The following is a 72,089-nucleotide window of genomic DNA, read 5'->3' as shown; positions in this document are numbered from 1 at the left end:
CAATGAGTTCAGTTATGGGGGGGGGCCTCAGTGTGAGATGTCAGCAGCCAACACACCCAACAACTGGGATGAGTTGGTGCCAAGGACCTGAAACAGGGTTGGGTATTCATACAACGTTCACTACAGGGTCCCACCAAGTAGTGAATAACTGGTACACTGATGAGCAATTTAGTATTTTTCTCATAAAATTTAGTTTTAACCTGAAGTTGTGCTGATGACGGTTTCAGCTGCATTTCAAATTCATCCCCAATTAAATATAGTTAGATAATGCCATTATCTGAAGGAAGATGTTGACTTTCTGCTCACCATATAATGTTTAGTTTATTACATAATGCTGCTTATAGGTGGGAGACCTGTAAAGGTTTATTCTTTTTAACCTAGAGAGTAAAAATATACATGGTTAAACAGAGTTGGGTTTGAGCCCTAGATCTGCCTCTTATTTACTTAGTGCTTAAACCAAATATTTAATCTCTTTAAGCCTCTGTTTTGTTTTCTATAAAACCAATTAATCAACTCCATAAGGTTATTTGAGGATTCAATGAAATAGTGCAAGTACTCAGCACAGTTATGAGCATATAGTAAGTACTTGATAAATGCAAGCAACTAGTATAAGTTAAATAAATGGAACTAAATCAGAACTCTTAGAAATTCATAATTGTTGCTAGGTTGTGTATGTGTTGGGATTTTATTATTGTTTGTGTATTATTTGTATATCTGTTTTTTGTTTCTTTTGAAGATTAGAATTAGGCTTTTGTCTCTCAGGAAGAAGTTTTACTTATTGAAGAGATGCATACTCACTTTAAATTTAGACAATCGGGGGAGGATGGGGGACAAATTTAGACAATCTCTTTCTCTATTTAGATTTTTTTTTAATTGAAAAACTATTCTAAAATGAGCAGGCATTGTAAACAAGACTTTTTTTTGTATTATATTCTATTGTATTCAAATCTTTTTTTAATGCTGTGTGTTTACAAAATTTCTCTTTGCTCTTTAAAATTGTTTTTGATTTTGACTCATTTTAGAACATTCAAATCAACATTTTATTGAGTTGAGAACAGGAAATTAATTTCTTATCATAAAGATGAGTGAGAACTTACTTTCCTTCTGCCAACTAAATAAATTTGGAATAAGTCTGAGTGAATGATTTTTTTATTAGCCTATGAAAAGGCTATTTCCACATGTAATCATAAAACAAATAGTTCTGACTTAACGAGTTAAATCCAGGCCTGAAAACAAATAGGATTCATTTGCCGTTCCAACTAAATTAACCACTGAAAAAGTGCTTGCATTCTAATGCATTTTGAAATGTCTCACAAAATTACAAATATAATATTCCAAAGGACAAGGATAAATGATTCCATCAGAGTGTGGATAGCATCTCAAAAAGCTCAAAGTCACTTTGTATTTGAAACTTCTATTAATCTTGAGTCAGTGACATGGAGTCATGCAGGAAAACTGAGTTACCATCCAAATCTTATGGTGATGCCAAGTTTCATGGGAATTGAGTATAAGCAGTTTATAATGTGCATAGTAGGTCAAATTGATATTGTGATCCTTGATATTTAAATACTTTATTTGATAGATGCAGGAATTCAAGATTGCCTCTGGCAAAAGTTTAAAATAAGATAAATTTAACATAGGATATAAATAGCTAAGATTTAATGTTATAACAAGGCAAACTGAAAAGAACCCATATTAAAGTTAGAATCATGAACTACATTGAATCAAAATCAAAACTTCTTTTTTTCTTTAATAGGAATAGCCAATGAATTAGTTAAAACTAGTTAAATTGGAACAAAATCTCTCTGTGTGGTGGGGGGGGGGCGTGTGTGTGCATGTTGAATGGGATAAAATAAGAAAATAATATCACTGCCACTCAGAATCACTGTCTCATAGGTTGAAGATAATGGTTTTCTTATTATTTCTATTGTAAATTAATAACAGCCCATAAAATGTGTAATGATGATGTGCTAGTTTGCTAATGCTGCTGGAATGCAAAATACCAGAGACAGATTGGCTTTTATAAAAGGGGGTTTATTTGGTTACACAGTTACAGTCTTAAGGCCATAAAGTGTCCAAGGTAACACATCAGCAATCGGGTACCTTCACTGGAGGAAGGCCAATGGTGTCTGGAAAACCTCTGTTAGCTGGGAAGGCATGTGGCTGGCATCTGCTCCAAAGTTCTGGTTTCAAAATGGCTTTCTCCCAGGACGTTCCTCTCTAAGCTGCAGTTCCTCAAAAATGTCACTCTTAGTTGCACTTGGGATATTTGTCCTCTCTCAGCTTCTCCAGAGCAAGAGTCTGCTTTCAAGGGCCATCTTCAAAATGTGTCTCATCTGCAGTTTCTGTGCTTTCTTCAAAGTGTCCCTCCTGGCTGTAGCTCCTCTTCAAAACATCACTCACAGCTGCACACTGAGTTCCCTCTGCCTGTCAGCTCATTTATATGGCTCCACTGATCAAGGCCCACCCTAAATGGGTGGGGCCACGCCTCCATGGAAATACCCAATCAAAGTCATCACCCACAGCTGGGTGGGGCACATCTCCAAAGAAACACTCAAGGAAATCTAATCAAAACTGATAATGTCTGCCCACACAAGATTACATCAAAGATAATGGTGTTTGGGGGACACAGTACATTCAAATTGGCACAGATGACAAAAGAGCCAATGTCCTGGGATTAGAGGAAAGACATACTCACTTTAAATGTAGACAGTCTATTTCTCTATTTAGATTTTTTTTATTATTGAAAAACTATTCTAGAATGAGCAGGCATTGTAAATAAGACTTTTTTTCCTATTATATTCAAATATTTTTTTAATTCAGTTTTATTGCGATATATTCACATACCGTACAATCATCCATGGTGTACAATGAACTGTTCACAGCATCATCTTATAGTTGTGCATTCATCACCCCAATCTATTTTTGGGCATTTTCCTTAACCAGAAAGAATCAGGATAAGAATAAAAAATAAAAATAAAAAAAGAACACCCAAACCACCCCCCCATTCCACCCTATTTTTCATTTAAGGTTTGTCCTCATTTATTTAATCATCCATCCATACACTGAATAAAGGGAGTGTGATCCACAAGGTTTTCACAGTCACACTGTCCCTCCCTTGTAAGCTACATTGTTATACAATTATCTTCAAGAGTTAAGACTACTGAGTTGGAGTTTAGTAGTTTCAGGTATTTACTTCTAGCTATTCCAATATACTAAAACCTAAAAAGTGTTATCTATATAGTGCATAAGAATGTCCAACAGAGTGACCTCTCGACTCCATTTGAAATCTCTCAGCTACTGAAGCTTTATTTTGTTTCATTTCACATCCCCCTTTTGGTCAAGAAGATGTTCTCAATCCCATGATGCCAGGTCCAGATTCATCCCCTGGAGTCATATCCTGCGTGCCAAGGAGATTTACACCCCTGGGAGTCAGGTCCCACACAGGGGAGAGGTCAGTGCGTTCACCTGCTGAGTTGGCTTAGTTAGAGAGAGAGGGCCACATCTGAGCGACAAAGAGGCACTGAGGGGGAGACTCTTGGGCACAATTATAAGCAGGTTTAGCCTCTCCTTGCAGCAACAAGCTTCATAGGGGCCAGCCCCAAGACAGAGGGCTCAACACATCAGGCCGTAAGTCCCCAGTGTTTGTGAGAACATTAGCAACAATCCAGGTGAGGAAGTCCAATACCTCTGCATCGTTCCCCAGCTCTTCAGGGCGGCCCTGAATATATATTTTTATTCTCCACCCAACTTACTTTAGGATGTGTTGCTATTTCATTCTAATCTGTACAGACCTACCATAGCTCACTTCCTATTCAAAGTTCCATGTAATTGTAGTGTTTGAACAAACTGTAGAAGTTATATGGTTTAGAAAGTATAGATCCTATACCAAATAAACATCTCTTTCCTTGGTCTCACATGGAAGTTGAAGTTTTAACATGCAGTCAGTTTCAACCTTCACCCTTTGGCCCAATTTGCACTAGTCTTAACCAGATCTGCTTTATTCATATCTCTAATTGAAGTCTGGGCTCTATTTCAGCTTTTTTTTTTTTTAACAGGTGCTGTAGGCATTAATAGTGATATTCATATCTGCTGAGCTCTAGCTCTAAGTTTCAGGTGTAACACAGATACCCAATGTTCCAGAGACCAATCAGTTTATACACTAAGGGTTCAACATCTTAGAGTTTGGAGATAGCCATTACAATTCAGGAATAGATTTGATTGCTGTAAGAGCTTACAATCTAGGGACCATTGCAATAATCATTTTCCCTGTTAGGCTGTGCTCTAAGATTCAATTTTGAGTTTACACATTGTAGTTAGTCCATATTGGTGAGGCATTACAGTGTTTGCCTTTGTTTCTGGCATGCTTCACTCAACATGCTATCTACGGGATCCATTCATCTCGTTGCATGTCTCACAGCTTCGCTCCTTCTCACAGTTGCTCAATATTCCATTGTTTGCATACACCACAGTCCACCATTCTGTTCCTCAGTCAATGTACCCTTAGTCCACTTCAACCCATTGCAAATTAGGAATACTGCCTCCATAAACACCTATGTGCAAATGTCCATTCATGTCTCTGCTCTTTCATCTTCCAAATATATACCCCATATCTTAGCTTCTTGTGGAGCCACCACGGTGACCTCCAGAAAGGCTACACCATTCTGCCTCCCTGTCAATAGTAAATAGGTACATCCCTCTCTCCACATTTTCTCCAGCACTTTTACCTCTATATTTTTTCCTGCAATCTTACAGAAATATATTCACATAACATACAACCATCCACAGTGTACAATCAGTTGTTCAGTGCATCATCACATAGTTGTACATTTATCACCACAGTCAGCACTTGAACATATTGATTATTATGAAAAAGTTTTTTTTTTTTTTTGGTGAGTAATAAAAAAGATAATAAAAATAAAAATAAAAATGTCATAAAATACAATATAATAGTAAGGATCAAATCTTTTTTTTAATGCTGTGTGTTTACAAATTTTCTCTTCTTTGCTCTTTAAAATTATTTTTGATTTTGACTCATTTTAGAACATTCAAATCAACATTTTCTTGGGTTGATAATGGGAAATTCAGAATATACTTTTGGAAACCCTGGAGTATGGGACAATTGAAGATTGTGCCCTTAGTCAAAAAGAACTGAAAAAAAAATTCTAGTTATCTGAAAATCTCTCTTCAGTATTCTCACTTTCTGTAAGTTACCAATTGTAATGATTTAGGACACAAATGAAGTAACTGTCTACTGCTTCTGAGACACTTCTGTTTTCCTCCTTTCTTCCCCCAAATTCCTAATGTTTAGCTTCAGTACTCATGAAAGCAGAGCCTGAGACAAAGGCTTGATTTTCAGTAATCTTTTGGGAAATACGATGGTAAGGAGCAAGAGTGCAGAACAGGAAGAGTGAAAGAGGAAAGGAGAGAAAGGTGATTCCAGGATGCATTATCAAGTTTGCCACCAAAGAGATGACTGGCACTTAAACCCATGGCACCTTCTTAGGAGCCTTTTGACCTGTCTCAGAACTGTTTCCCACCCCCTGTTTGGACAAAGATGGCTCCTCAGATATTAACTGCCTAGCATCTCTGGGTTGATTATGTATGAGTGGTTTGTAGGATCCCAAGGATGTCTCACACCCACTGTGTCAGAGAAGCCCTGGGTCAGTAAGTAGTTGGTATGTGGTCAAAGGAAAGGCTCCTCTGGCTTGCATCTGTCACAGCTGCTGGAAGGCTGCAAGGATCTGGTCACCTCACCACCACAGGGACTGGATTGTGAGGTGGGGCTCAGCATGGTGAGATGGGGCAAAGAGGAGTCTGGGATACTCATCTTCTTCCTCATGCAGTCTAGACTGTTAAGCTCCACACTTAGGGCTCTCAGACATTCTGTTCTTGTTGCCACTTTCCTTATCCAAAGGTAATTTTATCTTGAATGCATGACTTTCCTTTTTCTGGAGCCAAGTAAAAATAAAATTGAGACATCTTAAACAGTAAACACCTAAGAAATCTAAAACAGCCTCAAAGTGGATTCAAGGCAGCAAAGGTGTGAGTCCCTGTACCTTATTCAAGAGCTCTCATCAACTCAAAGGATTCCCATTCTTGGTTTTCCCTCATTCATCCAAATTCTTAGATTAGGTAAGTTTCTGAAATTCCATAGGGAGATCCTGTCCCAAACTATCTAGCAGTGTGGAGACACGGAAAGTTCCCTGGCTAGATAAACTATACAATGGGCCCACTTCCCAAACTCTGGAAGCCTGGAGGCAGGCACCAGGCTGGGAAAAGGCCAAAGCTCTGCATGTCTGAAGGCAGGCAGCAATTTAGATAAGGGCTTCTTGCTGGGTTCTTTCTGTGCTCCTGTCTCCTGCCCCTGCTGTTTCCCGTCTAGCCCCAAAGAAATTGTCCCTTGAGATTAAAGACATGTAAACACACCTTATGGCTTTAGAAAAAAATGTACCCTCCCTGAAATACTTGAAAACAGTCACATAGGAGACTACCTTGTATGATATAAAAACCTATAGAAATGAGTAGAATAAAACTTTCTTTTGCAGGAACACAGAGGATGGAGTAGGCTCCCTTCTTTCACATAGCAGAATAAGGAATTCTTCTAATATTTAAGATCATTATTGGTGGCTACCATTCGACAATTCTGGGCATAGAAAATGCTTGATCTGAGTAGTTTCAGGGGCTCTACTCTTATTTAACATATTTAGTCAATATGCTAGGTGCTAAGGCTATTACCCACAGAGACCTTGTTTTCTTTCTAGACCACCGATTTAGTTGTAAAATGTCTAATGAGTAAGTCACAATTCCAGGGTCAAGTGGCAAGTCCTGGTAGATCAATAAGTCTCAGGATTCTTATTTCGATTGTCACCATGGAGGACAAAATAAAGAGATGCAATTCTCACTCTTGAAAAGATGACTGTATACTCTGAGAACATGAGAAATCCATGCAGAAGCAATTACAAAATATATAATTAGGCACAAAGTTTCCCAATACCCATGAGATATAAACAAACTAAAGAGGGAAAGGACACTCTGGAGTCAAAATGTTTGGTTTTAGGGATTTGGGAGAGGACTTGTCAGAACTGGTAGGTTTGAATTGGGACTGGTGGAGGGGGCTCAGAATGCCTTCCTTGAGAAGAGCATAGTACATGAGCAGTTACACAAAGCAGCAGCATTCTTTCCAGTCACAATGGCATGTTTCCATTTCCTCCAATTCCCTGCTTTCTTTTCTCCAGATACATGAGGAGCTGGTTTCCTCTTGTCACTGATGTCTCCTCTTAAATGTCCCTACATCCTCTAATTTATATAGGCAACAGTAACTCTCTAGTACTATAACTTTATTTTCTTTAAAGAACTTGCCCTAACTGATAATGCCTTTTTTACTGACTTTTCTTTACTGCATTGTCAGTCATCCCCTGCTAAAATGTTAGTGACATGAGAACAGGAAACTTGACTATCTTCTTTACTTTCTGTATCAACAGTAACTTGGGCAGTACTCAACATGAAGTTGGCAACTAATCACATTTATTGAATGAATCTACCATATATAGTCACATGACTTTACCTCTTTCCTGCCAGAAGGTGGGACTTGAATATGTTCTTCTTTCAAAGTCTTTGTTACTAGCGTTTCCTTGACTCATATTTTTGCTTCATTTAAAGTCTGTTCAACAAAAACAAAAGAAAAAAAAATGGTGAATATGTTATGAGATAAAATATTCTCATATCTGCCTTTTAAAAATGTGAATTTGGCGAGATGGAACACCTGGTCTGTCTAAATTACAATATGATAATGTAACATGTATTATGGATATCTAAAAGAAAATTCCTACAGATTTTCTTTTTGTTTTCCCTAATACTATCTTCTCCAAGAGATCTACTATCATTTCATAGCATTGCTAAGAGAATTTTTAAATAAATGTGATTGCCATATTATTGTCACTAAAATTTCTTTTAAGAAATCCTTTTGCATGACAAAGTAGTTAATAATTTGTTTGTGATGATTATTGTTTAAAGAGAAATGTGTAATTTTTTTCTGTGAATCAAATTAAGAGAAACAGAAGAAGCATTTGTTAGGACTTTTAAGGTGAGGAATTTCCTGCACTGTTTGATACACAAAACATGAACTCATATGCCCCAGAAAATCTCACTCTCTTTTGAAGTCACAGATCACTCCTTGCCCTCGTCAGCCACCTTATGTTTACATAAGCAATAAATGAAGTAAAGGAGATGTGATCGGACACGTGCAAAATTTTCACTACCCCCTTGAAGCAACTCAAATGCCTTACCAATCATAGTTTTTAAGGAGCAGCACATAATTATGAAGAGACATGAAAGAAAACTTAGATTATTATTAAAGGAAGGAAGATTTTTAATAACTGTTTTCAAGCATATAAAAAAAAAACAAAAAAAACCTCTGTAAAAGGTTGACCAGATGTTTTCCACTTACATGGAGAACAGAATGAAAATAAATGGTTATCCATTACAAGAAAGATGTAAATTATAATTAAAAAAGCTTCTCCACCGGAAAGGTATCTGAATATATCAGGTTTCATTGGTTAAGTATATAGCTCTACTTGGAGGCAGAGGATGAATCATTATTATCTGACAGAGTTTTTCGCCTCAGAAATTTCCAAACATTTACAATCAACTTTATTACAAACTCTGCACAAATTAAGTATCAGCTTCCTATTCTCTCCCCTCATTCTATCTTCTGGTGACCAGTGTTCTAGATGTTAATAGCAATAGTTTGCTAGTTATTATTTAGTTCATATTAGTGAGGTCATACAGTATTCATATCTGACTTATTTCACTCAACGTAATGTCCTCAAGGTTCATCCATGTGGTCATATGCATCATGACTTCATTTCTTCTTACAGCTGCATAATATTCCATCATATGTATATACCACATTTTGTTAATCCATTTATCAGTGGGTGGATATCTGGTTTGTTTCTTTCTTTTGGCAATTCTGAATAATGCTTACTATGAACATGGTGTGCAAATATCTGTGCATGTCCCTGTTTTCAGTTCTTCTGAGTATGGTCCAGCAGGATTGCTGGACCATATGGCAGTTCTTTACACAGCTTCTTGAGGAACCACCAAACTATCCTCCACAACAGCTGTACCATTCTACATCCCCTCCAATTCCACATCCTCTCTAACACTTGCAGATTTCTGTTTTTTTTAATAATGGCCATTTTAGTAGGTGTGAAATGATATCTCATTGTAGTTTTTGATTTGCATTTCCCTAATAGCTAGTGATTTTGAACATCTATTCCTATGCTTTTTAGCCATTTGTATATCCTCTTTGGAAAAATGTCTATTCATATATTTTGCCCATTTTTTAATTGAGTTGTTCTTGATCTCAACAGGAGAGTTTTCAGTCTTTCACCTTTGAGTATGATGTTAGCTATAGGTTATTCATATATGCCCTTTATCATGTTGAAAAAGATTCTTTTTATTTCTGTCTTTCAAAGTGTTTTTATCAAGAAAAAATGCTGTATTTTGTCAAATGCCTTTTCTGCATTGATCGAGATAATCATGTGGTTCTTTTTTTTCAGTTTGTATTACATTAATTGATTTTCTTGTGTTGAACCTCCCTTCCACACCTAGGATAAAACTCACTTGACCATGGTTTATGATTCTTTTAATGTGCAGTTGGCTTCAATTTACAAGTATTTTGTTCAGAATTTTACATATTCATTCAAGAGTTTGGTCTGCAATTTTCCTTTTTTGTAATATCATTATCAGGTTTTGGTATTAGGGTGCTGTTGGCTTCATGGAATGAGTTAGGTAGTGTTCCCTCATCAATTTTTTGGAAGAATTTGAATAGGATTGGTACTAATTTTTCCTGGGATGATTGGTAGAATTCACCAGTAAAGACTTCGGGTCCTGGCCTTTTTTGTTTTGTTTTGTTTTGTTTTGTTCTGAGAGGTTTTTGATGACTGTTTCAGTCTCTCTGCTTGTGATTGGTTTGTTTAGATCTTCTATTTCTTCTGGAGTCATTTTAGGTTGTTTGTGTGTTTCTAGAAAATTGTTCATTTCATCTAAGTTGTCTAGTCCCTCTAGCTAAGGGCTTGTCAATTTTGTTGATCTCAGAGAACCAACTTTTGGTTTTGTCAGTTCTCTCTATTGTTTTTTGCTGCTGTTGTTCTCAATTTCATTTATTTCTGCTCTAATCTGTTGTTTATTTCCTTCTGCTTCCTTTGGGATTAGTTTACCTTTCTTTTTTCTGGTTCTTCCAGGTATGTAGTTAGGTCTTTGATTTTAGCTCTTTCTGTCTTTTTAAATGTAGGCATTTAGAGCTATAAATTCTCCTCTCAGCACTGCCTTCACTGTATCCTATAAGTTTTGATTTGTTGTGTTCTCCTTTTCATTTGTCTCAATACTACTGATTTCTCTTGCTATTTCTTCTTTGACTCACTGATTGTTTAAGAGTGTGTTGTTTAACCTCCATAAACTTATGCATTTTCCAATCCTCCACCTGTTGATGATTTCCAGTTTCCTTCCATTGTGGTCAGAGAGAGTGCTTTGTATAATTTAAATATTTTTAAATTTATTAAGACCTGTTTTGTGACTGAACATGTGGTTCATCCTGGACAATGATCCATGAACACTTCAGTAGAATGTATATCCTGCTGTTACGGGGTCATTGCTCTGTATATATCTGTTAGGTCTAGTTCATTTATCAAATTATTCAAGTTCTCTGTTTCCTTATTGATCCTCTGTCTAGATGTTCTATCTATTAATGTGAGTGGTGTATTAAAGTCTTCAACTATTATTGTAGATACCTCTATTTCTCCCTTTAGTTTTACTAGTGTTTATCTCATGCATATGGGGAAATATTAGTTCAATGTAAATATATTTATGATTGTTATTTCTGGTGGATTGTCCTTTTTATTAATATATAATGTCCTTTCTCTCTGATAACATTTTTACATTTAAAGTCTATTTTGTGTGATATCAGTATAGCTACTTCAGTTTTTTGGGGGTGCTGTTTGGTGGAATACTTTTTCCAGACTTTCACTTTCAACCTATTTGTTTTCTTTGGTCTAAGGTGAGTCTCTTGTAGATACCATATACATGGCTTAGATTTTTGTATCCTTTCTACCAGTCTATGTCTTTTGATTGGAGAAGTAATCCATTAACATTCAATGTTACTATTATAATGGCAGTACATACTTCAACTATTTTATCCTCTGGTTTTTATATGTTGTATCATATTTTTTTCTCTTTAAAACCTTTTAGTTACCTTAGCTGATACTTTTCATTTCTATACTCCAAGCCTTTCCCTCCTGTCCTTTCCATTCAGCCTTCAAAATTCCATTCAGTATTTTTTTGGAGGGCAGGTATCTTATTAGCAAACTCTCTCAGCTCTTGCTTATCTGTGAATATCTTAAACTCTCCTTAATTTTTGAGGGACAGTTTTTCTGGATAGAGAATTCTTGACTGACAGATTTTTTTTTTCTTTCAGTATCTTCAGTATATCATACCACTACATTCTCACCTCCATGGTTTCTGAAGAGAAATTGGTATTCAGTCTTATTGGGCATCCCTTGTATGTTACAAGTCTCTTTTCTCTTGGTACCTTCAGGATTCTCTTTTTATCTCAGGCATCTGACATTCTGATTAATATGTATCTTGGAGTAGGTCTATTCAGATTTATTTGATTTGGAGTACATTGCACTTCTTTGACATGGATATCAATGCCTTTCATAAAACTTGGGAATTCTTGGACATTATTTCCTCAAATATTCCTTCTGCCCCTTTTCCCTTCTCTTCTCCATATGGGACACCCATGACCTGAATGTTTGTGCACTTCATGTTGAGACTCTGCTCAGTTTTTCTCAGTCTTTTCTCTGTCTGTTCTTTTGTCTGCTCAAATTTGGATACTCCATTTCTAGCCTGCTGTTTCTTTTTTCTGCCTCTTCAGATCTGTTGTTGCATTTCCCTAGTGTATTTTCCTTTCTTTTTTTTTTTTCAAATATTATTTTTTTATCTTCATTTTATTGAGATATATTCACATACCACGCAGTCATACAAAACAAATCGTACATTCGATTGTTCACAGTACCATTACATAGTTGTACATTCATCACCTAAATCAATCCCTGACACCTTCATTAGCACACACACAAAAATAACAAGAATAATAATTAAAGTGAAAAAGAGCAATTGAAGTAAAAAAGAACACTGGGTACCTTTGTCTGTTTGTTTGTTTGTTTCCTTCCCCTATTTTTCTACTCATCCATCCATAAACTAGACAAAGGGGAGTGTGGTCCTCATGGCTTTCCCAATCCCATTGTCACCCCTCATAAGCTACATTCTTATACAATTATCTTCGACATTCATGGGTTCTGGGTTGTAGTTTGATAACTTCAGGTATCCACCACCAGCTACCCCAATTCTTTAGAACCTAAAAAGGGCTGCCTAAATTGTGCGTAAGAGTGCCCACCAGAGTGACCTCTCGGCTCCTTTTGGAATCTCTCTGCCACTGAAACTTATTTCATTTCCTTTCACATCCCCCTTTTGGTCAAGAAGATGTTCTCCGTCCCACGATGCCAGGTCTACATTCCTCCCCGGGAGTCATATTCCACGTTGCCAGGGAGATTCACTCCCCTGGGTGTCTGATCCCACGTAGGGGGGAGGGCAGTGATTTCACCTTTCAAGCTGGCTTAGCTAGAGAGAGAGGGCCACATCTGAGCAACAAAGAGGCATTCGGGAGGAGGGTCTTAGGCACAATTATAGGGAGGCCTAGCCTCTCCTTTGCAGCAACCATCTTCCCAAGGGTAAAACCTATGGTAGAGGGCTCAACCCATCAAACCACCAGTCCCCTATGTCTGTGGTCATGTTAGCAACCATCGAGGTGGGGAAGGCCAATACCCCTGCATTCTCCACAGGCTCCTCAAGGGGGCACTACATCTTTTTTTCCTTGTTTTTTTTTTTTAAATCAACTGTATGAAAAAAAAAATTAAAAAAAAAAAACATACAATAAAAGAACATTTCAAAGAGACCATAACAAGGGAGTAAGAAAAAGACAACTAACCTAAGATAACTGCTTTACTTCCAACATGTTCCAACTTTACCCCAAGAAAGTTACCTAATATAGCAACATTTCTGTGAACTTGTTCCTACTATATCCATCAGGAATTAACAGACCATAGTCATTCCTGGGCATCCTCAGAATGTTAAATAGCTTATCTGTTCTTCTTGGATTATTGTTCCCCCTTCCTTAATTGCTCTCTATTGCTAGTTCCCCTACATTCTACATTACAAACCCTTTGTTTTACATTTTTCAAAGTTCACATTACTGGTAGCATATAATATTTCTCTTTTTGTGCCTGGTTTATTTCGCGCAGCATTATGTCTTCAAGGTTCATCCATGTTGTCATATGTTTCACGAGATCGTTCCTTCTTACTGCCGTGTAGTATTCCATCATGTGCATATACCACATTTTATTTATCCACTCATCTGTTGAAGGACGTTTGGGTTGTTTCCACTTCTTGGCAATTGTGAATAATGCTGCTATGAACATTGGCGTGCAGATACCTGTTCGTGTCACTGCTTTCCGATCTTCCGGGTTTATACCGAGAAGTGCAATCGCTGGATCGAATGGTAACTCTATATCTAGTTTTCTAAGGAACTGCCAGACTGACTTCCAGAGTGGCTGAACCATTATACAGTCCCACTAACGAGTAAGAGTTCCAATTTCTCCACATCCCCTCCAGCATTTGTAGTTTCCTGTTTGTTTAATGGCAGCCATTCTAATCGGTGTTGGATGGTATCTCATTGTGGTCTTAATTTGCATCTCTCTAATAGCTAGTGAAGCTGAACATTTTTTCATGTGTCTCTTGGCCATTTGTATTTCCTCTTCAGAGAACTGTCTTTTCATATCTTTTGCCCATTTTATAATTGGGCTGTCTGTACTATTGTCATTGAGTTGTAGGATTTCTTTATATATGCAAGATATCAGTCTTTTGTCAGATACATGGTTTCCAAAATTTTTTTCCCATTGAGTTGGCTGCCTCTTTACCTTTTTGAGAAATTCCTTTGAGGTGCAGAAACTTCTAAGCTTGAGGAGTTCCCATTTATCTATTTTTTCTTTTGTTGCTTGTGCTTTGGGTGTAAAGTCTAGGAAGTGGCCGCCTAATACAAGGTCTTGAAGATGTTTTCCTACATTATCTTCTAGGAGTTTTATGATACTTTCTTTTATATTGAGATCTTTGGTCCATTTTGAGTTAATTTTTGTGTAGGGTGTGAGGTAGGGGTCCTCTTTCATTCTTTTGGATATGGATATCCAACTCTCCCAGCCCCATTTGTTGAAAAGACCATTATGACTCAGTTCAGGGACTTGGGGGCCTTATCAAAGATCAGTCAGCCATAGATCTGAGGGTCTGTCTCCGAACTCTCAATTCGATTCCATTGATCTGTATGTCTATCTTTGTGCCAGTACCATGCTGTTTTGACAACTGTGGCTTTATAATAAGCTTCAAAGTCAGGGAGTGTAAGTCCTCCCACTTCGTTTTTCTTTTTTAGAGTGTCTTTAGCAATTCGAGGCACCTTCCCTTTCCAAATAAATTTGATAACTAGCTTTTCCAAGTCTGCAAAGTAGGTTGTTGGAATATTGATTGGGATTGCATTGAATCTGTAGATGTGTTTGGGTAGAATTGACATCTTAATGACATTTAGCCTTCCTATCCATGAACATGGAATATTTTTCCATCTTTTAAGGTCCCCTTCTATTTCTTTTAGTAGAGTTATGTAGTTTTCTTTGTATAGGTCTTTTACATCTTTGGTTAAGTTTATTCCTAGGTACTTGATTTTTTTAGTTGCTATTGAAAATAATATCTTTTTCTTGAGTATCTCTTCAGTTTGTTCATTTCTAGCATATAGAAACATTACTGACTTATGTGCATTAGTCTTGTATCCTGCTACTTTGCTAAATTTGTTTATTAGCTCTAGTAGCTGTATCGTCGATTTCTCAGGGTTTTCCAGATATAAGATCATATCATCTGCAAACAATGACAGTTTTACTTCTTTTCCAATTTGGATGCCTTTTATTTCTTTGTCTTGCCGGATTGCCCTGGCTAGCACTTCCAGCACAATGTTGAATAACAGTGGTGACAGCGGGCATCCTTGTCTTGTTCCTGATCTTAGAGGGAAGGCTTTCAGTCTCTCACCATTGAGTACTATGCTGGCTGTGGGTTTTTCATATATGCTCTTTATCATGTTGAGGAAGTTTCCTTCAATTCCTACCTTTTGAAGTGTTTTTATCAAAAATGGATGTTGGATTTTGTCAAATGCTTTTTCAGCATCTGTTGAGATGATCATTTGATTTTTCCCTTTCGAATTTTTAATGTGTTGTAATACATTGATTGCTTTTGTTATGTTGAACCATCCTTGCATGCCTGGAATGAACCCCACTTTGTCACAGTGTATGATTTTTTTAATGTGTCTTTGGATTCAATTTGCAAGTATTTTGTTGAGGATTTTTGCATCTATATTCATTAGGGAGATTGGCCGGTAGTTTTCCTTTTTTGTAGCATCTTTGCCTGGTTTTGGTATTAGATTGATGTTACCTTCATAAAATGAGTTAGGTAGTGTTCCATTTTCTTCAATGTTTTGAAAGAGTTTGAGTAAGATTGGTGTCAGTTCTTTCTGGAAAGTTTGGTAGAATTCCCCTGTGAAGCCATCTGGCCCTGGGCATTTATTTGTGGGAAGATTTTTGATGACTGATTGGATCTCTTTGCTTGTGCTGGGTTGGTTGAGGTCTTCTATTTCTTCTCTGGGCTGTCTAGGTTGTTCATATGTTTCCAGGAAATTGTCCATTTCCTCTACATTATCCAGTTTGTTGCCATACAGTTGTTCATAGTATCCTCTTATAATTTTTTTAATTTCTTCAAGATCTGCAGTTCTGTCACCTTTTTCATTCATTATTTTGTTTATATGGGTCTTCTCTCTTTTTGATTTTGTCAGTCTAGCTAGGGGCTTGTCAATCTTGTTGATCTTCTCAAAGAACCAACTTTTGGTGATATTTATCCTCTCTATTGTTTTTTTGTTCTCTATGTCATTTATTTCTGCTTTAATCCTTGTTATTTCTTTTCTTCTACTTGGTTTAGGATTGGTTTACTGTTCATTTTCTGGCTTCTTCAGTTGATCCATTAGTTCTTTGATTTTGGCTCTTTCTTCCTTAATAATATATGCGTTTAGTGCTATAAATTTCCCCCTCAGTACTGCTTTTGCTGCATCCCATAGGTTTTGGTATGTTGTGTTCTCATTTTCATTCATCTCTATATGTTTAGTAGTTTCTCTTGCTATTTCATCTTTAACACACTGATTGCTTAGCAGTGTGTTGTTTAACCTCCAGGTATTTGTGAATTTTCTAAGTCTCTGATGGTTATTGACTTCTAATTGTATTCCTTTGTGGTCAGAGAATGTGCTTTGAATAATTTCAATCTTTTTAAATTTATTCAGGCTTGTTTTATGTCCCAGCATATGATCTATTCTGGAGAAAGTTCCGTGAGCACTAGAAAAGTATGTGTATCCTGGTGATTTGGGATGTAATGTTCTGTATATGTCTGTTAAATCTAATTCATTTATCAGATTGTTTAGGTTTTCAATTTCCTTATTGGACTTCTGTCTGGTTGATCTATCTATAGGAGAGAGTGATGTCTTGAAGTCTCCCACAATTATTGTGGAAACATCAATTCCTTCCTTTAGTTTTGCCAGTGTTCCTCTCATGTATTTTGTGGCACCTTGATTGGGTGTATAGACATTTACAATTTTAATTTTTCTTGTTGCATTGCCCCTTTTATTAGTATGTAGTGGCCTTCTTTGTCTCTCAAAACATCCCTGCACTTGAAGTCTATTTTATCTGAGATTAATATTGCTACACCTGCTTTCTTTTGGCTGTAGCTTGCATGAAATATTTTTTTCCATCCTTTCACTTTCAGTTTCTTTGTGTCCCTGTGTCTAAGATGAGTCTCTTGTATGCAACATATTGATGGTTCATTTTTTTTGATCCATTCTGCGAATCTATATCTTTTAATTGGGGAGTTTAATCCATTTACATTCAACGTTAAAACCGTGAAGGCATTTCTTGAATCGGCCATCTTATCCTTTGGTTTATGTTTGCCAGATTTTTCCCTCTCTCCATTAATATCCTTTATTGTACCCATACCGAATCTCTTTAGTACTGAACCTTTCTCCAAGTCTCTCTGTCCTTTCTTTGTTTCTCTGTCTGTAGGGCTCCCTTTAGTATCTCAAGTAGGGTAGGTCTCTTGTTAGCAAATTCTCTCAGCATTTGTTTGTCTGTGAAAAATATAAGCTCTCCCTCAAATTTGAAGGAGAGCTTTGCTGGATAACGTATCCTTGGTTGGAAATTTTTCTCACTCAGAATTTTAAATACATCATGCCACTGCCTTCTCGCCTCCATGGTGGCTGCTGAGTAGTCACTACTTAGTCTTATGCTGTTTCCTTTGTATGTGGTGAATTGCTTTTCTCTTGCTGCTTTCAGAACTTGCTCCTTCTCTTCCATGTTTGACAGTGTGATCAGAATATGTCTCGGAGTGGGTTTATTTGGATTTATTCTATTTGGAGTTCGCTGAGCATTTATGATTTGTGTATTTATGTTGTTTAGAAGATTTAGGAAGTTTTCCCCAACAGTTTCTTTGAACACTCTTCCTAGACCTTTACCCTTTTCTTCCCCTTCTGGAACACCAATGAGTCTTATATTTGGATATTTTATTTTATCTATCATATTCCTGAGATCCATTTCAATTTTTTCAATTTTTTTCCCCATTCTTTCTTTTATGCTTTCATTTTCCATTCTGTCATCTTCCAGGCCACTGATTCCTTGTTCAGCTTCCTCTAGTCTTGTACTATGAGTGTGCAGAATCTTTTTAATTTGGTCAACAGTTTCTTTAATTTCCATAAGATCATCCATTTTTTTTATTTAGTCTTGCAATTTCTTCTTTATGCTCTTCTAGGGTCTTCTTGATATCCTTTGTATCCTGTACTATGGTCTCATTGTTCATCTTTAGTTCTTTGAGTAGCTGCTCTAGGTGCTGTGTCTCTTCTGATCTTTTGATTTGGGTTCTTGGGCTTGGGTTATCCATATCATCTGGTTTTTTCATATGCTTTATAATTTTCTGTTGTTTTTGGCCTCTTGGCATTTGCTTAACTTGTTAGGGTTCTTTTAGGATTTGTAGACCAATTGAAGTCCTTATCTCTAATTTATCAGATCTACAGCTTCGTGGAGTACACTTTCTCTAACTAACCAGCAGGTGGCATCCACGAGCCACCTGTTCTCCACAAGCCAGTTCTCCCCTGCTTTGCCTTTGTGGTGAGTGGGGGAGTGAGTCTTGTGGGGTCCAATTGGTGTACCAAGCTTGCGTGTGTAGTTGGTGTTGCCTGCCCTGTATATTGGGCAGTCAGGTAGCGGGGGTGGCTCTAACAGTCAAATCTCCCTGGTGATCCTAAAGTTTTAAAGCTGTTGCAATAGTCTAATCCTTCAGTTCAGTCCTGCCACAGTTTGTCTCTGCCACTGACCCACAAGTCCTTGGTATTGGCATATGGCTCCTGAGACTTGCGAGTGGGTTCCTCTTCCAGGCTGTGCACCCCCTGGTCCTCTGTTGAGGGATGACTGTGCTATGTCACAGGTAAGTGCCATCACCCCAGGGCAGTTCTGGGCTCCTGGGCTGTGTAGGGAGGCTCCCAGTCTGCTGAAATGATGGCTGAATGGGGCTTTGTTAATTCACACTGCTCCACCTTCCCAACTCTGGGACAATCAGCTGAGGTTGCAGGGAAGGCTAATGTCCACGCCCAGTTTTGTGGTGTGTGCCTGTTATTTGAAGCACTTCTGTCACACTGGGTTGTCTGGGGCAGCTCTGGACTATGGGGCTGGCGATGAGCAGGAGTGTTTCCTGTCCACCAGGATGATGACTGTGAGCGGACACCCCCCTTTTCTTGGGAAGCTGTGGTGTTTAGTGAATTTTCTCAGCCACTGGATTATTGCCTTTTGTCTCAGAGCTCACTTAGTTCTGCTCTTGTCTTGACCTGCCCAAATTGCAAGTCTTTGAAGCTTTCTATATTGGGCTTCTTAGAGTAATTGTTTTAGAAAAAGAAAAATTGATTAAAAAAAAAAGGGGCCCTCCTCACAGATCTAATGGGTTATTGAAATGCTAAGAGAGAAAGCAATTAGGGCCATTAAGGAAAAGTTCACAGGGCAGAGAGATCAGCTTTTCTTCGGGATTTGCATATGAGCTTCAGGGCCTGAGCTCTGCCCTTCCCCTTTCTATGTTCACCAGAATTCCAAAAATCCTCTTCTTTTATTTTGGAGTTCTTCGTGCTGTTTTTTTTCTATGCCTGTCTCCTCTCTGCTGGGCTGGCTGCTCTCAGATTCTCTGGTGTCTGGTCTCAGTCTATCTATGGTTGGAGTTTGGATCAGTAGAATGAGTTTCTGATAAGGGCTGCCACTGCAGTTCTCCCTTCTCCTTCCCGGAGCTGACAGCCCCTCCTCCCATGGGACTGAGCCTGTCAGGGGGGGTGGGGTGGTGCGGGTCCCCTGGCCGCAAAAACTTACAGATTTCACTGATCTCAGCAGTTCCACGTTTTCATGAGTGTTGTATGAAGTATGCCCAAAGTCAGATTGCTCTGTGGTGTCCAGTCCACGCAGTTCCTGGCTTTCTACCTACTTTCCTGCAGGAGTAACTAGAACATACATCTCACCAGTCCGCCATCTTGCCCCCCTAGTGTATTTTTCATTTCATCTGTTGTGCCTTTCATTCCCAAAAGATTTGTTATTTTTCTTTGCATGCTTTCAAATTCTTCTTTATTCTCACCCAATCTTTCTAATATCCTTTATCTCTTTTAGCCATCTCCTTGATTTGGTTTAGGAGTTTCATTTGAACAGCTTTGGTTAGTTGTTCCAGAGTCTGTATCTCCTCTGACTTTTTGCCTTGCTCCTTTGTCTGGGCCAGATCTTCTTGTTTCTTAGTATGACTTGTTATTTTTTGCTTATTTCTGGGCATCAGATTGTCTTGGTGAGTTTCCTCTGAATGTTGAGTTCTGTTTCTTTCCAAAGCTTTTGTTGTTGATTGGGTTTGGGTTAATGTTCTTCTTTGTTCATCAGTATTACTCTTGGTTCATCAGTATTACTCAAACAGGGCTGTGCTAGAGACCCACAAAGGGCCCCAGGTAGAGAGTCAGGTGAAGATGCCAAAAAGCTTTTAATGTTGCTCCCAAGGGTAGGCTTTCCTGGCCTGCCCAGCATATGGCCCTCTTTGCCTAAAAGCCTTTTGGACATTTTCCTGGAGGTGCACTTTCCTCACCTACCAGCAGATGGTGCTCTTTCGTAATCCTATTCTCCTCATCCCTCAGAAAACAAGTTATTTTTAGCTGTCAGCTCCAGACAATGGCACAGTTGTGCCTGACCATGCAGGTTGAAACTTCCAGTCCCAACAGTCCGAATTTGCCAGCCAAAAGCTGGAACAGTGTTAGACCATATCCCACCCTGTGTTTTGGAGAGTGGACATCCACTGCCCTTTCATTCTGTAGCTCCCCACCTGCCAGGTCTGAGACCCTGGAGCTTTCTGCCTGGAGAGTGGGAGATGGGCACCAGAAGCCAGGGTTGAGAGGAGTTACTCAGGATCTCTCACTGACGTTTCTCCATTTCTTTGTCCCACACTTTCATGGGTGTTGCACAACACTCCCTCCGATCTCCAGAACTCCAGAACCATTGCTCTGGATGGTTTCTGCCTCTTCCCTACTTGTTTTTCTGGCAGAGAAGTGAGCCTACCTCTCCCTAATCAGCCATCTTGGATCCTCTCCAAGATATCTGCTTTTTGATCTTACTTTTCCCACTTAATCATTATGCTTTTATTTGGAACCAAGAAAAAAAATACACAACAAAGTCAACACAATAAATGTGACCAGGTTAGAGAGGTTGAGGAATATGGCAGTAAATGAAAGAAGATAATAAAAATGCACAATTGCAAAGTGATCCTAGAGTGATAGGAAACCCAGGAACTTTATCTATACATATCTAGATCTGAAGGCCTAAGCAAATAAATAGGAAGTATCCCAAGCAAATGCTCCATGAAATCTAATGCAAACCATCATATATATATTTTTTATTTTTATTTTATTTTTGTTTTGCAAGATGAGGGTCTAAAGCATTCATCTATTCCTATTGGAGTGGTTGACTTTAAAATGTTTAGGATCTTAGACTGTAATTGTGTTACTGTCTCAATTACTATTTTGCTTTAACAATTATGAGTTAGCTAGATTTTAGACTTCTTTCCTGGAGCTGCACTAAGAAAACTGTCCTTGACAAAGTACGAAGAATCTTTCAAGGTCTATTTAAAGTTAAAGGAATGCCCTTTTATTCCCCACTTTCCTCATACAACAGTTTAGAAAATAAACCTTAGAGCTCATTAAATAGAAACAATGCCTCTCCAAGCTGGTTCTCTTCCCAAGCTAGCACTCTTACCTCTGTCTTTATTGAGCAACAGAAAGGAATTGTTTTTAATTTTCTCTCTGCCCCACACCCACCTTTTGTCTCAACTAAGTACATCCTCAACACTATTTTCTGCTAAAAAAATTGTAAGAAATATGGTCATTTTGAGAGAAGCAGAGGAAAAAATAGTGGTCTGAATGCTATAAAAATACAAGTTCAGTCATTTAATATCTCACCTACTCTGTGGCTAACAGCGATAGCTGTTTTTATACAGATGTGGCAGAGCACTTAGTTTAACATAGATTAAACTAGTACATAAAAAGAAAATATAGAGCTTGCTCTTTAAAACTACTCTGGCCTTTCACCTGAGCCATCAAGTATCAAGAAAAATGATCATGGACATGTTCCAACAGAACATTATTTTCAAAAACAGGCAGTAGACTGGATTTGGACCACCAGCTGTAGTTTACTGATCTTTGATTTAAACAGTCTCTTTTAGTACTTTTAAATATCAAATTCTCTCAGATATTCTCTTCTTTCACCTACTTTTCTCCTTCAGATAAAGTCCAGGAGAATGAGGGCAAGCATTTTTCTGGCTGGCATCCATAAACCTCAGGGCCATGCCCCTTGTCCACTTGTTTCTGGCTTGCCCTGCTGCAATGATGTTCTAAAGCCAGGATAATTTGTAATCTGGGATTTCCCAGCAAGGGTAGTTTTTGAGTAGACCTGCCTAGCTGCCTTGTTGTCCTCTCAGCTTCTTTATTACTATGACCCTTCTGGGGTTTGAATGTGGCTCCTATCCAGTCTCAGGCCAGGCAGTAAACTCTGCAGCCCCAGAGGGGCTAAGTTTGGATTTTTATTTCATTGCCGCATATGGCAATCCCCTCTGGCAGGCTTCTCAGCCACAACGTCTGGGTCCTACCCATACCATATATGAAACAAGGGCAGCCTGGGGAAGTTCTCCTTCAAGATCTTAGGTGTCTGACCACACTGACTACATTCACTTTGACTCTCTCTGAGATTTTTAGGGGTCTTCCCTACTCCCTTCTGCTTTTAATATTACCTTCAATTATCTGACACCTCTCAGGCCAAAGCCCAGAGAACTTCCATCGATCTTAGAATGTTACATGTTAACAAGGGAACAAAGAAATTTGAAAAATCTTCTGAAAAAACAGTAATTGAACTTGTATCTTGTACTATTTGTCATTCTCCTTTCTCTTTCTGTTTCTTCTCTAATAAATATTCATCTCCCCACTCCACCCTGCTCCCACCTCTTAAGATAGGTAAGTAGACAGGTCAGCTAGAGTAAAAGTCAAAAAGGCCAAAAAGAAAAACTGAATAGTTTTTAAACCATTACCCTGTTACATGTTCCTTATATTTCTGCTACAGCAACCTTTCTAGAGAGGTAGTGTTATTGCAATTTAGAGAGGGGAAAAAAAACTAAAACAAGACTAAGACTCAAAGATCATGGCAAAGCTTGCACAGCTACTAAATAAAAGAGCAGGAAACATACCCAGGTTTCTGACACCGCTTCTAGTATTCTTTCCACTGCCATCCTGAGAGATGCAGGAGGAAAACTAGTGCTAAATTCCAGCCCCAAAGCCACCAAATATTAGTTCTGTCCAATAGACCAAATTAGTGAACTCAGCTTTTGTGTAGGACGGTTGGGGTTAAATGAGGTAACAATAATAGCAGCTATCTTTCATCAAGTCTTATCTGTCTGCCAAGCAGTCTGAAAGCACTTTGAATATATTATCTCATTTAATTCTAAAAACAACCCTATAAGGTAAGTATTAAAATTAATCCCATTTTACAGACAATGTATACAAGGTTCTCAGCATAAAGTCCACATAGTGAATGCTCAATAATTCTAGTTATTATTTTAATTATTACTATTCCATTAGAATCATACCCATCAAGGAAATATATACAGACATCTATTTCTCCACAGAAGAAGCAATTCTTGATAGGCTGCCTTTGCTCAGGATGCAAGAGATTCCCACTTTTAAAAGACAAAAATAGTGTCAGAATCAAGAAGAAGATACAATGTCCACCTACACTTGTTGCTTCTGGACCTCCCTGCTGCTAGGCACCCAGGACACACGGGCACTGAACTGGTAGAGCAGGAGGAGGGCGAAAGGATGAGTGCCAGATGACCATGACCAGTGACGGGCTGATTGCATCTCCAGGCAAGACTTTTCTCCTTAAAATTTAGGTTTCTGTTTGGGTTGTTTCAACCCTAATCCACCTGAATTGAATTTTGACTCTTTTTCATTTTGAATTCTTAATATCACAACTGTATTTCCCCTTTTCATTAAGAGAGGAGACCTTTTATTATATAGAGTGCTAGACTAAAAGCCAAAATATGTGGGTTATGGTCCCTGTTGTGTTAGAAACTATGTGATATTAGCTATGTGCTTTAACTTTTATTTATCTAGTTTTATAACGCTATCATCAAGCTGTGTAAGCGAGACTGTAAGATTAGGTGATCACAAAGATATCTCCCAGCTAAAAATTGTTCATAATTATTTTCTATTGTCATTAATACAAATGCTCATTAATCCCTTTTGTCTTTAGTCAAGGTAAGATTTGAAAATGTTTCTATTACCAACCATCTGACAATAATTAATTAAGGACACTCTATCTCTAGGCTTTGAATAATGATATTATTTTTAGAAAGAATTATTTATGGTTCACAATTCTTCATTTGACTTATTATTTAACTGAAATATAAATGGGGAGATAGGGACTTCAATATCTAATGGTCTCCTAGGTCCATCAGTATGTAACCATTTAAGGTAATAAACCGGTGAAAACGTATCAATCTCCCTTTTCTCTGCTGCGTGTGATCTGGCTTTTGAACTGTGCCTACATTTGCTTTATAGCACTATCTACTATTAGCAATTCATGGACTCTCAAGGTGAAAAACCACATAATATTATATTCTTTTGTGTGAAGGATCTCATTTATATTTCAATTTCACAGAGTTAGCATCAACTTAAAAAAAAAAGAAAACCTTTTTCAGTTTCTGTAACTTTGGAATTTCTAAAGGAGCTGGCCCATTCTTTGTCTTATTCCTCACCATAAGGAGTAGAAACCTTACTCTTTCAACATGTTGGAATTGTTATGGTTAGAAATATTCATTTACTGGGAGCTCGGGTACTAACTTCCTATATAACATTTGACCACAAAGGATATGTCCCTCTCCACTCTAGAAAAAGGAAAAACATGGTCAGAAATGTTTGCTTGAATCTTTATTTATTTATTTATACAGTCAATAGATATTTATGCCTCCCATGTATTGTACCAGAAATTTTGGTAGGACCTAAGGGTAGAAAGTCAAATAAACTTGGCTCATACCTCCATGGAGCTTAAAGTATAATAGGGCAGGAATACAGGAAATCAACTATGTTCTCATTATAATGCAAGGACTGTCTCAGAGAGATTCATAGCAGCTATGGGAACACAGAGGAGAAGCATCTTTCTCACTAAGATTAAATACTTTAAAGGTATCTGTAAGTTAACAGGATTAGTATCTTACTTTACCACTTTTTTTTGCTTATGAGTTTTTTCAGGACCTCACCTATATTCTTTGAAATGTCCATTCGTAACACTATGTCATATCAACACAGGAACTTAATTTTTTTTATGCAAAGCGTTGGGTTTATTAGTTTGCTGAGTAAAATAAACAATGGAATTTCAGTACACAAGAACAATGAAAATTAAGAAAATGAAAATGAATGAAAATAACTTATTCCAAAAAAAGAATGCCTGAAAATTATGTTCTCAAAAATTGAAGGTCAAAGAGGTGCAAAGCACATCAGAGAAAATGAGTTTCTTAATCTCTTGGAGCCAGAGTCACCAATTGAGCATACAGCTTTTGACAAAATAATTGTCCAGGAATTACTCTAAAAGTTGGAACAAAATCTAATTGAAATGGAGCAAACTACCTTTTGTGTTGGGACCAATGAGAAAGTGACACATTCATGCTGCAAAATACCACATTCTTTCTGTGAGTGGTAACCTATTGCTCAGTGCTTAAGTGACTAAGTAACCCCATGTAAAACCTTCTGCAACCCTGTCTCTCAGAAGTGCAAAGTTTATTACTGCCACTGCTGTATGTGGCAATTTCATATTCAGTAATAAAAAAGGTTTACATCCAAGCTGTGCACATACTTATACAAGAAGGACAATAACAACTACTAGAGTTCATATTTACTGAGTGTTTGCTATGTGCTGGAGACTGTTCCTGGTCATTTACACTGATCAATTAATTTTACTGGCACAAATCCAGCAGGTAGGTATTCCCCTCATTTTTTAGATGAATAATTGAGACATGGAGAGGTTAGCAGTGTTGCCCAAAGTTTCACAAAGAGCCAGAGGTGGATCCAGGATTTCAAACCAGGCACACTATGTCCACAGCAGGTGTTTTCAGGCATGGAACAAGGTTCTATGAGCCCACATAATCCAGGAACAGGGGCTCATCATCCTATTTACAGTTTCTAAGATACCATCTAGGATTTATTTCCATGTAATAAAAATAAAGACAAGTTATTGTTCTGTGTCATAGCTGAATATCTAACTAATGAGTGAACCAGTTACTTACCTTTTTGTCTAGTATATTTAGGCTGTAACTTTTAAAGTTAGAGAGAAACACATAGATGTCATTGGAGAAGGCATACTGGGGGTCAGGCACCAAAGGGAAGATATTCAGGATTTATTTCTCAGAAAACAGATTTTGTCAGTACATCTGGAGTTAATAGTCACATTAACATACACATAAATAGATGTCTAGTGTTCTAGTTTGCTAATACTGCCGGAATGCAAAACACCAGAAATGGATTGGCTTTTATAAAAGGGGATTTATTTGGTTACACAGTTACAGTCTTAAGGCCTGTAGGAACGGTGCAATACCTGCATTATTTCACCTCACTTTATGTAGATTGCGTAGCCCTAATGCCAAAACTTAATTAAGAGACCCCCCACCCTCCCCCCAAAAAATGCAGTCACTTCCAGGTATGTATGGAAAAAGTACCTAAATAAATATCACCACTAATTCATACAAAACTAATGTGCCAGTAATTTAGGACCGATTAAATGAGGAAATCTACTGATACAACATATTAAAGACCAATAAGAAAAATCATGGGATACTCTTAGTAGATGAAAAAGCATTTAATTGAAAACAAAAAACAAAAAAACTAGTATTGGTGTTTGATTTAAAGGTAAGAAAGACACATCGACACTTAGGAATTAAAAGTAATTTCCTTAACCTGAGAAAAGTATCTATTTTATACAATGGCCAGAAGTGACACATTTCTTTAAAAATGGAAATGCACCAAAGATGCCAACAGTATTATTATTTAATATTATTCCAAATATCCTATGCCATGAAACAGAAATGAGTTTTACCTTGAAAATTTTAAGGAAAAACTTATTATTGTGTTCAAGGGTTATGCATATATATCTTAAAAACTCAATAAAGCCAGCAAAAATTCTTCAAATTATTAGGAGTTCCTTAAAATGACCCAGTAAAATATGAAAATGCAAATTTAACCCAGCTAAATATGAAAATTAGCTTTGGTCTATTTCAGAAATAATCAGGAGATACAAGAAAAAAAACAGATGCTGCATCAACAAGGACAACAAAAATATGAAATGCTTAAGAAAAAATAAATATTCTATTAGTAGGAAACCACTGGCCTTTACTGAGGGATATGAAAATTTTAATAGAATGGTATCATGTGTTTTCATTGGGAAGAAGAACTACTTTGGGCATGGCATTCTTTTCAAATCATTCAAATAGATATAATGAAATATTTCTTCAAAATACTAACCTGAATGTTTTTTTCAAATATGGACTTGGCAAAATAATTCTAAAGTTACCTTGAAGAATAAATAGGTTATATACTACTGAAGAAAATAATTATGAGAGGGTTAGTTAATATATACAATTTGAAACATTCTAAAGACACAACAATCAGCAGACAGATAAATGGAATAGAATAGATACTCTTGAAATAAATTCAGATATATACTTGAAAGTGCTCAATAATAAAGAATCATAAAACAAGGTATAAGGAATAGATCATGCTATAAATATTGTCGGGAAGAATTGGTTAGGTATTTAAAAATATACTCAATTTTATCCTTACTCTATACTAGGTATGACAATAATTCTGAAGAATTTTAAAAGTCTAATATAACAGCAATGACAATTAAAAGTTTGAATAATATGGTGATTTGGTTGACCTTTAGTTACCAGAAACTTTAAGTACACACAAAAAGAGAAGCAAAGAGGGAAAGGTATATTTGACTACATAACATTTAATAATTTCTGTATATCAAAAACACCAAACATATAAGCAAGATCATACAATATTTGTCTTTTTATGTCTGGCTTATGTCATACAACATGATGTCTTCAAGTTTCATCCATGTTGTAGCTTGCATCAGAACTTCATTCCTTTGTATAACTGAATAAAATTCCATTGATATATCACAGTTTGTTTATCAATCATCCATTGATAGACACTTGGGTTGTTTCCACCTTTTGGCTATTGTGAATAATTCTGTTAAAAACATTGTTGTACAAATATCTATTTAAATCTCTGCTTTCAGTCCTTTGGACTATATATCTAGAAGTGGGATTGCTGGTTCATATGACAATTTTACTTGCAACTTTCTGAGGAACTTCCAAACTGATTTTCACAGTGACTGCAACATTCTACAGTGCCTCCAGTAATGTATAGGGGTTTCTTTTTCTCAACATCCTCATTAACATTTATTATTTTCTGATTTTTAAATAGCCATCCCAGTAGGTATGAAGAGGTATCTCATTTTGGTTTTGATTTGCATATCTCTGATGAGCAGTAATGTTGAATAACTTTTCATGTGCTTATTGGCCATTTTGGAGAAATGTCTGTTCAAGTCCTGCCCATTTATTAATTGGGCTATTTTTCTTTCTGTTGTTGAATTGTGTGGTTCTTTATATATTCTGGATATAAACCCTTATCAGATTATGGTTTGCAATTATTTTCTCAACTTTATCATACTCTGAAAAGGCAAATTATAAAGACAGTAACATGATCAGTGGTTGCCAAGGATTCAGGTAGAGGAGAGAGATGAATAGGTAGAACACAGGTGATTTTTAGGGCATTGGAACTATTCTATATGATACCAGAATTGCAGATTCATGATGTTATATATTTGTCAAAATCTACAGAACAGTGTAACACGAAGAGTAAACCCTAATGCAAACTATGGACTTTTGGTAAAAATAATGTCTAAATATCGATTCATCAATTGTAATAAATGTACCCCTCTACTGTACAATATTAATAAGAGGGGAAACTGTGTGCATTTATGTGGGGGGATGGTATCTGTACTTCATGCTCAATTTTTCTATAAACCTAAAACCATGCTAAAAATTGTCTATTAATTTTTTAAAAAGTCAAAATTCCTTTAAAAATAAAAAAAACATCAAAAAAAAAAAAACACCAAAACAAAATCAAAGGACAATTTGCCAAAAACTTTGCAATAAATATGAAATAGAAATTGGTATTATCATTGATAAATGTGAATGATAAAATGTTCCTTTAATTCAGCAAGTTAAACACTAAAACCAAGTTGGAAAATGACAAATGGGCAATCTACTTATAAGTAAATATGAAAACCAATAAGTATAAGCTTACTTCACTAATTGAAAACCAATAAGTATAAGCTTACTTCACTATCAACAAAAAATTAAAAAAAAAACTTAACAAATCATGTATTTCTTATCAAATGCAAAAAACTGCAAATACTTCTTAAAAGATAATAATCAGTACATCTAAATTCTAAGAAGAATACTTCTCTTTTTAAGAGAAGATATAAGAACTTTTATATAAATATATATTTTTAAGGAGAGCTATCCTCAAAATTGTTCCTGCTCTTTCATCTAGTTTTCCCCCGTCTTTGAATCAATGCTAAGGAGATAACACAAATGTAGTTACAGATTTATGTATAAATTGCATATTGTGGCAATATTTACATTAGGAAAAAAGTGGCAAATGGCTAAATAAATTACAGTACATCCATACAGTGAAATTTTATCCAGACATTAAAAATGAAGTATACAGAATAAATGAGGAGAGAGATCAGCCTTAGATGTGATAACAGTTCTTTTCCATATGATGGAAGGGAAAGAAACAAGAGGCTTTTTCGATAGCCTCCATTTTCTCTATTATGTTCACCAAAAGTGGCACTTTCTTTTGAGTACCCAACTACTTGGTAAACCACATATTCAAAAGATTGTACATTGAGAATGAAATCAGAACAAGAAGGTTAGATAACTCTTAAGCATGTTTCATTCAGATCACAGAGAAAGAATCTAAGAAATGGATAAATTACCCTGAAACAAGAAAGGTCTTTCCCTTGGACTCCACTATTTGTAACTATAAGATTAAAGGTTGCTCACCCTTGAATTTTTACTTCTGTATTCCCTCTTTTCACCTCTCTTCTACTTATACAATTTTATTTTAAGTATGTTAATCAATCAGTTCATTTTCAGACTATTCAGCTGCATTTTCAGTTCCTTCACTTTTCCCCTAAAATCTCTTTAGCCACACATTTTCATATTATTTCTTAGGCTGTTGACTTCTTTGTGGTTCATCCCTTTTATTTTGGTTCTTATAGGTTTGATCTCTTATTGTAGATTTAACTTGAAGTTTCAGGAACTCCTCATTAACTGCAGGGATGTGTTTCATTTAATTCCAGCAAAGCTGGTGGTAATTAGTTTCAGATGAGTTCAAATGGTGATCTGTCTGCAAAATCTGGTCTGATCCAGAAACTGTTGTCATGGCAATGCCTCATCTAATGCAGTGTTTACCTCTGTAGGTAGATACTCTTGTACTCCAGTAGCCTTTTTCCTAATATCTGTTAACATTCTTTGATATGCACAATGGTGTCTATTTTCCAACTGGAAAAGCAAGGATTTTATGTTGGGGAGAAGAGGTATATGAAAGAGCCAAAGAGAATAAAGAGGTTGGTTTCCCATGGATTCACTAACTTGCTTTGGATTTAAGTCCTGATTGTTAGCAGAAAGAGGACCAGAAATTAAAGGAAATGTACTAGGAGAGATGCTGTGTCTTGGCAAATTCAAAGCTGCTGAAAGTCAGTGTCAATTTTTGATTCAGAGAGCCAATTTCCCAACTGCAATATTAATCCAGAAACTCTAGCACTCAGGGGGTTAGATATCTGGGAACAGCTGGATTTGGGATTCTAAAACTACACGTTAGATGGATAGGAGAAGAAGTGAGACTGCATCAAGTCTAATAGTATCCAAATAATAAAGGACGAAAAGGATGGTGACTGTTGCTTTACAGACAGGCTTGGGGTCCCTATGAAACTACCATGGACTTTCACAGAAATATCTGGGGTACACTTTGGAGAAGAGAAATTACTGGTGGTAAGACCAATGGATGAACAAACTACCATATGGTCATTAAGACTAAATGACCTAATGTACTGGTGAAATCCAGGGCATTTGGAATATAAAAATTATAGAGAGAGATTTCTTTATTCTCTTTTAATAGTTAAATTAAATATTTGTAAATCCTTTAAAGATATTAACGGATGACATTGTGTAGACACGTTCAACAGCATATTTGAAATTTTTATTTAAATGCTTCCTTTTATCCACCCTTATTATTTTTTAAACAACCTGGCTCTTTGAGATTTGCTAATTTTCATAGTAGTTACAGCAGCAGATAAGGAATCCATCTGAAAGACAATGAGGCTAGTAGAGGATACAACTATCAGAGGCCTTGGATTAACAATTGCAAATGTGTCAATGCTTGGTATTCCTTGGTTTGTTTTATAAACACCCCAGTAATAAAACAAAGCTAGACCTCACCCCTGCTCTGATTCTCCTTTCTGTTGTCTCTTGGGGAAGGGGAAAGAATTACCCAAAACATCCAATCTCCTGGGCACTGTTCCTGGTCATTGGTTTCAATAATGGGAGCAGGGAGGAAAGCATTGGTGAATCTAGTTTAATGACGAGGATAGTAAAAATGGCCCCATTAGTAATATATCAGTCATAAAATAACTCTTCATTCACTGTAACTAACAGAATCTTTTAGGATAGCAAGTTGGAATCTTAACTCACAACATATTTTTTAAAGCAACAACATATTTTGGAGTCAGGCCACCAGTGTCCAAATCTCTGCCTTGATAAAACAGATTGCTGAGTCATACCCTGAGTTTCTGATTCCCTAAATCTGGGGTAAGGCCAAGAGAATAGGCATTTCTAACAAGATTCCAAGTAATGCTGATGCTGCTAGTGTAGGGACCACACTTTGAGAACCAATGGTCTACTGCATTGTGGTGAAATGAACAGAAAGACTCAAAAGTGGGTGCCTGGCGGACCACTTAGAAAGCAATGTCCGTAGACCATAGAAGAGATGACAGAAGTTTGACCTAGGTGAAATGAAGTCAATTAATCTGAGGAATATTTAGGAGGTAAAATTGACAGGATATACTGAATTGGTTCTGGATGTGAAGGACAGGGAGATGTCAAGGAGAATACACTGGGTTGATTGCTCTATCTTGCCACCTAGGAGGAGATTTCATCTTCAGATTCATAAAGGGATACTAGTGTACTAGCCCAAAATGAGTTTATTTGCTTATCTTTAATTTTCCCCTGGCCTTCATTGGCTGGCTACTATAGGCTAAAATCTCACAATAATCATAGAAAGCTCTGGTGCTGACAGCCAACAGAAGGAACTGCTGGCCTCCAGAGGAGCCAGAAAGCATGTTTGGGAAAATGCCAGAAAAGCACCCCCTGACCCTGTCTGTGACATTCCACATGGGCAGGTGGCGCATGGGCCAGATTACACTTGGGCGCTGTTTCAAATCTGATTGTTCTAGCTTCAGCTTCAGCTGGTAAATAGAGCTTCTAAAGTGAACGAAGATGGCAATTAAGAACTAGTGATTGAATATAGAGAGGAAAAGTAGATGAAAGCTCAAACTGAAAAAGGTTAATCCCTGAATTGAAAAGAAGACTTCAAAGTGAGTGAACATAGAAATTGCTGCAGATAAAGGAATTTGCAGTGCAAGGAAAGTGGCAGTTGGTAGTTTTCACAGCAAAGAAAACAAATGTCTGAGACAAAAATGAAAACAAAAAAAAAGACATTCATTGGACTGTCTAAAGATGAAACTGCTAGATAAATAAGTTAGGGAATCGTTAGTATGTGATGAATAGTGTTCCAAGAAATATTCAGAAAAAAACAGCAAGAAAAGCATTGGAGACCAAAACTGATATATTCTGGTGGCAGCTCCATCAGTGTATGGAGCAAGCAAGACAAGTGCCTACCTATGGAAGTATCAGATTCTTTCCAAGGGTCTTTGAGAAAGGTTCTTTAAACACAAATTTGATAGCATTCCAGAGATCAACCAGTGTCTTCTTGCCAAAAAGTAAATGGTATCTCTCCCCAAAGCAGGCAGTATTTGGCTCAGGACTGAGTGGTAGGAACTTAGAGCAGCCAATGCCCATGGGAAAGTTTCAATGGAATTCAAAGCTGCAAAGAGAATCTTTGAAAATGAGGTGATGGGTGAATGCATAAAGTTTTACAGTACTCCAAGGTAGAATATAATTGGAAAAGTATAAGGCTTTCATTGTTTTTTTTTTTTTCCTTGTAAAAGATCATAGAATAAAAATTAGGGAGAAATAAAAACAAAACAAAAACCCCAGGCAATATAAATTATGTACAATGTAGCATCAGAAGATTTTTGCAGAATCCCAATATTTACATGTTACTAAGCATCATAATGATTCAATGGAGAGTAAATTGTTTTCTACATCTGCCTAAACAGACTAAATTAGATATGTTCATCAAACAACTAAACTAAGTGGAGTAAATGACTGTTTGCAGTCTTAAAAATCTACCTAACAGTGCTTTTTATATTTTATTCTTAAATACAGGTAACTATGGACATATTTTGAAGGATTTAAGATATATTCTTTGGATTCTGGAGTTAAAAAAAATAGAAATGGGAGCATATCAGTTGGGCTTTTTGCTTGTTTGTTTGGTTTGCTTTTTGTTTACGTTTGGATTTGTTTGTTTCCAGCAATAAAATCAATTTTAACCAACTTTAACAAAAAGGGAATTATTGGAAGGTTATGGAGTAGTTCTTGGGAATTCAGGTATACCTAAAGGACCAAGCCACATAAAGACAGGATCCAGAGCAGCTTTGGATCTAGGAAGCAGAGTTTACCTAATTATTTTCTCAGAGAATCCTACTCTAATTTTAATCAGCTCCAACATTTTTTCAGCCTCGGTACCCTCCACTGAAGTTTGAAAGTTCCAGAGATGATTAGGAAAGGGAGAGACATCTTACTCTGCAATCCCAAAGATTGCACACAAGAGAGGAGAGGTAAACCCATGGGATTTGGGGTGCTGTTATCAGAAGAAGGGGGAAGTGATTGCCAGGCAGTTAAAACTAGTATGCTTTAAACAAATTATGCTTATGCAGTAACCTTTTATAAAAAGACTACTTCCACGGACTATAAAAAGATCCTGCTTGTATTTTGAGGAATTTTTTCTTACATATTTCATCCATAAATTATTAATAATGATTTATATTTTTAACTTAGAGAATTGTGTTTGTGTGTATGTGTGTGTGTGGTTAGAAATTGTAATAATTTGCATTGAAATCAGAAGGTATCTATTATTCCAAAAGAATTGTGGTTATGTTAAGATCTCTGATTCTTGATTACTTACTAGGAAATAATATTCATAGTTTACTAGCACACTTATATATTATATATTAGCACAGTTGTTTGGTGCACATCCATATATTATCACACTTGTATAATACTTACTATGGTCCAGGCCCTGTCCAAAGTACTTTACAAATTTTATATTGTTTAACAAGGAAGAATCAGCACAGCTATATGTAGTGATTCTCCTTAAATTTTTATTTTATTAACTATTTCTAACCTTAGTTCACTTGCTAATTTTGTCAATGCTGCATATTTCGTCTTTGAAGTTGGTCTGAGTTTGTTTAAAGAGCTGAAAGTCGATCCAAAGTTCCAATCAAATGGTCTATGCCTTTCATCCATTCTTACCAAGGTTAAAACCTATTCCTTATCAGGAATTATTTGATGTGTATCCAAATGGAAAATACAAATGTACTACATAGTGATTGTCAAATGTGTTGACTCAAGCATTCTTAATGGCATAAGGGAAAACCTCTTCCCACCCTACACCCTGGTAAAACAAGGGGTATTGGGTGGTTGCAATCTAGGAATAAAGCCCTGATTAGGTGACAAGTTATAAGCCCACCAGTTCAATTCTCATGTCCTATATTAATCTTTTAGGCAAATATTGAATTCTATTCTATAGTACACCCTTGTTTCTTTTAACTTAAAATAAGAATTATCCCTCCCTACCAAACTATCCCTCTGTTCTCCTTGGTTTCACTTTTCCCTCCTTAATTCCTTGAAGTGTCTCTATAGTATATAACAGCTCTAACCATTTTTCTAAGCCATGCTCTTTTCCATTCTCTCACACTCAGTAGAACATTCTTAAAGAATGATTGCAAATTTTCCCTTCAAATCTGTCAGTTTTTGCTGCATATATTTTGGGGCTCTGCTCTTAGGTACATATATACTTATAACTGTTACATCTTTGTGTTGAATTGTCCACTTTATCAGTATATAATTATCTTTATCAGAATTGTCCCTCATAACTGTTTCGTATTTTATCTGATATTGATACAAACACTTGGACTGTCTTTGGGTTGATACTTACATGGTATATTTTCCCCATGCTTTTTATCTCAACCTATTTGTGTCTTTGAATTTAAGGTGAGTCTGTTGCAGATGGCATACAGTTATGTAATACTGTTTTATCCATTCTTCCAATCTCTGCCTTTTGTCTGCAGAGTTTAATCCATTTACATTTAAAGTCACTACTGATAATACAAGACTTCCTTCTGCCATTTTGCTATTTAATCTTTGTAAGTCTTTACACTTTTTTATCCCTCACTTCTGTAATGCCTACTTCTATATTTATTTGATTTCTTTGAGTTGAACCATATTGAGTGCCTTCTCATTTCTATCTGGATATATTTTTCAACTTTCTTTGTGGTTAACATGGGGTTAAAATTTAACGTCCTAAGTATATAACAATCATATTTGGTTTGATACCAACTTAACTTCAATAGAAGCACATATAATTTTCCTATACTTTTCCAATACCCCTCTATCTCCCCACTATTTTTTTTGTACTTATTTTCACTGATATCTTTGTACATTGTATATCCAAAAAGCATAGGTTTATCATTAGCTTTTTTCATTTACATTTTAGCACCCGGAGGAAGTAAGAAGTGGAGTTACATACCAAACGATACCCTACAATAATATTGGCATTTATAATTAACCAAATCATTACCTTTATTGCCAGTTTTTCTTTTTATGCCACTTTAAACCACTCTCTAGTGTCCTTTCCTTTCAGTCAGAAGAACTCCCTTTTAGCATCACTTGTAGGGCAAGTCTAGCAGTGATGAACTCCCTCAGCTTTTGTTTATCCGTGAATATCTTAATCTCTCCTCATTTTTTTGAAAGGAAGTCTTGCCAGAAATACAGTTCTTGGCTGGAACTTGTTTTCCTGCAGCCCACTAAGTATTTCAACTCACTGCCTTCTTGCCTCCCTGGTTTCTGAGAAATCAGCAAATAATCTAATTGGGATTCCCTTCTACATAACACATTGCTTTTTTCTTGCAGCTTTCAGAACTCTCTCCTTGTCCTTTGCATTCAATGGTATGATCAATATATGACAGGGTGTATTTTCCTTCATGTTTATCCTGTTTGGTGTTCTCTGGGCTTCTTAGATGTGCATGTTCATGTCTTTTGCTTAATTTGGGAAGTCCTCTGTCTTTATTTCTTTCAATAGTCCTTCTGCTCCTTCTGAGACACCCAAAGGCGTCTTGGGCTATTTTTGCTTTGAATATTTCTTTTTTCTTTCTGATCCTCAGCCTGGCTCATTTCAAGTGTCTTTCTTCAAATTCACTGATTGTCTCTTCTGCAAGCTCTAATCTGCTCTTGAAATTCTCCCAGACATTTTTCATTTGAGTTATTGTGGTCTTCAACTCCAGTAGTTCTGTTTGGTTCCTTTATAAAATTTCTATATCTTTACTAAGACTCTCAAATTTTTCATTGATTGTTTTCCTGATAACCTTTAGTTTTTATCTGTGCATTGTCCTTCATCCCCTTGCATTGTTTTTCATTTGAATTCATTTATTTCTTCCTATCCAAATTTACTTCTCCCTATCCATCTCCACTCTCCTAGAAACAGAGGAAAAACTGGAGAAAGGCAGGGGCAGGGAATGGGAGTAGGAAACCAGGGGAAGCACACCAGTCCAGTCTCTGCAGCCACCCTGGTGGGGCGAGTGGCCACCTGGCAGCTGGGGTCTGCAGTCCCCTCTTCTGGTCTCCCAGGTGGTTCCTCACAACCTTTGAAGGTTGAACTCTCTTGGATAGTTTGGAGGCAATGCTTTTGAAGGCCATGGAGGTATGGCATAGCATCTGCATATCTCCATCCTCCAGTGCCCAAAGTCCTCTAGAACTGTGTGCTGCACATGCTCAGGACACTGAATTTGTTGTTTGGGTCCAGCATACAGCTGTGCATCCAGCACCTTCCTATCTCTGGCATTATCTTTTTGGGCTCCATGGAGCTTGTGATCGTTGTCTTCCATCCTCCATGGAACATGTAGTGAGAACAGCCTGGCCCCTTGATGTGTATTTTTTAGGTCACTGTCTCTGCTGACCACCAAATGTGGTGTGGGCATCTCTTCTCACTCTTTGCTTTCAGATTCAAAATCAGAAGCTCTGGAGCCCTGGACATAGGCTGTGTGGGAATGTCTTTTCCAGATGGAGGCCAAGACTGGTCCTGTGTAAAAGTGGGGATTTCCTACTTTGTTTTGTGCTGGTGTTGAGGTCACTGTTTCCTGAGGAAATAGGGGTGGTCTTCTTCCTCTCCAGGCAAAGGAGGGGCTTTGCAGGCACATATCTTGTGCTATAGGCCTACTGACCTGATCTCTGGCCCTTCATAGGACATTTATTTTCTGTGTACTTCTGAGTATCATTAGCATATTGATTGGAGATGCTGATTATTGTGGCTTAGCCTTGGCAGAGATGCTATTCTGTACCTTGTTGCCTGGGGAAGGACTGGTGCAGTTTTCATTGTTTTTTTTTTGTTGTTGTTGTTTTGTTTTGTTTTTTTTCAAATCTTTTTGTTGTTGAGTTGTTGGAGTTCTTTATATATTCTGGAAACTAAATGCTTATCAGATATATGATTCACAATTATTTTCCCCAGCTCTGAACCTTGTTTTCTCAAATTTTGATAGTCTCTTGAAGTATAAATTTTTAAGTTTGATCAAGTCCCATTTAGCTACATATTTTGTTACTTGTACATTTGATAGCACATCCACTACTAAATGCAAGGTCATTGAGATTTATTCCTGCATTTTCCTCTAAGAGTTTTTTTGATGGAGGTCTTAGATTCAGTCAGCAATCCATTTGGAGTTAATTTTTGTTCATAGCTTAAAGCAGTTTCTGTGTTCATTCTTTTGCATGTAGAAATGCAGTTGTCCCATAACAATTTCTTCAAGAGACTTCTGCCATTGAATAGGCTTGGAATCCTTTTCATATATCAGTTACTCGGAGATGTCTGGGCTTATTTCTAGACTGTCAATTCTATTCCTTTGGTGTATATGCCTGTGCTTAGGCCAGTACAACAATTTGTGCTTTGCTGGGTGATTTTGCAGTTCCTCTCACTATGGGCAGTGTACATTTTGCCACCTCACTGATGTTTGACTTGGCCAGTTGAATCTGGGCAGAAGTGAAGGGTGCCAGTTTTGAGTCTAGGTCTTAAGAGGTATTACATGTTGCCACTAAGCTCTCTTGTAGCCTGTGGTTGCCATGAAAAGGACATGCCCTGGGAAGCCCTCTGGCATATACAGAGGTACATCAATATGCTTAACAGCTGACATAATCAGAAACAATGGAGCCCAGAAGACAGTAGATCGGCATGTTAGAAGAGCTCACATCTGGGTGCCTCCTTAGGAAGGCCTGGAGCGGGCTGTCCAGACCTTCTGGCTGTGCATATGGCACAGACCCAGGCAGGAGGCCCCACTAGGAAGTGAGCAGCCCTGCACCCTGGTGCCCTGGCATGCCCATGAGTCCTGCACCAGCCTCTAATTGAGCATTTTTAAGATCACTTCTTAAAGTATTTCCACATTCTTGTCTTCTTTTTTGGTGTTTTCTGGATTTTTGTCCTCTTCTGTTGGACAGTCAAGTCCTGTTTCTTTGTTTGTCTTGTATTCTTTGCTGCACACTGTACATTTTAATATTTAAAAATGTTAACTTTGGGATTTATTCCATGAGATGCCTGTTTCTTGATTTTGTAACCAGTTGGTGGTAAGACAGAGATTTTCTTTAGCTTCAGCCCTCCTATCAGGAAGGTCTGCCCAAGGCAAATGCAGTGTGCAGGGTTGTTCCTGTATTTCTGGGCCTCTGTCTTGTCCTGGGCTTTTAATTGTTAGCTGTTTTGGAGTTTCCCTGTTAACTGAATGTTGGTTGTCCCCTCTATTCCCCAGGAATAGACCTCCGTGTCCCAGGTATTTGGAGGTGGGAGACCTTTGTCCCAGAATGTCTGCCTCTATAGTTTTTTATACTCCTTTCATTGTCTCACATTGTGTTTGCCTGGAGGGCAAATTCTGGAAAGAGGGCACACTGGAGAAGACCTTCCCAAATTAGTCTTTCCCAGCCAAAACAGGTCTAGGGAACCACTGTGAGGGCACAGACTGGCTCCAAAGTGCCCCAGGGAGGGGATCAGGAAGGGTGTGAAGATATTCTCTGATGGGTCCCCAAAGCTGAGCTTTCCTGGTCTGCCCAGCAAACACAGCCCTCCAGCTAACTGTCTCTGACAGCCCTGAGGAATCGCAGCATCTTTAAGCCTCCTCCCTTACACCCCTGTCCAGGATGAGTTGAAACAATGGCTGCTGCCACCTTTGTCCAGGCAGGTTGAAACAATGGCTGTCCTCAGGGCCTGTCTCGCAGCAATCGGAATTCACTAATCAAAAGCCATGATCAGTGATCTTCTGTGTTCCACCCTTGGTCTTGGGGAAGAGGATTTTTTAATGTCCCTTTCTGTCACCAGTGAGCTAGCCAGGGATTGGGCCCCGGTGCTGCACCATATAGAGAAAGCAGTTTACTGTTCTTTACGATAACATATCAACCTTTTTGTCCTGCTCTTTCCTGGATGCTGGCCTCCTGAATTTCAAAATAGCTGTTTCTGACAGCTTCTGCCTGTTTAATAGTTATATTGGTGCAGGTACTGAGTCCTGAAGATCCCCACCCTGACATCTTCCCACAATCCCCCAAATGCATGTACTTTTAAAGTGGAGCTAACTTTGACAGTAAGTTGCAGTCTATAAGTCTGTTCTGGGTGTGCTCTAGAGTGCAATGTCTGGAATCACTGGACTCACAAAATCAAGTTTTACTACTCCCTTATGCATTATGAAAAAAATACATAAACCAAAATAAGACTTTTCTTGTTCATATTTATTTAGGTAATTAATTGAAGAAAAACTTCCCTTTTTCTGGGAACAAGCATCTGATGTTTTCACAGTTTGAACAAGATTCTAAAATATATTAATGAACCTGAAATTGAGAGACCATTTTTGTAAATATATTACATATTATACCTTTGTGCTCAAATTTTCAAGGAGGCATAAATGTCAGAGGAAGAACTTTGAAGACACTTGCATTAAAAAAATAAAAAAAAAGTTTTAATCATCTTTTTAGTCACAATCTGCTAAAATTCACAAGATCAAATTTGTCTCCATGATTTGATGATACTGTGAGCCATTAATTGTATACTTCAGATGGTTGTATGGTGTGTGAATATATCTCAATAAAATAGCATTAAAATTATTGTTATCAAAGGAATATAACTGTTTTCTCTGGAGAATCCATCCATTTAGATTTGTGTAATACTAATATTACTAAAATTATTTTAATGCCAAGGAAAACTTTTTTTTAACATCCCAATACCACATGAGAAGATTGTTCTAATATTAAGAGACCTTCTCCTCACCACATTCTGGTATTTATTGAGCTTATTAGCAGATTATTAAAAGTGAATGAAGGAATTTGTAACAAAATATAATAAAATAAAACAATGAGGGGTTTAAATTTTAGCATCATTGCATTTACTAAAAACAAGCAAACAAACCAGATATCAAGAATTGCCATTTTTTACTATAATGAGTTTGTAAACAATGAAGATTTACTTACACCAAAAACAAAAGCATAACTTTTCTCTTTAAAAAGATTGGTCTTCTATTGAATTCCATCTGAATTGAGAAATTACATACGCTAGTAAATAAATGATTCTATCAACTGAAAAATGTTCACAGATATTATATAGTTTAAAGGTACTAAAAATTTTAGTCATGGCATTGGTGATCACAGTCTATGGTTGTGCCAGTTTCTCAAAAGCAAATAAAAAAATAATCAGTAAAGATGGCATTAAAAAAAATGTAACTCTGCTAGAAGATATGCTGGTACATTCGGAACAAATTCTGACTCATTATTTGTAGGTAAGAGTTTATGGGAAACTTCCTTTCTAAAATTGGTTTCTTGGCTTAAATGAATGCTCTATTTCTCTCAATGGTTTGATAATGAAAAGTAAAATGCAGTTATCTTGTGATTAAGTATATTTTAGGATATGTCACCTTTTTATTTGAAATTGTATTTATGATTCTCTCTCTTTCCCTACTCCCACCATGCCTCTCTATCTTTTTTTCTCTGTTCCACAGAAAAAATTATGACATCAACATCCAAAGGAATTCTCCGCCCATTTTTAATCGTCTGCTTTATCTTGGGCTGCTTCATGGCATGTCTGCTCATTTACATCAAGCCTACCAATGGCTGGATCTTCAGCCCAATGGAGTCAGCCAGCTCCATGCTGAAAATGAAAAATTTCTTCTCCACCAAAACCGATTATTTGAATGAAACTACTATCCTGATTTGGGTGTGGCCATTTGGACAGACCTTTGATCTTACATCCTGCCAAGCAATGTTCAACATCCAAGGATGCCATCTCACAACTGACCGTTCCCTGTACAACAAATCTCATGCTGTCCTGATCCATCATCGAGACATTAGTTGGGATCTGACTAATTTGCCTCAGCAGGCTAGACCACCCTTCCAGAAATGGATTTGGATGAATTTGGAATCACCAACTCATACTCCCCAAAAGAGTGGTATTGAGCATCTGTTCAACCTTACTCTGACTTACCGCCGTGACTCAGATATCCAAGTGCCTTATGGCTTCTTGACGGTGAGCACAAACCCCTTCATGTTTGAAGTGCCAAGCAAAGAGAAGTTGGTGTGCTGGGTTGTAAGTAACTGGAACCCTGAGCATGCCAGGGTCAAGTATTACAATGAGCTGAGCAAAAGCATTGAAATCCATACCTATGGGCAAGCATTTGGAGAATATGTGAATGATAAAAATTTGATTCCTACCATATCTACATGCAAATTTTATCTTTCCTTTGAAAACTCAATCCACAAAGATTACATCACTGAAAAGCTCTATAATGCTTTTCTGGCTGGCTCTGTACCTGTTGTGCTGGGGCCATCTAGGGAAAACTATGAGAATTATATTCCAGCAGATTCATTTATTCATGTGGAAGATTATAACTCTCCCAGTGAGTTAGCAAAGTATCTGAAGGAAGTTGATAAAAACAATAAGTTATACCTTAGTTACTTTAACTGGAGGAAGGATTTCACCGTGAATCTTCCACGATTTTGGGAATCACATGCATGCTTGGCTTGTGACCATGTGAAAAGGCATCAAGAATATAAGTCTGTTGGTAATTTAGAGAAGTGGTTTTGGAATTAAAGTTTTCCATCGTTTTCACACTGGGTTAAATATTTTATGGGATATGATCCAAGTATTGAGGATAAGAAGAGACAACATTCTGCTTTTGTGTCACATTTTATCTTGGGTAACATGTATATTTTGATGGAGGTTTTTAAGAGCACAGCATTAGCAATCATTTCATTTGCTTTTAAATTATTGTGTATATACCTAATTATGTGCAAAATAATTTATTCACTTATTTTTAAACATTGTTTTTTTTCAGATTTTGTAGTTGTCTGTAATGAAAGTTTGTGATTTGATTGTGCTTCTAAATTGATCAGCTGTTTATCTATTTGGAAAATGAAAATGCACATATTCAAATACCATGAAAAAAATTCACTAAGTACTATAATCTCTAACTCCAAGTTTGCATAATGTAACAAAGGAAGAACATATTATAATTTAATTCTAACCTCTTTGACTTGAAGTTGAACTAAGTATACAACTGTCTCTATTGGTTTATTTTTTACCTGTTTATCACATTTTTGAAGGCAGAATTATTCATGTAGTGAATAAAAAGAGAGTGAAGCATAACTGTTCTATTCAGGAAGCTATTAGACTTCCCATTTATTTTCATTTAGCTGACTTGAAAATGCAGCCATTTATTCTCATGATCTTCAGATAAAATATTCAAGTATTTTTTAATATCCAATTTCTTGATTTTTAGTACCTGAGAAATAATCCAATAATGCTTAAGAAAAACAGTTTTCTTCCTGATTCTGATAACACTACTTAAAATAAAACAAATTTTCCTCCAAATAACAAAGAAAAAGGATACCTAGAGATACAAATTGTTATTATGAATGGTGCCATTTGTGTACAATATTCAATTACATATCAATTTAAAATACTTTTTCTTAAGCCCCAATATTTAAAGCAGTTTGATTTCCCCACATGGACAAATAAATAGACATAACATTTGAAATGTTTATTCTATCATGTGAGAGAAACAAAATAAAATTATCATTGAGGCGTCAAATATAAGATGCTAATATAATAATGTGGGGCTCTTTAGGAAACACATAGTGCCTAATACAGGGCAGAATCTCAATGCATGTTTGTTGAATGAATAAATGATTGGCAGTGAAGGTCATGGGAAAATTTTTATTTGTTTTAATGAAGTGACAGGTACTAATTGAAGATGATGTTTTATATTCCATTTTAGTAATTTTTCATACATAGCATGTATAATCATGGCCTTCAGGGGCATTAGCAAACCAAAATAAATCCATTGTTATGCTACGTTTTTGGAGAATTCATCCCTGAACTGGCAATTTCCTTGTAGCATTTCTCCTCTATAAGGTTAAAGAAGGGGAGAGCTAGATAAAAGCAGAGATAATAGGTATTTAAAAAAAAAAAAAAAAAAAAAAAAAAGGTTGGATGCTAAGGATTATTCAAGAAAAGTATTTCCCAAAAGAAACTTTTATGACTTTATTACATTCAGGCCAAAAGCCCATAAAAGAATTAGAATGTTCTGATGACATCCATCTGGGTTCTATTTGTGACTTGTTCTAATAGTCTGCTACACGTGTTGACATGAGCAGAACCGCAACCCAGAATCTTCTACTTTGGATGAAAGTTAAAGATTGGGAAATTTCAGTTCAGTAAGGATATATGTCCAAAAACCTGGACTGCCTTGTGAGGGAATTATTTAAACAGAGGCTAGATGACATGAATGATTCCTGCATTGGGTGGAAGTTTGTTTGCTCTCCAGGTTCATTTCTTTATTCATGATTGAACAGCTACTCTGTGTCAGGCAATTCCCTAAGCACCATAGCAATAAAGAAGGACAAGGCACTATCACTGCCTTCACAGAATTTACAATGAAGTGGAAAGATACATAAGCTTCCTTTGTATTCCTGCCTGAGTCTATGTTAATACACATCCTACTCTCGGTGGAGTGCATATTAGTGACCACTGATTTATGAAAAAAAGATAGCAAATTTTTCTGACTGTATAGCTATTTAACATGTTTCTGAGCTGCAAATTCTATCTACTCATTTGACCTGATGTAGATCCCTCTATAATATATCTTATAGCTATACTGTCTCAAGAGAAAGTAACTCTGTGTGAACACTCTCCTAGGTAAGGGAAAGATGTCTGCCTGTATTAATTGAATTATTTTAAAATAGTCAAATTCATACATTTATATATATTTAGTCATCTTTTGGACTATAAAAGTGTAGACATCTAATGTGGATACTTTGCTTATGATTTCAAAGAACTGAGAGATCTGTAGGTAGTTGCCTCCATTGCCAACTATGAATTTGGGCTCTTTCTTGAACTCTTACCACATACTGTGGTATGAGCCAAGAAAAGGCAATAATGCTAAGTGACTAACTGGTACATATTTACATTGAAAATCTATTACCAAGTCCCAGAAGAATGAGTACCAAAATGAATGAGTCAACTGAACCCTTCAGTTCTGAGTCCATTGATCTGTGAGTTTTAGGGCAGGAAGGAATTATAGCAATATTTATATACCAATCCCTTAATTCTATTTATAAACTAACTAGATCCAGAGATTATATTTATTCAAGACACATTCACACACACACACACACACACACACACACACACACACACACACAACATAACATAGTTAATGATATAGCCAAGACTAGAATTTAAGAGACACTAAGTCAGTGTTCTTTTTCATTGCATTCCCAAGTTATCATAGGAATGTGTCTCATTCCTATAAATGTGAATGTTTTATTTGTATTATTAGGCTTGAAGAATAGTGCACTCTATGTGGAAGCACTTTGACTTTTGAAAAGGTATGTGGTAAATAAAACATCGAACTAGTTAGCATTTTTGTGGTTTAAATATTTTAGGAGTTGAGTGTATCAAGAGGAAATGGACTTTCCTTACCTTTTAAGTGACACAGTCATCCTTAGATGGTATATAGTTCCCAACCACTCTTTCAATAAATCTTTAAAAGACATATGATCATGAAAGATAAGCTGATTTGGCAAAATTTGCTTGCTACTGGTTATAAAAGTCAAATTATGTCTGGATATAAATTGTGGGCATAAAAGAGAATAGACCATTTTTAATTCAAAATATCAAAAATCTATTGCCTTCAATGGTCTGAATATTTAAATATTTATTATTGTCAGCCATATTAGTGAGACTATATACTGAATTGTCTATATTCAGCAATATTATACTCTGAAAAAGAAATATGACAGTCATATATTTTATGATGCCATAAATTTGACAATATGAAGTATAAACTGAAAAAATTTTTACCTTAATGGAATATGAACATCAGCTTAAAATTTTTATATTTACTATGGAAGTACTGATAATCCTAGAATGTGCAGAAATGTTTTCTACTGTTAGGGCTTAGAAAGTTTACAGCAGTTGAGGTGTAAAGTGATAAAATATTTAGGAATTATTTGTGAGACTTCTTGCCTCCAACTGGAGGCTAATTAGAGGAAGAATAGGAAATTATGCTACTGATATTTTTTTGCCTGCCTATTTTCAAACCAGATTTCATGAGTCTAAAGGTGATCACCTAGAAAATGTCCTTGTATGAATTAATATTACCAGAAGCAGTTTTAGATCATTATGTTATGACTTTGTGTTTGACCATATCTTTGAATTCCCTTGAACATTGAGCTGATTTAAGGGAACTACTTTTCAAATTAATTATAATCAATCTGTTAACTATAACAAATTCTAGGATCTAATGGATAATCACAGTGCTAATGCAGTGGAGGATCTCAACAAATATTTGTTTAATGAATAAGCAAATGGCATTGGAGACATTGCAAAATAATTTTTATATGAAGTGACAGTTCAGTCTCTTGGTACCCACTGAAGATGATATTTTATTGTTATTTAATTACTGCCCAGATGCAAAAGGAAGGCATATTAAGTCCTTCCAGTCTTACTGCATTCTAAGACCCACAGAAAAGTATGTTGCAAGAAAGATTAAAAAGGATTTGGAACATGTTAACATTCTATTCGAACATTAATTGTATGCCAACTGTTTCTAATAGAAAAGAAAATTGGTAGTTAAGGAGAATATAAAGTGGAAGAACTGTGAAAGGCAGATATTTATCATCAAATTATCTTTCCTCCTGATATTTTTTTTCTGGATGTCTCTCATCTAGAGATTTTGTAAAATTTTGCGAATGAGTAAGCTCTGCTACTATCAAAGTGTTCTCTCTCTCAGTAATTCATATTGAATGTGCCCATATTCATAAACATTATATTAAGCAGTTAACAGACCATAAATGAGAGAGAGTCTGCTAAACTAGAAATATGAATAATGCTACCCTGGGTTATTAGTTTGGCAAAGTGTAATTTTGAGAAAGTCACTTAACTTCTCTGGACCTTGGTGTTTGTAGGGTTCCTTCCAGAAATATTATTTTCTAATCCAGGGTCTAAATTGATATATGCATGCATGTATTTACAAATGAAATTTCAATGACCATTCAAAGTAATTTTTTGAAAGTAAATATTCTAAATATACTTCCCTCTCATTTCTCTGTTCAGACCTTTAAAATATAAAACTGAACATTTAAGCTAATATTTAGAAAGAACTTAATCCAGTTCTTGGAATATAGTAAGTACTCAATTAACTTTCTCTTTTACCCCCCACCTTAGTTCTCTACCTACGTCCTTTGCAATTCATGTACTCAGTACACACTGAGACCTTATTTGCTTGCAGAAAATCAAGGATATTGAGCATTATTTAAAAATGTTTACATTTTTCTGTACCATCCACATTCTTATTAAAATAATCTAAGAATATTTATTTATGCAAAAAATTCAGAGAGGCAGTGGAGAACATCAGTCAGTGCCCAGCTGAGAATAAAGTAGTGAGCATAAAATGAATAAACCAAATTGAATACATCTAGATAATTTAGTTATTTTTAGTTCATGCTTAATGTACATTTTTGCATTTGATTTACTTTGAGAATATTCTGATTTAATGGGAACCTCTCCAACACCAGTAGCCTTTTATCAGTGTTACCCAAAACATGATTTCTGGATCACTTGATCCAGAATCACCAGAGATATTCGTTTAACATATCGATTTCTGGGCCCTACCCCATGCAATTGAATCTCTTCAAGTAAGGCAGGAAAAAAAAGAAAGAAAAAAACAACAACAAAAAAGAAGCTAGGCTTCTATATTTTTCCAAAGTTATTGGTTATTGTCTTCATTTCTATAGTTTTGAGCCATCTTAGGCCAGCCAATCCCAAACACACATATGTCTTTGAGACTTGCTGGAAGAGCTGCATAAGAATCATTTGAAGAATCATTTATAATAAAGATTCTTGAATATCTACCCAGAGCTTCTGATTCTGTGCTTCTGGGATGGGACCTAGAATCTGCATTTTAAAAATCTCCTCAAGTGATTCTGATGCAGTCAGGTTTGAGGTCTGCAGTCTTAACCACCTGATAAATGGGAAGTGTCCTATTTGTCAACTGATACCAGCTATTGCCTTCCTTTAGTGCACCTGGAATCTTCCTGAATAAGTCAGCAAAGTATTCTACTTCAAAATCCAAGGCGTGCTCTAGCCTAATTATTTTATGAGCGATGCTAACCTCCAACTAATTACCAAGTAATTAATCACCACCTGATTCAGTGGTTTGGGGCAAGTTATTTAACTTTTCCAGACCCTCTTTCAAGTTGTGAGAAATTCCCAAGCCTGAATGCATATTAGAATTACCTATGGAGGCTTCACAATTCTGATGTCCAGGCTCCACGTCCAGATATTCTGACTCAATTGGTTTGAGACAGAGCCCAGATATGGAAAGCTTGTAAAAGCTCCACAGAAGATTCTAATGTTGGACTAGATCTGGGACTCAAAGTCTACCACAAAAGTCATGAGTGCCCTGGGAGGAACTATTAGGGAAAAAAAATAGCTTTTCTTCTCTTTTTTAGGTTCTAACAGCATGTTTATCCTTTGCAAAGTGAAAGACTGAATTAGACAATTACCAGGGCCCTTTGCATTCATTATATGTTATACTTCTGTGATCTGCTTATCTGCCGTATGTGTTTAAAAGGCCTCTCTTCATGTCCCAAAATCTCACATGCCTGATAGGCAAAAAGGCAATTTGCAATTGAGTTATGGCAATGAGTAGTAGCATATGGATTTTGGAGGGCCCCAGATTTAGAATTGAATAGCAGCCCTGTCACTCATTAGCTGTGTGCAAATTATTTGACCTCTCTTAACCTCAGATTTTGCATCTGTAAGGTGAAGGTAGCATATTCCTGAAGTGTTTTTTGTGAAGACTAAATGAAATGACAGATGACTGAATAGTAAGTGTTCAGTTATTTTCCATTATTATAAAAGATAATTGTGAGACTGGTTAAATATTTAGAACTGAATATATTTTTCTATTTTTTTATTACCATTTTAGATATAATAAATTCTGATTGGCATTCAAAAAAAAAAGATAATTGTGAGGAATCTAGAACGGTTTCCTTGATTCCAGGTTTAACAATTTTTGATGTTAAGCAGATAGCTTATAAGAATCATCTCAAATTTAAACAAGCCAAAGGAATAATCTCCAGGAGAAGGGAAATAAATATAGTGTGGAAGCATGTATTCACTTTTATAATTACTAAGTAATGAAAGGGGTGTGCAGAGCTGGCAGTGGTGGTTGATAGGCACTGTTTGCATTACTAAACACATACACTATTTCTTAAATAAGTAGAACTCAAGCAGCCTAATTTCCCTTAACTGTTATGAGCAATCAGTAAATTAAGAGTCAATTTTGCTTATTAGCAGTTAGTATAGCTCACTTCACAGAATGAACTAGAGAGAAGATGCTCAGAGATTATTCTCTGGTAAGAAAAGAGGCCTGGATAGACTCAACAACTTGACTTCACCTATCACTTCAGCTGGTTCACTAAACTGGACACAGAGCTAGTTAAGTTAGGAAACAGAATCATGTTCAACTATCTTTCCTAAAGTTAAAAAAATATGTCAAAGTTACTTTAAAATTTAGGGTAAAATTTCAGCAAACAAACATATCTTTTTAGTGGTGCAGAAATAAAATAATTCTTAGCAGGACAGATGAAGACTACTTCAATTGCTACTACATAATAGGGTTTTTTTTTTTTTTTTAATTAACTTTATCAAAAAATAAAAAAAAAATTAAATCATTTCCAGATAAAATAAAACAAAGGAACAGGAAAAACAAATATCCTGAAATATCTTTATTGCTTCCAATATGCTCCTACCATACCACAAAAAATTAACAAACTGTAGTCATTCCTGAATATTCCTCCAACAATAGAGTTTCGACATCAATAATCTTGACTGTTTATGTACACACTTTTTAGGTTGTACTGTGAAATAACAAGAAGGTAGATTTAAGGACAAAATTTTTTTTATTTGCGAAAGAAATGAATAATATTCAAAACAGTATTTTTAAATATCTCCTAATTGTGTTCAGAGAGAAATATTTATATTTCAGTTAAAACATTAGAAAACATTAAAAATTCAATTGTTATTTTTCTGAGTTCTCTGGCAACCAGATGATTGTTGAATTATTTGTATATGTAAAGTAGGTTAAAGTAAAGCTTGCTGGAATTTCATTGTGAAAAAAATACAGTTTTTACCTGAAAAATGTTAAGGATGATTTCTACAGAAAGTTGTGTTAACTGAGATAACTCCTTTTATACATAGTTGCATTCTATTTTGATTAATAAGGGTGCAGGAGGTAGAAAAGTAGGCTCAGCAGAAATGGTACTCAGAGACTAAATTAACAACCAGCACTATTCATTGTGGGAGGAATATGTGCCAGAGCTAAACAGCGCATCCTGGCATCTTATACTGGCCTTATTAGCATTTTCAGTCCCACAGATGAGACCACACTGAAGATACCAGCCTGGTCCAAGGCAAGACCGCCAGAGGAAGGAAGGCTCACCACCATCTAGGGTGGGATAAGTCTCCCACAATTGTGATATCAAACCTTTCCTACGCTGGTTTTTTTTTTTTTAAGAGCCCTTGAGCAATCTGAGAATATCTGATTGTCTATGTAAAAATGGGAGCAAGTCCACTTTTTAAACATCAACAGAAAACCTATCTCAAATATTTTACATATTATTTTTAAATAACTAATCAAAGGACAAAGAACATCATACCAGAGACCAGTAGTTTATTTACAATGAAAACAAAATATTTCGGCTTATGGATATTCTACATTCAATGAGTAAGGGCTCTTGCCTTAGATTAACAGTTTGTACAGCATTGAAAATGGAGATTGACAAAAAGTAGTGAGAATAATGATTTTATTAACCTTTAAATGAGAATTTAAATCTCTAGAGCAATCAGCATAACGACAGCCTTCAAAATACTGTATTTATTCATGTGCTGTGTTAACCAGTATTTTTCATTTGTGTTTTCTTTTTGTATGTATATCCAATAGTAGCCAATAGGAGTCAGGATTAATGGAGTAATTGTGATAATATGAAAAATAAGATTTCTATTGAGTTTCTAAGAATTAAATCATGTATAAGAAGATGGTAGGAAATAATGTTTGCTTGAGGAAATGCTATTGGTCAAAATTATTTGAATGGAATTACTGAGATTAATCATCTTCACTGAAATAATGTGTTGTTATTATGATGAATCCAAAACATCATGTGTGTATAATTGAAGAAGTTTTTAAAGGGAAAAAGTAAAAGATTAACAAGTCTGTCTCTAGATCCAAGTTTACAAAGTAGCAGAAAGGAGAAAATTGTCAACAAAAAACAAAGAAAGCAAATTTAAGATTGTAGCTCAAATTCTCCCTATAACAATCTAATTTTTCTGGGCCACAGATTTCTCACCTGTAAATGAAGTGTGATGGACTGAACATTAGAATCACCTGAGAAGCTCTTAATAGCTCCTGACTGATTGATTAGAAATTCCAGTTTTTTAATTAGGCTGGCACAGGGCAGAGGCTGCTATGTATTCTTAAAGAATTTTCCTCCTTTTATTTCTGCCCCTTTCCATGTGACTATCACTGCTCCATGAATCATGAGAAAGGAGGGTAAGATGCTAATATGTTATTCCATTTCATAATTTATTGGGAGCTCTAATTAAAGATTTGCTGAGGAAGAAAGCTGCAGTGAAGTTGCAAAAGAGGAGTGGGGACTTTACATGCTTCCTCTTGACGTCATTCCTTTAAGAACACAGACAAAGCTATGCCAATATGTGGGTTTTTTTTTCGTGGTTCAAGTGTAGCTGAATAAAACTTGACATAACTGAAGTAAGGAAAGTCAAAATTATCATTCTGAAATGAGATGTGCCAATTCTAGCCAATATGTGAATTGTAAGGGTGAGTAATCCATAAATCACCTGGATGGTAATTGTATGTAATGTAATATAATTTTGCACTATTGTATTGTCATTTAAGCAAACTCTCAAAAACACCTTGAAACCTAAATGCCAAATGTACAGTTTATAGGTTCATGTTACTTCTGATAAGAATTTAACTGCATTGTGCTAATAGCTGTTTCTATGTGTGTGTTATTGCGATGCACTCCTGATAGGGTTGTTGTAAGCACAGTAGTCATCTGGATTTTTATAGATAAAATCACACATTGATCAGAAATCACTTTTCTACTTATTTTTTTGTAGAGTATTTTTCCACACTTGAAAAAAAACACAGTTATTTTATATCAAACATCAGCTTTTCTTTAAAACCTTATTTTAGTGGCCAATGCATGTTTAAAATGAGACATGTTAGAGATTATGTGAAGATTGTGTTTATGTTAGGTTTAAAAAAATGCATGCGACTAGTGAATCATGCAACTTCGGGGGGTTTATACTGCCAACATCCACAAAGGCTTCATCTCCATTTGTGTGCATGATTCACATCCTTTCAAAAGTCTTTTTTAAACATTTGATAAATTGAAAATGTTATTCTTAGTGCCAATAAACCAATAGACAATGCCGCTTTGCTTTTCTTCCAACTTATTGTTAATACATGGTACATTTTCCCAAAAATTTTATTTTTGGAGTTTATTGTTGGCCATTAAATACAACAAATAAAATCATGTTTACAAATGATACAATTTACTATAAAGTAACTTAATATTATAAAGCATGAAGATGTGAAAAAAAATCCTCATAAGCAGCTGCATACTATGAATACAATATTCTGGCAGCTTTTTCTACAATCAAGAATGTTAATGTCTTTTTTTACACTGCCAAATTTAGTACTACTGCCAAGAGGGGAAAAACACTTCAGGCCAGGTCTGCACAAGTCTATACTGGGTAATAATAGAAAAGACAAGCAGTGTGGACATCCAGTCAGTGTAATTGGTAGGAAAAAAGAAAACTGAAGCCAGTCTTTTTCCTCATTAACTTGGGTAATAATAATAAAACAACAATAGCAAAAAACAATGAATGTATAGGAAATATGAATTTTGGCTGCTAAGACCACGCATTTACCTGCTGGTAATTTGCAGTAGTCTTTGTTAATAAACAGAAATTACTATATTTAGTGAAGGTTTTTTTCCTTCAGAAAATAAACTTGTGCTTCTGAAAGGGCTTAATTCCAAACAAGTAATGTGTATGAGCCAATAAAAGCATTTACATTGATGGAAGGTAATTTCATTGCTATGTTATTAAAACAGTGGGGATCCTATTTATACATCTATTTATTTATTTATTTACAGAAGATTGGTTCTATCAAGTTCAATTATAATAGCTTCAGTGAAGTTAGTATAATAGTAAAAAAGTTGGTTCCCAGTGAAAATCATGCAATCAAGTCTTGCTGCATCATTAATCCAAATGATGAGTAGCCAGTCTAGCATCAAAGAGGCCAAGTTCACCTCCAGAGTGCTGTACGTGTACGACATTCAGCAAACATTGATCTGGCTTTTAGTTTGCTATCATATTGTTCCCTTCACTCATTCAACCTGTAAATAACACTTTATGGCAGCTAAGCAAATATTTTAATAAGCCATGAAAGGCAAAATGCCATAGGAAATCTTTATATTCATCTATTTGGAGAACTTGTGTTTTCCACAAATTAAACTGCAGATATCCAAAATTTCCTTCCCTTAAAAATACTATTACAATGTGGATTCCTGCTCATTGATGTCTTTCTTGGCTTATAAACATACAGTGTTATTGCTATGAAAATTGTGAAATTTTGTTCATCAATTAATAGTGACTTCAACAATCTATGCTAAGATGTTAAGAAAGAAATAAATGTATAAAGGATTTGAGCCTGTATGTGTAAGAACAAATATCTTTTTTGAGTCATATTTCCTATACTCAGTGTAAGCACCTCACTGATTTAGCACTGGAGTTATTCCTTGAATGTGTAAATAATGATGTTCTATTCAGGCCTAATGAATTCCTGTAATGTGAATATTTAAAATAAAAGAATACAATTTAAATGTACAGTAGTTAGTGCTGGTTCTTTATAAAGCATACATTCAAAACCATTTACCCAAGAATATTCATTTTCACTTACATGATAATCTGGATTCCACATATACACTGAATTAAAATTTAAAAACTAAAATATATTTTAAAGTTGATGCATTCATTACAAATACCAAATGAAACAAGGATAGTCAGTCTACTGTCCCATAATAATCTTGCATTATTTCAATGGACTTGGGGTTCCATGAGGTCCATTAGTAATTTGTACTCGTCTGGGGAATAAAGAATCCATCCAACTGTCTTCACTGTTCCTTGATTTTAGCTTTGAAGATACCTCACCTTGCATTCGCGCTTCTCTATGTACTCTACAAACTCTGCTGTTTGTCCTTATTCAGGCCTATAAAATCCAGGTTACTAATGCCCTAAGGTCCCAAGTGTATCTATCCATTTGACTTTTCTCTTTAGCCCTTGACCTCTTACCTTCCAATTGCCTTCCACCATCTAACTTCCTGTAGAACAGCCCACTGTGAGAGAATTTCAAACACAATGTATCCAAATTCCCGTTCAATACCTAATTGCCCTTCAATCTTTCATTTATTTAAAGACACTATTTTTACTCATGTTGCCTAAATCAAAAGTTAGCAATCATTCTTGATTCTTTGTGAAAGAAGGGGAGCACACTCTGTCTTCAGTGTTCATGCAAAAGAAAGTTTTATTCTACTCATTTCTACAGGTCTTTATAGCATACAAGGTAGTTTCCTACGTGACTGTTTTCAGGTATCTCCGGGAGGATACATTTTTTCTAAAGTCATGAGGTGTATTTACATATCCTTTAGTCTTAAGGGACAATTTCTTTGGGGGCTAGACGGGAAACTGGGGGCCGGAGACAGGAGCACGGAAGGAGCCCAGCAGGAGCTCAGAGACTATTCCCTCATCTAAATTGCAGTCCGCTTTCAGACATGCAAAGCTTTTGGCCTTTTCCTAGCCCAGTGTCTGCCTTCAGACATCTGGAGCTTTGGGAAGGCCCTGCTCTAAAGATTTTTAAGCCAGGGGACCTTCTGTGTCTCCACAATTCTTCCTCTTATTTTTCCCCACATCCAGTTGTCCATTCATTATATCTTAAATTGTTTCCTTATCTCTAGTCCACTGACATTCTCCCATTCAGTCAATGAGGCCTTTAATATTTCCTACCTGGGAGAAAACAATAAACTGGTTCCAAAAGCTTATTCTTTGTGATGGTCACTGAATGAAAATTGGATCAATGGTCAAAAACATTTAAAAATGCTTCACAACATATTCTTTTTTTATAGATTCACAATAGTTTGTTTACTTTTGTTTAACCCAACATTTCAAAAATGCATTTTGTCATAGAAATTGTTTTCCTGTAATGCTGATTTACATTCCACAAAAGAGTGGTCCAAGGAACACTCTTTGAAAAATGCTGCTCTAAGACCAGTTGTGTTTAGCTCTAATGCAACATGGGTTCAATACCATAGGACACTCAAATCTGAAGGTCCTTCTCTCTTTCTGCTTTTGATATTGGATTGTGATATACTGTCTAGTCTGGCCTGGACCTCAGGAACCACAGTGCCTCCATGCCTATTCTGGAAATCCCTCCCACCCAACTTGATCATCTCCAGCCTAACAGTTCTGCCAACTGAAGCAAGGCAGGTACTAGAGAGGTAGACCTAAGTTTTATAACCTAGAAGAAAGTGTATTCCAGAAAGTAAAGCATGCCGTGATTTCCACAGATAAAGGCAACAGATAACAGACAATTCCAGGAAAAGGTCTCTCAATGAAACTAGCAGACTTATAAATAGGACATTCAATCAACTTCAGGATTTCAAGTTATACTCTCAATTAGGATTAACCCCATTTTGATAAGAGCTCTATTGGTTATTCTCCAGAACACCCGAGCCCAATCAATCCCCCCAAAAGACTATCTAACAGAACTGATTCCCTAGTATATTCCATGAAATGACTAGGGAAATTTCAAAGCTCATCTTATGTCTTGGGATTTGTGAATCTTGAGAAAAATTAAACCACCGAATTCAGTACAAAGCACACTGCACAACAAGTTCTATTAAGCAAAGTCCTTGATCCTGTATTTCCCTCCCACCCAACTTGATCATCTCCAGCCTCAAATGTCTCTCAGTTAAGGTCTAGTTAATTGTAGTGAGACAGTACAAACTAGGAGAGCCTAGACCTAGAATTAGTTCTACCAACTGAAGCAAAGCAGGTACTAGAGAGGTAGACCTAAGTTTTAGAACTTATAAGAAAGTGTATTACAGAAAGTAAAGCATGCCATGATTTCCACAGATAAAGGCAACAGATAACAGACAATTCCAGGAAAAGGCAAGTGATTAGAACAGGGCAGCAGGGAGGAGCAAATACATCTATATCTTTATGTCAAATGGAGTATCTGAACAGAGAGGCAGAACATGGCATAGAGGCAGGAATAGGTGCTATCAAAACTGTGCAGATGTCAGGAAGCAGAGAGTGACTGGGAACCCATTCACCCAGCAACATATGTGGATGCTTTGGGGACCAGAACTTATGTGATGTTGGGGACACAGGAAGAGATTGGACCAAAGAAAGAACACAGAAGCTCAGTGATCACAACTGAGAGCAAAGGTGAGGCAACATCAGAGCCTTTGTCAGAGTTCTTAATCAAACTGGCCTCAATTTGGACAAGTCTCTGTGCCTATAGATAATGCTCTAGCTGCTTTTATAACAGAAAAGAGGGCCAAGAACTTTACATTTTCTATCAGCTCTTAGCTTGGGATCTGGCCAAGTTATTTATATTTCCTGTTGGCAAAGAAGCTTATAGGCCAGGAATTTACTCCTGCAAGCTACAGACAAACTGCTGGGGTAATTTTGAGAAACATATTATCATCAAACCACTTCAGATATCTTTCTCAAAGAAATGCAATGTTCTTAAGTGGTTATCTGCTGGAAAAGAATCCTCTTTGCTGGAGATAACATTTTTCTCCAAATAACCATATAATAGATATGTTAATGCAGAAAAGAGTTTATCAAAAGCAAAGTAGTCTACAATATTTACCGGCAAGTTTTTCTCTTAAAAGTTTGACATATAATATCTGTTCTATGCATTTAATAAACTTTAACATATCTTTTTTTTTTTTTTTTTTAATTTTGGGATGAATTTGAGGCTTTACCAATTTCTTTTGTTGCAATAATATTTTGTGATTGGAGTATTTCTGGAAAAAAATGTAAGAGAAATCAGCATGAGCTAAAAGGAGCCAAAAAGAGACATTATGAAAGTATTCTGAAATGGTTTAGAGAATCAAGGCACCAGCCCTCTTGAGAGTTTGAGATCAGGAGTACACCACAAGTATGCAAGTAACTGTCAGCACAGGTGTATGTATATGTATCTTGTCTGAATCTGTGAATGTCTGTGTTTGTGCTCATGTGCATGTGTGTGTATCTGTTGTGGGAGTGGGGGGTAAAGGACCTCCTTTTTTCCCTCTTGGCTTCCTGCCTCATTCTTCTCTTGGTCATATAGGATTGTCCTGCTTCTCAGTGTACACGGAGGGAGGAAAAACCTTCCAGTCCTGAGTTTACCACTTGGATCGAACCACATACAAGGATTAAATGTTTCCTGCTTGCTGCTACCCCTCCTCTAGGTGGGTACTCAGAGCTAGAAACTAATTGATCTGGACAGCTATTCCTCAAACGGCTACTACAACAAAATCTCTCTAACAGTCCTCCTGGACTTTGGATCCCATTGTGATCCCAATAGTTCTTACGCCAAAATAAAATCCTGTGGTCAAATATAAATGATGAAAATAGTAAATCTATATTAAGGGCTCTCCATGTGCCCCAAAGACAGTATTCTAAAACTTCATTATATTATTTCATTTACCCCTCACAACACTCCTTTGACATCAGTTCTAACATTATGTCTATTTTCCCTGACAAAATAGTTGGAAAACTGGCCCAAAGTTACACAGTTAGTGCCAGGGTTGGAATTTGAGGCCAGAGCATTTGGCTCCAGGGTTTTGATGCTTAACCACTAAGCTCCTGGAAGCACTAGTTTAACAAGGTTGAACCCTTTTTTTTTTCTCCTGCAGTACTTTTTTTAAAAAATTAAATCCAGTTTTATTGAGATATATTTGCATACCATACAGTCATCTGTGATGTACAGTCAACTGTTCACAGTACCATCATATAGTTGTGTATTCATCACCCCAATCTATTTTTTTAACATTTTCCTTACACCAGAAAGAATAAGAATAAAAATAAAATAAAAAAGAACACCCATCATCCTCTCATCCCATTCTATTTTTCATTCCATTTTTGTCCCCATTTTTCTACTCATTCATCCATACACTGGATACAGGGAGTATGATCTACAAGGTTTTCACAATCACACTGTCACCCCTGTAAGCTACATTGTTACACAATCATCTTCAAGAGTCAAGGCTACTGGGTTGGAGTTTGATACTTTCAGATATTTACTTCTAGCTATTCCAATACATTAAAACCTAAAAAGTGTTATCTATATAGTGCGTAAGATGTCCACCAGAGTGACCTCTCAACTTTATTTGAAATCTCTCAGCCAGTGAAATTTTATTTCATTTCATTTCGTATCCCCCTTTTGGTCAAGAAGATGTTCTCAATCCCACGATTCTGGGTCCAGATTCATCCCTAGGAGTCATGTCCTGCATTGCCAGGGAGATTTAGCCCCTGGGAGTCAGGTCCCAAGTAGGGGGGAGGGCAGTGAGTTCTCCTGCTGAGTGGGCTTAGCTAGAGAGAGAGGGCCACATCTGAACAACAAAGAGGTACTCAGGGGAGACTCTTAGGCACAATTATAAACCCCGCAGTACTTTTTTTAAAAAATTGAATTTTATTGAGATTGTTCACAAACCATACAATCATCCAAAGTGTACAATTGTTCACAGTACCATTATATAGTTGTGCGTTCATCACCACAATTATTTTTTTTCAATTTTTAGAACATTTTCATTACTCCAGAAAAGAAATAAAAAGAAAAAAGAAAAATCAAATCTTCCCATACCCCTAATCCCCCTCCATTATTGACTCAAGGTATTGGTATAGTACATTTGTTATTGTTGATGAGAGAATGTTAAAATACTACTAACTGTAGCACATAGTTTGCAATAGGTATATTTTTGTTATATTTTTTCCCTATATACCCCCCTATTATTAACTTCTAGTTATAGTGTCATACATTTGTTCTGGTTCATGAAAGATATTTCTAATATTTGTACAGTTAATCATGAACATTGTCCACCACAAGATTTGCTGTTTTATACATTCCCATATTTTAATCTCCAACTTTCCTTCTGGTGATATATGTGACTCTAAGCTTCCCCTTTCCACCACCTTCACAAAACATTCAGCACTATTAGTTATTCTCACAATAATGTGTTACTGTCACCTCTGTCCATTTCCAAACATTTAAGTTCAATCTAGTTAAACATTCTGCAAATATTAAGCAACCGCTCCCCATTCTTAGGCCTCATTCTATATCCTGGTAACCTATATTTCATGTCTATGAGTTTACATATTACAATTAGTTCATATCAGTGAGACTATACAATATTTTCCCTTTTGTGTCTGACTTATTTCACTCAGTATAGTGCCCGCAAGGTTTCATCATCATCCCATTTTTTTTAAGACAGTTTTGTTCACACACCATATATTCTGCCCTAAGTAAGCAATCGATGGTTCTCTAGATAATCATGTATTAATGCATTAACCACCATCACCACTGTCTGTATAAGTACATTTCCATTTTTTCCACAAAGAAAGAGGAAGAGTCGAAGATGGTAGAGACAAAAGAAAAAGAAAAAAAAGATAGCTAAAAAGCAGCAAAAGGAAAGATAGAATTAAACTAAAGAACAATCAAAGAGTCAGACAACATCACCAATGCCAAGAGTCCCATATCCCCCCCTTATATCCCCCTATTATACACATTTAGTTTTGGTACATTGCCTTTGTTACATTAGAGGAAGCATAATACAATGTTTCTGTTAACTATGGTCTCTAGTTTGCATTGATTGTATTTTTTTCTCCAATATCACCCCATTTTTAACACCTTGCAAGGTTGACATTCATTTATTCTCCCTCATGTAAAAACATATTTGTACATTTTATCACAATTGTTGAACACTCTAGGTTTCACTAAGTTATAAAGTCCCAGTCTTTATTTTCCCTCTTTCCTCTGGTGTCCCACATGCCCCTAACCTTCCTCTTCCAACCATACTCACAGTCATCTTTGTTCAGTGTACTTACATTGCTGTGCTACCATCACCCAAAATTGTGTTCCAAACCTCTCACTCCTGTCTTTTCCTTTCTGTCTGCAGTGCTCCCTTTAATATTTCCTGTAGAGCAGGTATCTTGTTCACAAACTTTCTCATTGTCTGTTTGTCAGAGAATATTTTAAACTCTCCCTCATATTTGAAGGACAGTTTTGCCAGAAATAATTAGTTGGTGGTTTATCTTTCACTATCTTAAATATATCATACCACTTCCTTCCTACCACCATGGTTTCTACTGAGAAATCCGCACATAGTCTTATCAAGCTTCCTTTGTATGTGATGGATCCCTTTTCTGTTGCTGCTTTCAGGATTCTCTCTTTGTCTTGGATGTTTCATACTCTGATTATTAAGTGTCTTCACATAGGTCTATTCAGATCTATTCTGTTTGTGGTACGCTGTGCTTCTTGGATCTGTAATTTTATATCTTTCGTTAGAGATGGGAACTTTTCATTGATTATTTCCTCTATTGTTGCTTCTGCCCCTTTTCCCTTCTCTTCTTCTGGGACACCCATGACACGTACATTCATGCACTTAATGTGGTCATTCAATTTCCTGAGACGTTGCTCATATTTTTCCATTCTTTTCCCTATTTGTTCTTTTGTGTGTAGGGTTTCAGGTGCCTTGTTCTCCAGTTCCTGAATGTTTTCTTCTGCCTCTTCATAGCTGTTATTGTATGTCTCCATTGTGCTTTTCATCTCTTGTGTTGTGCCTTTCATTTCCATAGATTCTGCCAGTTGTTTTTTCAAACTTTTGATTTCTTCCTTATATTCACCCAGTGCTTCCTTTATATCCTTCATCTCTTTTTCCATGTCCTCCTTTAACTTGTTGACTTGGTTTTTGAATTGATTTAGCACATTTATTTGAAAATCTTTAATTTTTCATTAAAGTGAAACAATATCCAACTGTATCTCAGTTGAGGTATAAGTTTGTTCCTTTGACTGGACCATATCTTCGTTTTTCCTAGTGTGATTTGTAGTTTTTTGTTGTCTAAGCATCTGGTTTCCTTGGTTACCCCAATCAGATTTTCCCAGACCAGAACGGGTTCAGGTCTCAGAATGGGGCTATGCTAATGTCAGGTTTCCCTAAGGGTGTGTCTTATAAGATTGACAGACTTTGTGAGGCCTCTAGCTGCTATGCTTTTCCTGATCTGCCCAGTAGGTGATGCCTGTCAGCCTGTTGCTCCCCAGTGGCATAAAGAGGTGTGGTCCCTTTAGTTCTCAGCTTAAGTTGTTTCTGTTTTGACTGTTTTCCCCCTGGCCGTGGGGTCTGAGTTCTGAGGGGAGGATCGGCACTAGAGCTGGGTGTCCCCTTCCTCTTAGGGAAGATACACCTCTTAGGGAATTATCTTCTGCACTTGAATTACTCCTTTGTCCCTCTGGCTCTGTTATCTCCATGCCTGTCTGGGTCAGGGTGCTGCAAACTGAAAATGTCTGAGGCTTTCTCCACTGAGCCACCTGCAGTACTTTTTACTAACTAGGATATGTTACTGTGAATTATGAATTTCTGAGATCAGGATATAGTACCTAGTCTTTAAAATTTATATAACCAAGGACATTTTATTTTTATGGAGTACTTAAAGGCACTAGTAGAACATTCTTTGGGAAATATTGCTATGAAATGATTTTCATTCTGAGTTAATAAATAATACACAAGAAACAATTGAGACATATGGGAAACAACAAAAATTAAGTGTATCTATTTTTTGTTTACTTTCAATTGGTACAGAATTTATCTTCTTATTGATTCTAAAATTAATGAATGTGTCAACATGGATAGACAAAATCAAATTGCATGCATACAACCCAACTACTTATCTTATTCAAAAAAATCTACAGTAAGAAAAGACAGCAGTTCATTTTCAGACAAATACATAGAAGTAAAATTTCAATTATCAAGTAATACCTCTATGGGACATAAATGTTTAAAGAAACAGTAATATAAGAAGAATTTAATTAAGTTAAATTCTTTAATGATAAATTTAAAATGGGTTTAAAGTAGAAGGAAGCAGCTCTTTTTGGAAACTACTTTATGAGAGACAATCAATATCTCCTCTCACAAAAGAGTAATTTATTCAGTCAACAAACATTCATTTGGTGCCTCCAGTTGCAGGGGACCTACCTGGGGTTTTGGAAGACAAGTGATGAATTAGATGCAAATTCTGCCTTCATACTTGCATGCATTATCCTTAGGATAGATAAGTCATACACCAGACGGAGAAACCAAGTTCACAGGAGGAAGAAATGCACATGAGAAGATGAGGGATGGCTCTAGGATGAGGATAGCATTTAAACCAAACAGGAAAGGTATTAGGGAAATAAACGAGTGACTTCCAGGAAAAAGGAACAACATGACTTCTTAAGTACAGAGAAACGGAAGTACAGAGAAAAGGAAAAAAAAAGTAATTCGGTTTAATTGCAGCCTTGTGTTTGTGAAGGGAGAAAATAATCAGTGAGATGCAGAGGTCAGTAGAAGCCAGGATGCTCACGAGGGCAGAATATATGGAGACAGTGCAGTGTGATAGAAATGAGCACAGGCTGTGGAGCCTGGGGGATCTCCTCCACCTTTCCGTAACAGTGGTTCTTAATGAAAGGCGATTTTGCCACCAGGGGATATTTGGAAATATCTGGAGACATTTTTAATAGCCATAACTATTTTAATGTTCCATATAATATTTTAGTAATTAAGACATTTTAAAGTAACATTACAATATAACATTTAAGGCAGTGATATTGTAGCAATAGCACACACTGCTTATTGACTTTTAAAGGGGAAAATATTTTGATGTAGGGTTCCCATTTCTGAAATTGGTAGACTAAATATTTCAGAGAAACTCTCCTGTTGAAGATAACTTTAGAAACAGGATGAAATATACAAATATTCTCTTAAAATCACCAAACAGCTGGATGGTAAGGAATTCAAAGGATATGAATCTAACAACTTGAACATGCTAATTGGGAAAACTTTTGCCCTGGGGGTATTTTCCAATCATAAATTGGTTAATACCTAGAAGCTGAGCTTCTTTTTATTTTATGTAGTTTTAACATCATAAACAAGGCTTGGGTGACAAAAATCAGCCTCCAAGGTCCATCAAAGGTGAAATTCTGCTAAATTTCACTGTCTGCTTTGGGTTGGGATCCAAAGAACCATCTTCCAGTATCCAGAAGTAAGAAGAAACCACCTTCACCTTTGTACAAACTGCAACCAGTTCACCTTGGTAGACCGTAAAACTTCAAACCCAAAGTTTGGTGTCCAGACCCCCAGAGATTCAGCAGAGGCAATAAAAATCCTTTTCAGAGGAAGATAAATCATCCTGAGCTGCCAATTATTTCCATAAATAATCTTCACAAAACAATGTCCATTACACAAAAATAAAGAGGCAAATGAGGAGACTAACTGCGGATAAAAAGAAAACAAAACCGCTTCTGAAAGGACAGAAATAGATACGAAAGACCCCTGAGTTGAGGAAACAGAGTTGGTAGTCTGTAAAGAAGACAGCCATATTTTGCAGGGCAGAGTACCAAAGAGGAGAAAGCTGCAGAGATGAATATATAGAGTTCTGAAGATCTACCTGAGGCAGGGAAAGAAACAACCTGAAAAGTTTAGAGGGTACAATCTTTGGAAATCATGCAAGGCAGGAAACGGTTTGTGTTCTTACTAGCCAGAAAAGAAAAACCTTGAAATTCACAGGCCATCAACAAGAATACTCAGAACTTACTGCCTCAATAGGGGGAAAGATAATCCTAGAGTAAAGCCTGCTCTGATGCTGCCTAACCAAGCTTAAAGGTAAGCCTTAAAAGAATCAAATCATTTCCAAATAACTGCATCCAAAACAAAGTTTAAGAATATTTGTATGAATAAGAAACGTTAACCAACAAGAAAAAATACACAATATCTGGCATCCAATCAGAAATCAAGCCCAAATTAAGCAGAAAAAAAGGAAATAATAACAATAGAGTGGAAATCAAATAAAATATGGAAAGCACCAGAGACAACGAATGAAACTAAAAACATATTATTGCGTATGATCAATAAACTTGATAAACTTTTGGCTAGACTGATCTTGGAAAAAAGAATTAAATTACCAACATCAGAAATGAGAGGTATTAAAAGGCTAATGAGAGACTATTATGAACACCCCTATGCCAATAAATTTGACAAATTAGATGAAATGGACATTATTTCTTGAAAGACACATACTACTAGAGCTCATTCAAAAACAAATAATTGGAATAGTCCATTTTCTATTTTCCAAAATTGAATTTGTGATTAAAAACCTTCCCACAAAGAAATCTCCAGGCCTAGATAGCTTTACTGATGAATTCTACCAAATTTAAGGAAATGGAAGAGGATATATGCATTGTCTTAATTGTGGTCATGGGTTCACATGTGTATACAACTGTCAAAATCTACAAAATTGTATATTGTATATATATACAGTTTATTGTATGCCAATCATACCCCAATAAAGCTGTTAAAAAGGTTTTAAAATATTATGTTTCCAATAAACAATTTCCATGGGAAAGTGTTCAAATTTAGTAAGAAAATGCAAATAAAAACAATATTGAAATATTGTTTCATACTTCTCACCAATACTGAAAAAAAATCAAATACATGCTGACAAGGTTGTGGTAAGACTGGAATAGTTACACACTGCATATACTGCATGCATATATTGTATATCTATACATACATATATATACATATACTGTATATATACACATATATACATATTGCATATATACAGTGACATAGTTCATACAGTTCACCTATTATTGAAAACAATATGGTAATGTATATCAGCTGTCATAATTTGATTCTCATTTATCCAATAAACTTGCTTTCATCCTATGTTCTAAGAAAATGACAACAGTGGAGAAAGAGCTCTCTATACCAAGATATTTATTTCATTACGTACAATAGAAAAAAATGGAAATATCCTAAATACTGATGAGTAAGAGAAGTTTTATAAATCATGTCACTGATACATTATGAGACTCCTTGAAGTTAAAAAAAAGTAAATGATTGAGCAAGCAAAAACACAGATGTCAATATAATGCATATATTGTAATTATAACTACTTTAAAATGTATGTTTATGAATGAGAGAGACAACAAAATCTGGACGTAATATGCCAAAACAAAAATAGTTTTGTTATGGTGGGGACATATTGGTGATTAAAGATAAATTTTAATGTTGCTGTTAATTCATTTTAATAGAAAACAAACCATTCCACCTGATCTGAATTTTTCATACAATGTAGGTTCTCTCTCTTAATTATTATTAAATCTTTGAAATAGTTTTCTACTAATGATGATGAATTTGCACTAACTCATCTATATTGCTTTCTTTTCTCCTGATTTCATTGGGGAGCTGAAGTACAGACTAGCCATGCAATTGTGTGAAGGCTTCAAGAAGACCTTAACCTCATTTACACGACACTCTTCTCAGCTGAGCTAACCGTCCATGACTTCGAATGCAACAGAGAGACCATGACTGAGTGCGTATCAATTGTGATTACAGAAGTGAGGAGATTTCTGCTATGATAGTTGCATTCTGCATTGCACACTAAAAATAATAAGGTTTATGAGAACAAACAAAAGCAATTGCAATACTAATAAAAGACTTTGCACAGCTAAATATCCACTGAAGGTTGTACTCAGTATCTTGATCAATTGATCTTTCTTGGAGATGCAGCTCCTTGAGTGTATTTGCTTTCAATAGAAACTCACTTGATTAAAATTAAAAATCAGTTTTAAGATGCAGTTTTTTGTCTCCTGCTCCTCCCTCTCCCCCTCTTCCTCTCCCTTAAAAAGGGAAACATCTTTGTAGCCTCTTATGTTATTATAACTTAAATTTGGGGAAAACTTAGTGGTTCTGGGAACCACTAAACCATGCCCTGCCTCTGGATATTGCTAAACTTTTAACTGTGTGCAAGCTTGTCTCTGCAGGGTTTAAAACACGTTTGCATACAAAGAAAAAAAGTCTCAGGATTCAACACCACTTGCCCGTTTTCATATTGATATTATTTCCCTATTTACCAGTCACCTATAACCTATTTTGCATTACAGAAACACACATGCAAAACACTTTATCTGTTCTAATAGGTTATTTATTTCAACTTGCTATACCATAATACATTATGGTCCATGGCTTCTTTAGCAGATTTCATACAAGTTTCTTAAATCTTGACATTTATAAAAATAGAAAACTTTTAGCACCTATCTAATAAGATTACTATGAGAACTAAATGAGAATATGTGCCTATAGTTGTTAACCACAACAAAATATTTATTATTATCATTAACTTCTGCAGAGGAAAGATAAATTTCCAGAAAACCAAAACCAAATCTATCAGAGCTAGCTAGCTGTTTTAAGCCCTACCTTACTGGGTATGGATTAATGAAAGATGTTGTATCACAAAATTTAAGTTTTGGTTATCTACATCATTAAATTTGCCTGTGTCAGAAAGACAATATTGACAAAAAAGCAGTTTCCAGCATTTGGAAAAGGTGACTTTTGAGAGGAATATATAGACTGTGATTAACATTAGTGTTTATTTACTATTGCCTGATGTCATTTCACCCATTAGAATGGCTACTATTAAAAAAAATGGAAAATTACAATTGCTGAAGAGGATGTGGAGAAACAAGAACAGTCAATCATTGCTGGTGACAATGTAAAATGGTGCCACTACTGTGAAGACAGTGTGGCAGTTCCTTGGGAAGTTAAGTATAGCATTATCATATGTCCTGGCAATCCCACTACTAGATAATTGAAAGTAGGGACTCGAGCAGATATTTGCACACTAATGTTCATAGTGGCATTATTCACAATTGCTAAAAGATGGAAGCAACCCGAGTGTTCATCAACCAATGAATGGATAAACAAAATGTGGTATGTACATACAAAGGAATATTATTCGACCATAAAAAGGAATGAAATTCTGATATACGCAACAATATGGATGAAACTTGAAGATATCATGTTGAGTGAAATAAGCCAGACACAAAAGGATAAATATTGTGTGATAACTCTAATGTAAATTAATTAGAATAAGCAAACCAACAGAGTCAGAATTTAAAATATAAATTACCAAGAGACAGGGTGGGGACAGGATGTGGGAAGTTAAGGCTTAAAATGTACAGGGTTCCTGTTTGGAATGATAGAAATGTTCAGGGAATGGACAGTGGTCATGATAGAATAATATTGTGAATGTAATTAACGGCACTGGAATATATATCTGAATGTGGCTAAAAGGGAATATGTAAGGTTGTATACGTGGCAACAGAATTAAATTTTTTTAAAAAAAATCCATGAAACTACATTGCACAAACAGTGAATCCTAAGTCAAACCGTAGACTGTAGTTAATAGTACTATTACAAAAATGTGCTTTCTTCATGAACTGTAATAAATTTTCCATACCAATGCAAGGCATTAATAAAAAGGTGGTATATGAGAATCTTGTATTTTACACAGGATTGTTCTGTAAACCCACAAATTTTCTAAAGAAAAAAAAACTGACAATATAAAGAATTTAGAAAACACAAGAGTCAAGAATAGTCTTTATGAAAAACGGAATCTAAGGAGACTCATGAAATATTTCAGGAATACCTTGATGCCAAATCTACTATATTTGGAAGTATGGGGTTTGAAGTTTTATGTACCTCAGAAAGACATGTTCTTAAACTTAGTACATTCCTGTCAGTGTAAACCTATTGTAAATAGGACCTTTTGAAGAGGTTACTTCAGTCGAGGTGTGGCCCACCTCCTTCTGGATGGGTCTTATTCCTGTTACTGGAGTCCTTTATAAAGGGAATGGATATATACATATATATTGAGAGAGAAAGCCACAGAAGCAAGAAGCTGAAATCAACAAAACCTGGAAGAGAGGGGAGAGAACAGCAAATGCTGCCATTTGCCTTGCCATGTGGTGGAGGAACCAAGGATCGCTGGCAGCAGGTCTTAAGGAAGAAAGCATCTCCTTGATGATGCCTTGATGTGGACATTTTCTTGGCCTCCAACTGTAAGCTAATAAAGTCACATTGATTAAGCCAACCTATTTCATGGTATCTGCTTCTAGTAGCCTAGGAAACAAAAACATGAAGTATAGGCAAAATACTCCTATTTGATTAAGGAATATGCAATTAATTCTTCAGTATAAAAACATCTTCAGAAGAAACTGCAAAATAAAGTGATAACCTCAAATCATTAATCAAACTATCTTTTCTTTTAGGGTCAAAAGAGATATTAGAGATTATTGAGTTCCATAACCTTAATTTATACACGAAGAAACTATAACCTGGAGAATATTCTTGGCTGCAGTGCTTTTATGGCAAGAACAAAAGTACAGTTCTCAGGACTTGCTTATTCCTTTCATGTATCTGAAAATTTAGAACCCCAGGATTGGGTTCTCAAATTGATAATTGAATTACTATAGACCCTGAGTGATTTTGATTAAAGTGTTTTCAAAGGCAAAATTTTTAAATCTAACTTTAGAAAGTGTAATAAATAAAATAGATCTTATATGCATGTAGTAGACCTTACCTCAGTTCCCAAAATTAAGTTAACATTTACTAAATTTGCTAATATAGTATGTGTCACAAGCCAAGTCCCATCCTAGACAAAAGAATAAGCCTGATCACTGAAATTAAACAAGGAGTGATTAAAAAAAAATAAGAATATGTGCAGATAAATCTTTTAAAGAGAAGTTTGATGTGTAAAAAGTAAAAGTGCAACTTTTTGAAAAGGAATAAAAATATTATGAAGTGGCAACAGTGGATTAAAGGGAAACTCAAAGAGCATAGTCCACTACAAACAAACAAACAAAATAAAGATTTAATAACAGACAGAGGGAGTATCTAATCAATCTGGAGGCTCTGGTAGGAAAGAAAAGTGAGGATAAAAAGATATTTTTAATAAAAAACAAGATATGGAAAGCTACTTTTCACTCAAGCAGCAGACAACAAAATCAGTATTCATGGAACTTCCCATAGACATGAGGTTCCCAACTCCACAGATAGGACAAGGAGAGGGAAAAAAAAAAAAAAGGAAAAGAAAGAAAGAAAAAATCAATTCCTCTACAAACACCTCAGGTGAGAAACACACACACACACACACACACACACACTCACTCTCCTAACAACTGAAGTCAGTTGTCTAACATGATCTCTTCTTATTAGAGCTCCCAACAGGCTCACCATCTACCTCCTAATCCAGTCTCCTTCTTCATTCCATTTCAGCCTACGCCCTCATGAACCTGTTCAAGATTCTAACAATTTGTCCATTCTACTGGGTATTTCAGCATTATAAGTGTCAAAGCATAGAAAAGAGTGAAGAAGTAAACTTCACTAGTGAGCCAGAATTAAGGAACAATGTCAACACTGACTCTCCACTTCAAACTTTCTAACTTGAAAAATACAAATTTATTTCAAAATTCAAAGAATACAGGATTTGGAAAAACTAGCAAAAATTTAAATTAAACTTTCAGATCTATTAATAGTGTGTTATTTTACACTAAGTTTAATTTAATCATCAGTCTAGAATTAATAAATATGGATTTCCGGCAGATGTTCATTGGTATTATGGCAAATTATAATTTTTGTACTTACAGATAGTCCTCACATGCAGGCGACAGGATAAACAACCCAGATACTTTCATATCCTGGAGCCCTGGATTGCTCTAGAATATAGAAACCAAACCTTCTTCAGCTCAGGATGGCCCAGTAAATGCAACAACATCAGAGGGAATAGCTTTCCATCATCATTCCTTATCACAGGAAATGCAGAGTGCATTCCATCTTACTGGTTTTCTTAAAAACAACTCTGGAGAGTAAATCTGAATCACTCATTTTCAGATGAAGAAACAGATCTCTAACTGGAGGATGTTATGTGAACCCCACAAATAAACACAAAGGACATTAAAAATAGTTTCTTGACTGTCCTACATTGCTCATATACTGATACACATGCCTCCAATGGCTCACATTATTCAGTGATGTGGTGGAGTTTCTCCATTCATTTTTGATCTTGTAACCTTGAGATTTTACACCGCTTAAGTTTTTTTTTACTTTGAAATAAATTCAAAGTTATATGAACAGTTGCAAAAACAATACTAGCCCCATACACAGAATTCCATCATACCCTGACCCCCCTCCCCCAATAGCTCAATCCACCAACTTTAACATGCTGTCACATCACTATTTCTTTCCCTCCCTCCCTCCCTATCTATCATCCATCATCTATTGCTCTGTCTTCTGAACATATGAGAGTTAGCTGCACACATCCTTGAACATACACTATAATTCACGTATACATTTCCCATGAACAAGAACATTCTTTTATGCAATCCCATTAAGCACAGCTAAGAAGTACAATAGATTCAACAATGATACAAAGCTTACATTCTATATTTCCTTTTCCTTATGTCTCAACTGTGTCCCTTTGAGCCATCCTCTATCCTCCAGTCCCATCCAAGTTCATCCTTAGCATTCAATTGTCATCTATTTAGACTGTACTTTTTTTTTTTCAGTTGTGGAAACATATTATATATGTTTATATAATGTTTATATATATATATATATAGCTTAAATCTTCCCATTCCAACCCCTCCCTAGCCTTTCATTAGTGGGATTAATCATGTTTAGAATGTTGTAATGCTCTTTCCCACCATCCATTACTAGAAATTTCCTTTCACCTCAAACAGCAACCCTACACTCATTTCTTAACTCCCCATTGCCCCTTCCCCCATTTCTCTTAACCCAAACTCTACTTTTCATCTCTATGGTTATATTCTCTGATAATTTCTTTGTGTTTACTGTGGGGCTTAAAATTAACTTCTTAAATTCCTATCAATCTTGTTTTTCTTTGATACCACCTTCACTTCAATAGGACACATAAACTATGCTCCTATACTCCTTCATTCCCTCACCTTTATATACTTGTCTAAAATTACATATTTTACATTCAGTTCAAAACCACTGATTTGTCCTTAGAGTTTGTGTATTTTATATCATGTAGGAAGTAACTAGTGGAATTACAGTTCAAAAATTATTGACTTCTATTTGTATTCCATTGTGGTTGGAGAATGTGCTTTGAGTATATTCAATTTTTTTTTTTTTAATTTCTTTAGGCTTGTTTTATGTCCCAGCTTATGGTCCCTTCTGGAGAAAGATCTGTGATCACTAGAGAAAAGTGAGTGTCCTGGTGATTTGGGATGTAAGGTACTATATATGTCTGTTAAAATTCTCTATATCTCTTTCTCCTTTCCCTGTCTCTCCACCAGCAGGGCTCCCCTCAGAATCTGAAGTAGGGCAGGTCTTTCATTGGCAAAGTCTCTCAGCATTTGTTTGTCTGTGAAAAATTTAAGCTCTCCCTCAAATTTGAAGGGGAGTTTTGCTGGATAAAGTATTCTCAGTTGGAAATTTTTCTCTCTCAGAATTTTAAATATGTCATGCCACTGCCTTCTCGCCTCCATGGTGGCCACTGAGTAGTCACTACTTAGTCTTATGTTGTTTCCTTTGTATGTGGTGAATTGCTTTTCTCTTGCTGCTTTCAGAACTTGCTTCTTCTCTTCAGTATTTGAGAGTCTGATCAGAATATGTCTTGGAGTGGGTTTATTTGGATTTATTCTATTTGGAGTTCGCTGGGCATTAATGCTTTGTGTGTTTATATTGTGTAGAAGGTTTGGGAAGTTTTCCCCAACAATTTCCTTGAATACTCTTTCTAGACCTTTACCCTTCTCTTCCCCTTCTGGGACACCAATGAGTCTTACGTTTGGACGTTTTATTTTATCTATCATATCCCTGAGATCCATTTCAATTTTTTTGATTTTTTTCTCCTTTATTTCTTTTGTTCTGTCATTTTCTGTTCTGTGGGCTTCTAGGACACTGAGATGTTGTTCAGCTTCCTCTAGTCTTGTATTGTGAATATTCAGAGTCTTTTTTATTTGGCCAATGGTTTCTTTTATTTCCATAAGATCTTCTATTTTTTT

At 36.1% G+C, this 72,089-nt stretch overlaps 1 protein-coding gene across 1 annotated transcript; it reads left to right on the top strand.

The window, feature by feature from the left end:
- Positions 1-41,333: 41,333 nt before the first annotated feature.
- FUT9 (fucosyltransferase 9) lies at positions 41,334-42,591 on the top strand. The gene has a single exon (XM_037844476.1). The coding sequence runs from the start codon at positions 41,336-41,338 to the stop codon at positions 42,413-42,415; it is 1,080 nt and encodes a 359-aa protein (XP_037700404.1). The 5' UTR covers positions 41,334-41,335; the 3' UTR covers positions 42,416-42,591.
- The last annotated feature ends 29,498 nt before the right edge of the window (positions 42,592-72,089 follow it).

The sequence above is a fragment of the Choloepus didactylus genome, chromosome 7 (assembly GCF_015220235.1).
Source record: "Choloepus didactylus isolate mChoDid1 chromosome 7, mChoDid1.pri, whole genome shotgun sequence".
In the NCBI taxonomy this organism is placed as follows: domain Eukaryota; kingdom Metazoa; phylum Chordata; class Mammalia; order Pilosa; family Megalonychidae; genus Choloepus; species Choloepus didactylus.
The sequence above is the reverse complement of the archived record's forward strand: the minus strand, read 5'-3'. Positions and strand labels throughout refer to the sequence as shown.

Bases quoted from the DNA above. Each gene is read 5' to 3' on its own strand.
- FUT9 (XM_037844476.1), top strand. From the start codon at position 41,336: ATGACATCAACATCCAAAGGAATTCTCCGCCCATTTTTAATCGTCTGC.